This window comes from Rhinoraja longicauda, chromosome 24 (assembly GCF_053455715.1).
Source record: "Rhinoraja longicauda isolate Sanriku21f chromosome 24, sRhiLon1.1, whole genome shotgun sequence".
Classification (NCBI taxonomy): Eukaryota; Metazoa; Chordata; class Chondrichthyes; order Rajiformes; family Arhynchobatidae; genus Rhinoraja; species Rhinoraja longicauda.
The window spans coordinates 13,275,777-13,334,807 of record NC_135976.1 but is presented as its reverse complement, the minus strand read 5'-3'; the positions used below and the strand labels follow the sequence as shown (position 1 = coordinate 13,334,807).

The following is a 59,031-nucleotide window of genomic DNA, read 5'->3' as shown; positions in this document are numbered from 1 at the left end:
GAGAGAGGAGGAAGGGCACTTTACACTAATCCCATTGATGAATGGGGCACCACATAGAACAGGGGGGGATTCTGAATTATCACTGGGCCATTCTGTGTGATTTGTAGAAAATAATTTCACAGCCCACACTTAATTTCTTGTGTTGACTGACACGTGATGGAATAATTTCGCAATAAATCATCCTATGCTGTAATCACTCTAAATTATTAGTTAGTGTGCGTAATTACATGTCACCTCAATATAAAGAACCAGATGATATGTTTAGATATGGGTACAGATATTGCGGTCTGCTCTACAAAGCAATTTAATCTAAACTGGGATCAAGCGATCATAATATATTTGCGATGTAAGTAAGTGTGTAGAAAAATAACTGCAGATGCTGGTACAAATCGAAGGTATCACAAAATCCTGGAGTAACTCAGCGGGTCAGGCAGCATGTCAGGAGAGAAGGAATAGGTGACGTTTCGGGTCGAGACCCTTCTTCAGACTGAAGAAGGTCTGAAGAAGGGTCTCGACCCGAAACGTCACCCATTCCTTCTCTCCTGAGATGCTGCGTGACCCGCTGAGTTACTCCACCATTTTGTGATGCTGAGGAAGGAGAGTGATTAGGTTGTGCAGGGTCGTTCAGGAACATGATGGTTGTTGGAAGAAGCAGTTCTTGAACCTGTAGGTCATGGCTCTCAAGCTCCTGTACCTTCTTCCCGATGGTAGCAGCAAGAAGAGAGCATGGTCAGGGTGGGGTGAGTCTTTGATCGTATTAGCTGCCTTCTTGGCCCCATAGCAGAAGCGTCCACGTCGCGGGGCTGGAAACTGGAAGTGTCCTAGAAACATAGAAACATAGAAAATAGGTGCAGGAGTAGGCCATTCGGTCCTTCGAGCCTGCACCGCCATTCAATATGATCATGGCTGATCATCCAGCTCAGTAAACTGTACCTGCCTTCTCTCCATACCCCCTGATCCCTTTAGCCACAAGGGCCACATCTAACTCCCTCTTAAATATAGCCAATGAACTGGCCTCAACTACCTTCTGTGGCAGAGAATTCCACAGACTCACCACTCTCTGTGTGAAGAAATGTTTTCTCATCTCGGTCCTAAAAGACTTCCCCCTTATTCTTAAGCTGTGACCCCTGGTTCTGGACTTCCCCAACATCGGGAACAATCTTCCCGCATCTAGCCTCTCCAACCCCTTAAGAATTTTATATGTTTCAATAAGATCCCCCCTCAGTCTTCTAAATTCCAGCGAGTATAAGCCTAGTGTATCCAGTCTTTCTTCATATGAAAGTCCTGCCATCCCAGGGATCAATCTGGTGAACCTTCTCCGTACCCCCTCTAAGGCTAGAATGTCTTTCCTCAGATTAGGAGACCTGAGCTAATTCTGCTACCACCACCATCTATCGTACAAGTGGAGGCTCCCACTGAGTGTCGCCCGGAAGCTTGCGCCCTTTTCAGGGCAGACGATGACAGTGATGTAACATTTGAAACATGGATGATGGACACGAAAGAAGAGAAGAAGCTGCCTTCTTGAGGTAGCACTTCCTGTAGATCCCTTTGATGGTCCGGGCAATATGCACCACTTTCTGGAGCCTCCATCGTTTTAGTTTAGAGGTACAGTGTGGAAACAGGCCGTCCGTCCCACTGAGTCCCCACCGGCCAGCGGTCCCTTCACATTAACACTACCCTACACACACTAGGGACAATTTTACATTTTACTTTTATACCAAGCCAATTAACCTACAAACCTGTACGTCTTTGGAGTGTGGGAGGAAACCGAAGATCTCGGAGAAAACACATGCAGGTCACGGGGAGAAGGTACAAACTCCGTACAGACAGCACCCATAGTCAGGATCGAACCCAGGTCTCTAGTTCTAGTAGTTCTACTGCTGCACCACCTCGTTCTTAAGAGTTCTAACCTTCTTATTCAAAGATCATTTGGATAGCTTCAGCATGATTTTAAAGTGCATATGCTTTGTTGCTCTTACATCGAGAGGAAGGTGATTAATTTTTATGAAATGTTTGTTACATGCAAATTGTATTTCCACCATTCCCTGGGCTTTGTCTCATATTATTTGCTATTGGGAATAACAATGTTTTTTTAAAAGATTTAGAGATACAGCGTGGAAACAGGCCCGGTCCGCACCGCCCAGCGATCCCCGCACATTAACACTATCCTACACCCACTAGGGACAATTCTTACATTTTACCCAGCCAATTAACCTACAAACCTGTACGTCTTTGGAGTGTGGGAGGAAACCGAAGATCTCGGAGAAAACCCACGCAGGTCACGGGGAGAACGTACAAACTCCGTGCAGACGGCGCCCGTAGTCAGGATCGAACCTGAGTCTCCGGCGCTGCATTCGCTGTAAGGCAGCAACTCTACCGCTGCGCCACCGTGCCGAGGGTTTTGCATAGATCATGAGGGGAATAGATAGATATTTATTTTAGTTTATTGTCAGGTGTACCAAGGTAGAGTGTTTTGTTGCATGCTAACCAGTCAGCGGAAAGATAATACATGATTACAATCGAGCTGATAGGGGAAAGCACAGATTTTTAAAACTCAGGGTAGGTGAATTAAGAACCAGAGGTCATATGTTTAAGGTGAGAGGGGAAAAATTTAATAGGAACCTGAGGATCAAGTTTTTCATACAGAGGGTGGCGGTTAAATGTAATGAGCTGCCAGCAGAGGTAGTTGAGGCAGGTACTATAACAGCATTTAAAAGACATTCGGACAGGCACAAGGATAGGAAAAGTTTAGAGGGATATGGGCCAAACGAGGGCAGGTGGGACTAGTGTGATGCAGCATGCATGTCAGCATGAGCAAGTTGGGCCGAAGGGCCTTCTTCCGCGCTTTGAATCTATGGTCTCTATGACATGCCACTCTTAATGCAATGAAATGTCTCAAAGAAGTAAAATTAAGACATGCTGGGGCCACTCACTGGGTGCAACAGTATCTGTCGATGCAAAGACTGTGCTGTATCCTTGGGTGTGGCCTTGCCTTGGACGCCGGGACTTTCCAGAATTTGCTGTTATTGTTTTAAGTTTCCAGCATCTGCAGTTTTTAAAGAATTTCCCCAGGGGTTTCTCAGAGTCACTGCCAAAACAATAAGGTGAATCAAAAGCGCTTGGATGTGGAGAGGTATCGGCAAATGCTGCTGGAATTTGGAGTCTAGTGTGTGGCCGATCGGTGGTTGCCGTGGACATATTGGGCTGAAGGGCCTGTTTCCATGCTCTACCTCTAAAACTAACCTAAGAAAATGACTCACGAGCTGAAGGGCCAATCCTGTTCTATACAGTTCTACATTCTGTGCTCTTCCCCATTCACTTTCAAAACTTTGATGCCCTTACTAATCAAAAATCTGTTCACCTCCGCCTTAAGTATACCCAATGACTTGGCCTCCACAGCCATCTGTGCCAATGAATTCCACAGATTCACCACCCTCTGACTCATGAAATTCCTCCTCATCTTTCTAAATGAACATTGTTTTATTCTGAGGCTGTGCCTTCTGAGCCCAGACTATCCCACTGGTGGCAAACTCCTCCCCACATCCACTCTATCTAAGCCTTTCACTCATCTTAAGAGAAGAAAATAGGCCAGTAAAGAGTCTTTAGTATAGTTCAGAGTTTAGAGATACAGCATGGAAACAGGTCCTTCAGCCCATCATGTCCACACTTACCATCGACCGCTCGTTCACAGTGGTTCCATATTATCCCACTTTTGCATGGACTCCCTGCACACTCATGCCAATTTACACAGGGCCAATTAACGTACAAGCCCACATGTCTTTGGGATGTGGGAGGAAGTCCGAGCACCCTGAGGAAACCCACGCGGTCACAGGGAGAATGTGCAAACTCCACACACACCACACACACACCCACACACACACACTCGCTCACACACACACACACACACACACACACACACACACACACACACACACACACACACACATACACACACACACACACACACACACACACACACACTCGCTCACACACACACACACTCGCTCACACACTCACACTCGCTCACACACTCACACTCACACACACACACACACACACACACTCACACACACACACACACACACTCGCTCACACACTCACACTCGCTCACACACACTCACACTCACACACACACACACACACACTCGCTCACACACACACACTCGCTCACACACACTCACACACACACACACACTCGCTCACACAGTCACACACACTCACTCACACACACACACACACACACACACACACACACACACACACACACACACACACCCGCTCACACACTCACACGCACACACACACACACACACACACACACACACACACACACACACACACACACACACACACCCTCACACACTCACACGCACACAAACACACTCGCTCACACACGCACACACACACACACACGCACGCACGCGCGCACACACACACACACACACACACACACACACACACACACACACACACACACACACCCAGGTCGGGATCGAACACCAGTCTCGGGCGATGTGTGTAAGCTGTGCCACTGCGTCGCCCTTGGCAGATCTCATCACCTGCCGACCACGCCAAATCCCTCGGCCTTTTCTCATCTATCAAGGTCCTGATTTGTCACCTCCCTTTGTTTTCCCAGTTATGCCAAGGGTACGCCAGCCCATGTCTGGATATTGTAGAGTTTATACATCAACAATGAACTTAATCATCACCAGGCACACCCGTAAGCCGTTCAAAGTCTAGGTGTGTATAGGTAAGCTTCACACATGGATACAAACTTGCAAGCAGCCAGAATATATAATTAACCAGTAACGATCTATCATTCCCATTAAATAATATGTTTGGAGGATGCTTGAAATAATTTAATATGTAAGCAGTTGTGAATGATTAAGACAAGACATAACTTGAAGCATGGAGTCCAGATGTGGCCTCAGACAGTATAAATAGGGGGCATGGCTGTGTTCTGCAGCTGCGGCTCACCGGCAGTCTCTCCGTTTTTGTTGGTTTTTTTTGTCATTGTCGTTGTTAAATGTACATTTTGTTTTATTTTTAATTCTGTGTATGTAGGGGGGTGGTGGGGGGGTTGGGGGAAACCTTTTTTCAAATCTCCTCCTCAACGGAGATGCGACCTTTACCGTGTCGTATCTCCGTTCACGCTACGGCCTAACATCGTGGAGTCGGCGGCCTCCAGCTGGGATCGACCTCAAAGACTCCGGTCGCAGGGCCTGGACTTACCATCTCGGAGGCTTCGGCCATGGGCCCTGCAGACCGCAACATCGGGAGCTCGCAGGTCCCTGGCTGGCGACCGGTTTTTGGGAGCTCCAGCTGTAGCAGCTTTGACCGCCCCGAAGCGCGAGGTACGATCAACCCGCCCGCAGGCCCTTCATCGCCCTGCGTGGCCCGGCCGCAGCACTTTCCATCGCCCGGTGGGGGCTCAGGATCTTCATCGCCCTACGTGGCTCGGCCGCAGCACTTTCCATCGCCCGGTGGGGGCTCAGGACTTTCATCGGCCTGCTCGGCTCGGCCCTGGGACTTTCCATCGCCCGGTGGGGGCTTCAAAAAGTTGGGAGCCTCGATCACCTCGTGGCACCACGGGAGAAGAATGAGGTGGAGATAAGACTTTGCCTTCCATCACAGTGAGGGTATGCCTAGAGCAATCACTGTGATGGCTGTTTTGTGTAAAAAATGATATCTGTGTGTCTTGTGCTTTTTAATGTCTACTGACGTGAGAGGACGCTGGCATTGTGTATTCGCCGCTTTTCCGTCAGGATAGTTTGTCTGTTTGTTTCTATGTTAATTGTTTTTGTAAAGCGCTTTGAGCATGTGATAAGGCGCTATATAAAATAAATGGATTATTATTATTATTATTATTATATGCTTTTCACAATGATTGGTGTCCTAATCTGCCCACTTTGCCTGCTGCGACAGTTCATGTGGCCTGCAAATGCAGATCCCTTTAGGAAGGTGGGGTTCGACTAGGGGTGCCAACTATAGTACTCCCAACTACGGGACAAGGTGATGTCACCGCCCCGCACCCCACGTTACCTTACCCAGCCAGCGGCCACGTGCTCCCGCTCCACCAATGGCGGCCACCCAGGCCGGCAGGCGCATTGCTATGCAAGCTCTGTTTGGCGGCGCCCGGGCCTCCGGGCCTACACTGTCCCGATCTACACTGTCCGGAAGGTGGGCACAGATTGTAACCAGCATCTGCAGTTTTTTTGCTACCTACACTGTCCAGGCCTACAGCGTCCAGGCCTACAGCGTCCAGGCCTACAGCGTCCAGGCCTACACCGTCCAGGCCTACAGCGTCCAGGCCTACAGCGTCCAGGCCTACAGCGTCCAGGCCTACAGCGTCCAGGCCTACAGCGTCCAGCCCTACAGCGCCTCCCCGGGCCTAATACAGGACAAGGCCGGTCTTGTACGGGACAAACCAATTTAGCCCAAAATATGGTATGTCCTGGCTAATACGGGACAGTTGGCAACCCGACTTACTTCCCATTAGAAAATGCCAGCACATCTCTCCTTCATTTCTCAAAACCAGGAGATGACTTGCAACCAAAAGAAGTATTACAGAACCCCTTTATTCAGAAATTAAGATGTTGTATAAGCTTGTCCAATTTGCCTGATTTTGCCTTCAACTCATTCCTATCCATGCACCTGTCCAAATGTCTTTGAAATGATGTTATTGCACCTATCACAACTACTTTCTCTGGCACATCCCAAAGGCATGCACATTTTGTCGTTTAATTGACTTCTTTAACTTGCCCCTAGTGTTTAGGAAGAGAATACAAAAGTGAGATAGCATAGAACTAGTATGAATGGGCGATCAACAGTTGGCGTAGACACGGTGGGCCGAAGGGCCTGTTTTCATCAAAGATAGACGCAAAGTGCTGGAGTAACTCAGCGGGACAGGCAGCATCTGTGGAGAGAAGGAAAGGGTGACGTTTTGGGTCGAGACACTTCTTCAGACATGCTGTATCTATAAACTAAACTAAACTAGAACAGCATCCTTTTTAGACATAACTAGACCAAGTGGACCCGTTGGGCCCAAACCTCTTCTGCATTGGTGTAGCACCCTCTCCTCCCCCACTCCCCCTCCCCTTCCCCCCTCCCTCCTCCCCCTCCCTCCCTCCCCCCTCCTCCCCTCTCCCCCCCTCCCTCCCCCTCCCCTCCCCCCATTCCCCTCCCCCCTCCCCTCCCCCATCCCCTCCCCCCCCACTCCATCCCCTTCAACTCCCCTTATCCTCCCACCTCCCCCCTCCCCTCCCTCCCTAGGAGATAGATTTAAACTTTAAAATGTGAATAACTTTAAATATATAACACCGATTTCAACTAAACCTCTTCCATTAGCACCAAAGGGACAACGGTGAGTAAGGTGGGCCTAAAATTGTCGCGCTATCGTGTACCGTTTTGGCTGTAGTTCAGGAACAAACAAACAAACAAACAAGCGTGAGTTTTAGTATATAGATGTAGCAATCCTAGCTCCTTAATTTGCTTTTTCCCCCGCTGGGATTATTGCAGTTCTATTTTTGCTTTGAATATTTCTCTTACATTTAGAGCCTTGAATTGTACCTGTGGGCAAGTTCAGACCGCAGCCTTAACTCGCCAGGAGGCAAATTATTAACACATCAAGGTCAGATTGAACACAGAGCTCATTGTTACTATGTTTTTACTAACTGGATAGATCCGATCAGAAAGTCATGTCTAATCGTTCCCACATGATAAGTCGATTAAAAGCAGAAAATTGATATGAGAACTTAGAATAAATTATCAGTAGTTTGCAAGTGTTCTGTTTCAGAAAAGAGGAAACAATTGTACGGGTGCCAGATTCAAGATAAATCACGAGAGGAATACAAAAACATGAGAGGAGTAGATCGGGTAGACACTCAGTATAAGAAAATAACTGCAGATGCTGCTACAAATCGAAGGTATTTATTCACAAAATGCTGGAGTAACTCAGCAGGTCAGGCAGCATCTCGGGAGAGAAGGAATGGGCGACTTTTCGGGTCGAGACCAGTCTGAAGAAGGGTCTCGACCCGAAACGTCGCCCATTCCTTCTCTCCCGAGATGCTGCCTGACCTGCTGAGTTACTCCAGCTTTTTGTGAAAGGGTAGACACTCAGAGTCTCTTGCCCAGAGTAAGGTAATCGAGAACCAGAGGACATAGGTTTAAGGTGAGGGAGGAAAGACTTAGCAGGAACCTGAGGGTTAACTTTTTCACACAAAGGGTGGTAGGTGTATGGAACCATGAGTTGCCAGAGGAGGTAGTTGAAGCAGGTACTATCGCAACGTTTAATAAGCAATTAGGCAGGTTCATGAATAGGACAGGTTTAGAGGGATATGGACCAAACACAGGCAGGTGGGACCAGCGTAGACAACATGTGTGGGCAAGTTGGGCCGAAAGGGCCTGTTTCCACGCCATATAACTCTGTGACTCTATGGTTCCATCCATTAAATTATTCAATTATTGTCTCTTTTTCCTGATTCCTTCAACTGTTTTGGATGTAGGGTTCTGAGCATCTTGGAACTTGAGTTTGTTACAGCAGCCCAGGATGCGTTTGAGCGGCAGGAATTGTCCAGTTCATTGTTGTATTGGATCCTCTTCCCTCTTCTGAAATGCCCCTCACATCTACTGGGGAGAAGCAGCACCAACCACACTTTGTGTGGACATCTTTTAGTAAAGGAGAATGGGCGTTCTGTTGCTGTGCAGGGGGAAATTCTGCCAATTCCATTTCTAGTGTCCTCCAGAATAAAAGCAGCGGTCCATTCGATTTAAGCTTTTGTATACGGCACCCTTCTCCTTAGCTAGCCGGCTTGAAATGCCTTTACCACTTACAGTGCCAACATGTGACTGACAAACTACAGGCCTCTTTGGACATACGTTCAAGGATAGCTGAAGTAGTTTAAGTAGCTAGTTTCTAGAATGCCTTAGTGGGTAAAAGCGCCAGCAGAGAAGAGATAAGCCTTCAGAAGAGATGTGCAATAAGCCAAGTGTCTGAATAGTAGTCCACATTTTCCATAGGACTGGCAATGAACTTGTGTTGGTTGTTATTGCAATATGGAAGTAACAATTTGCATTTTGTGTATGTATCCCTAGACAGAATTTGCATTTTGTGGATGTATCCCTTAACAGAAACCCTAATATTATTGTCACTGATGCAGCACTGATGGCTCCTTGAAACATGTCCTGTTGTGCAAGCTTTCCCACTGTAGTTCAGGAAAAATCAATGAACAGGCAGAAGTAAAAAGGGTTTTATGAACTAGGCTGAGTAGAAAATCCCAGAAGACATTATGTTTTTAAGCAAAAGGGCAAAGTTAAATGTTATTAACATAAATAAGTGGCACAGTGGTACAGCGGTAGAGTTGCTGTTTTACAGCACCTGGGCTCAATACTGAGTTTGAGCGCTTGTCTGTACGGAGTTTGTACGTTCTCCCTGTAACTACGTGGGGTTTTCTCTGGGTGCTCCAGTTTCCACCCACATTCCAAAAACGTTCAGGTAATTGGCTCCTCTAAACTGTCCCTAGAAGTAGGATGGAATGTATGGGAATTGCTGGTCAGTGCAGGCTCCATGGGCCAAAGGGCCTGTTTCCATGCTGTGTCTCTAAACTAAACTAAACTAAAATAAGAATAGAAATAGGAGGAGGCCACATGAGCTTTCATGACTACTTCACTATTCAGCGATCCTGCTTAATCTCCCACCTTAGTGCAGCATTTCAGCACTATTCCCATATCCCTTGATTCCCTTGAAGCCCAGGAATCTATCAATCTCTGTTTGAAATAAATCTAATGCCAGCATCTCCATAGAGTTCACGGAATTAATTTGAAGTCCACCAGTCGTTGAATGAATAAGTTTCTCCTCATCTCAGTGTTAAATGCTCGACTACATTAAAATGATGCACCTCCAATAAACCCCTTCAATGGTGTGGCGGTCAGTACCCATTATAGACTGGGCAGTGTTCACCACTTTTTGTAATCTACTTCATGCCAGGGCATTCGAGTTGCCAAACCAAGCCGCGATGCAACCAGTCAATGTGTCCTCTACCGTACATCTGCAGAAGATCAAGAGAGTATTTGCCGACGTACCAAATCTCCTCAATTTTCTAAGGAAGTCGAGGCTTTGATGGGCTTACTTTATGGTTGCATCAATGTGCTGGGCCCGCATTTCTCTGCAGGCGGCTTTGTGTGAGGTAAGGACAGAGTACCATCATTAATCACACATCCCTGCCCTTTAACATTTACTTGACATTAATTGCAAACCTTCTGCTGCATTCCTTCATGAATCATTTCACTAGCTGTGACAGATTTAGGTGGTCTAGACAATTTGAATGGCACAGAGTTAAGAGACGAAAATTTTAACCTGTTCAGAGCCACCCCTGAGAATACCCGGATCATGGCCTATAGTAAAAATAAACTTGGCGGTGAACAGGTTAATTCTCAAATGCACCAGGACTGGAGTAATGAAATTCTAACTTGCTGAAGCTCTAAGGGCACATTAAATGCGGCAATCCAACAACCACGAATCCACAACAAACTATCAATTATCCTCAATAACCAGCGTAAAAAAAGGTTTTGCGGGAATGTAAGACTAAAGGGTGTGAAACTTGAATAAATGTCAAACAATTGAAGGAGAGGTTTTTTTTTTCTTGACACTATGTATCTCAGGTCTCTATCTCCTTCCTCTTGTCCTGTCATTATTTAAGCTCCAACCCACTACACTAGAGTCATCCGCAAACTTGTAAATGGAGTTAGAGCAGAGTTTGTCTGCATCTTCATGTGCGTGTTGGGTCCATGGTCAGCGGATGAGAACACAACCTCGCAGGGCGTCGGTCTGGAGATTTATCGCAGAGAATGTCTTATCTCCTATCCTCACTGACTATGGTGTATGGATTAGAAAACCGAGGATCCATTTGTCACTGAATCTAGGTCTGAAAGCTTGGAGATGAGTTGGTGGAAATGCTGCTGAAGAAAGGATTTGTTGCATTATTTAGTTTTAAGGTCACTCAAGTACACCAAGAAGGAGGGGAGCAATTATTAATGGATATTATAAGTAGAATTACACTAATTTTTAAGATCTTTAAATCAGAAAATTGCCAAGCAGTGTTCGGAGATGGGCATGAGAGTATTGAGCAGAAGCACCAGGATTCTTTGCTCTCAAGGACAGGTCTTGTATCAGAAGACTCTTCTATGTACTTTCAGTAAGAAGTCATTTTATAGCCACTTAGGCCATTTCTTGTCAAATCAGATCTGCTGAACATTTTAATAAAATAGGAACTGCAGGTGCTGGTATATACCAAAAGATAGGCACAAAATGCTGGAGTAACGCTGTAGGTCAGGCAGCATCGCTGAAGAAAATGGATAGATGACTTTGTGGTCTGGACCCTTCTTCCGACTGAAGAAGGGTTCCGATCCGAAACGTCACCTATGCATTTTCTCCAGAGATGCTGCTTAAGCCGCTGAATTACTCCAGCAATTTGTGTTTATCTCTGCTGAATATTTGATCTGAAAGAACCCCTTTAGGTTAAGACACAAAGAGTAACTCCACGGGTCAGGCCTCACCATTAGTCTCAAGAAGGGTCCTGACCTGTAATGTCACCTATCCAACTTCTCCAGAGATGCTGCCAGCCACATGCTGTCTGTACCTTTTCATACCTCTATTTCCCTCTCCCCTGACTCTCATTCTGATGAAGGGTTTCGACCCAAAACGTCACCGATTCCTTTTCTCCAGAGATGCTGCCTGAGTTACTCCAGCACACTGTGTCTTTTTTGGAAACCGGCATCTGCAGTTCCTTGTTTCTCCCCTTTAGGTAAACTTCACCAACACTAAACGTTAGTTTGTTAATGAAAAGCAGGTGTATAGTTCATTTATGAAGATATTTTAAAGAATGAGTGTATTTCTCGGCCACCCTTGACTGAAATGCAGATATTACTATGAATAGTAATTGCAAATATAAACTTTTATTTATGTTTTAAAAAAAGATACAGGGACTAAAACTATATAAGGAGTGGGAATGCATTCTAGCTGATGATGCCTTTGTCATTGGGCTTGTTTTTGTGGGTGTTGTTGCAAACAGAACACTTTTTGTTGCAGATCTGCTTGTGAGGCAAATCTGTCGGGAAGCATTAATGGAAGCAGAAGATTTGATGTGATAGACAACCTATAGGGGCTACTGAGATGATCAGACACATCATTCTGCTTCTTGTAAGTCCATTAATTTAAAAAAAATGTAAATGGGCCCTTTGGCCTACTGAGCCTACTGAGTCCGTGCCCACCAGCGATAGTACACTAGCACTATCCAATCCTACACACTAGGGCCAATTTACAATTTTTTAACCAGAGCCAATTAACCTACAAACCTGTACGTCTTTGGAGTGCGGGAGGAAACCGGAACACCAGGAGAAAACCCATGTGGTCACAGGAGAATGTACAAACTTCATACAGACAGCATCTGTAGTCAGGACCGAACCCGACTCTCTGGCCTTGTAAGGCAGCAACTGTACTGCTGCGCCACCGTGCCACCCTTTCTTCAGAGGAACAATGATATGCAGTTGTGATAAATTCCTATATGTTGACCAGTTATCCTGAATGGTTGTGTGACTGATGACTTTGTCTGCAATACACGACTTGACCTGTGAGAAAGGGGAAAGAATTGTGTTGGAAGGAACTGCAGATGCTGGTTTAAACCGAAGATGGGCACAAAAAGCTGGAGTTACTCAACGGGCCAGGTAGCAACTCTGGAGAAAAGGAATAGGTGACGTTTCGGGTCGAGACCTGAAGAAGGGCCTCGACCCGAAACGTCACCTATTTCTTCTCTCCAGAGATGCTGCCTGTGCCGCTGAGTTATTCAGCATTTTGTGTCTGCACCTTTCTATATTCCATGTAAAAATGCAGCACTGGAACAGAACTTTCGGCCCACACTGTTGATGGAGGAGATTAGGGTGGTGAATCTGTGGAATTCTTTACCACAGGCGGCTGTGGAGGCAAGGTCAGTGGATATATTTAAGGCAGAGATAGATAGATTCTTGATTAGTACGGGTATCAGAGGTTATGGGGTGAAGGCAGGAGAATGAGACGAGAAGGGAGAGATAGATCAGCCATGATTGAATGGCGGAATAGACTTGATGGGCCGAATAGCCTGATTCTACTCCTATCACTTGTGATCTTATGATTACCAGATCCCCAGAAAAGGATTTAAGAACATGAATTTAATACAAAGCATCCTTGTACCATTCTACTGACCCCTGGGAACCTCTGACCTATGTATACTGTACTCAAAACAGGATGATATCAAGAATCCTAACGCCATGATTGGGTTAACATATGATGAACGTTTGTCGGTTTTGGGCCTGTACTTGCTGGAGTTTAGAAGAATGAGGGGGGGGGACCTTTTTGAAACTTAGCGAATAGTAAAAGGCTTGGATAGAGTGGATGTGGAGAGGATGTCAGCCGAATGGCCTAATTCTGCTCCGATAACTTATGAACTTATGAGAAGCCCATTGCAGCACTCCATCACACAAACTGTCCACCTCACTTCCATATCAGCCACTTCTTGCCTCATCTGTGAAAGAGTCTGTAGTTTCCCAATGGCGGCATGATGGCGCAGCAGTAGAGTTGCTGCCTTACAGCCACTGTAGCGCCGGTGACCCGGGTCCGACGGCCTGGGTTTTCTCCGAGATCTTCGGTTTCCTCCCACACTCCAAAGACACACAGGTTTGTAGGTCAATTAGCTTCGCATAAGTGTAAATTGTCCTTGGTGTGTGTAGGATAGTGGTCATGTGCGGGGATCGCTGGTCAGTGTGGACCCGATGGGCCAAAGCGCCTGTTTCCACGCTGTATCTCTAAACAAAACTAAACGAAACTAAACTAAACTAAACTAAACTAAACTAAATTAAATAGGCACTCAAAATCTATAAAACTAGAATGGAAACAAGTCATCATTGCAAGGGTTGTCTAAAAAACAGACTAAGGGATATTGGCGTGCCGACTCATAATTTAATAGTGGTTAAACAGGTTTGTTTTCATTTGGGTTTGGCTCAACCCTATTAGTAATGTCCCTTCAGGCCACAATGACATTTGAGTTGATCCCAGGAATGATTAGTAATGCAGCATTCAGGGACAGTAGCTAAAGGGTGCAAAAAACAACTGACTAAATACAATGATCTTAGACAAACAGCAGGGAGGTGTGTGTGGGAAAGTACTGCAGATGCTGATTTAAATCTTCACAAAAATCTTCAACCTGTCCCTTTTAAAATCCACCATCCCTCCCTGCCTGAAGTCCGCCACAATCATCCCACTGCCGAAAAAGTCTGTCATCAGCGGCCTTAACGACTACCGTCCGGTAGCACTCACACCGGTCATCACAAAGTGCTTCGAGAGGCTGGTCCTGCAGCACATCAAAGCCAGCCTCCCACCCACCTTCGACCCATAGCAGTTTGCCTACAGAGCAAATAGGTCTACAGGGGATGCCATCGCCACTGCTCTTCACACTGCACTGACCCACCTTGAACACCAGGGGAGCTATGTGAGGATGCTTTTCCTAGACTTCAGCTCTGCCTTTAACACAGTCATCCCGAGCAGACTGGTCACCAAACTTTCTGACCTTGGATTTTCCCAAACCATCTGCCAATGGATCAAGGACTTCCTGACCAACCGCCCCCAGACCGTCAAAATAGGCCCTCACCTCTCCTCCACCATTACACTGAGCACCGGCTCACCACAGGGCTGTGTGTTGAGCCCCATCCTTTACTCCCTCTACACTCACGACTGCACCCCCACCCATCCCACCAACACCATCATCAAGTTCGCGGATGACACGACTGTGGTTGGACTCATCTCAGGAGGAGATGAGACAGCCTACAGGGATGAAATCCAAAGGCTGGCAGCATGGTGTTCAGTGAACAATCTTGTCCTGAACTCCTCCAAAACAAAGGAATTTATAATAGACTACAGGAAAACCAGTGCAGAACACGACCCACTCTACATCAATGGGGTCTGTGTGGAAAGGGTACCCGCTTTCAGGTTCCTGGGTACGCACATCGCAGAGGATCTTACCTGGTCTACCAACACCATCACCACAGTGAAGAAGGCACAGCAGAGACTCCACTTCCTGAGGATCCTCAGGAAGACCAACCTGCAGGAGAAGCTCATGATGTCCTTCTATCGCTGCTCCATCGAGAGTGTGCTGGCATACTGTATAACCACATGGTATGCCAGCTGCTCAGAAAAGGACAGGAAGGCCCTTCAGAGGGTCATCACGACGGCCCAGAAGATCATCGGCTGTTCACTGCCCTCCCTGGAGCACCTGTTCAGCCTACGCTGCCTCAGTAGAGCAGGCAAAATAATAAAAGATCCATCCCACCCCGGCCACCGTCTGTTTGTTCTTCTGCCCTCTGGTCGACGTTTCAGGTCGATCAAATCCCGAACAAACAGACTTAAGAACAGTTTTTACCCCAGGGCCATACGAGAACTGAACACTACTTTCTGCACTAGGTCACACTGTTAAAACTTTTGTATTTAATATATTTGTATTTATTTGTTTTGCATTTATTGCATATATGTTTTTACGCACCGTCAGGATTGCTATTTTTTAATTTTGTTGTACTCGTTGCAACGACAATAAATGAATATTACTATTATTACTATTAAATCGAAGGTAGACACAAAATGCTGGAGTAACTCAGCGGGACAGGCAGCATCTCTGGAGAGAAGGAATGGGTGACGTTTCAGGTCAAGTCAAGTCAAGTCAAGTCAAGTCAAATTTATTTGTCACATACACATACTCGATGTGCAGTGAAATGAAAGTGGCAATGCCTGCGGGTTGTGCACAAAAAGAATTACAGTTACAGCATATAAATAAAGTTAATAAGTTACTAAACATAGCACAAAAAGTGTCGACAAAAATTTAGTCTCTGGGGTTATCAAAGTTGACAGTCCTGATGGCCTGTGGGAAGAAGCTCCGTCTCATCCTCTCCGTTTTCACAGCGTGACAGCGGAGGCGTTTGCCTGACCGTAGCATCTGGAACAGTCCGTTACTGGGGTGGCAGGGGTCCCTCATGATCTTGCTTGCTCTGGATCTGCACCTCCTGATGTATAGGTCCTGCAGGGGGACGAGTGTAGTTCCCATGGTGCGTTCTGCCGAACGCACTACTCTCTGCAGGGCCATCCTGTCCTGGGCAGAGCAGTTCCCAAACCAGACTGTAATGTTGCCGGACAGGATGCTCTCTACAGCCCCAGAGTAGAAGCAATGAAGGATCCTCAGCGACACTCTGAATTTCCTCAGTTGTCTAAGGTGGTAAAGGCGCTGCTTAGCCTTACCCACCAGTGCGGCAATGTGCGTTGCCCACGTCAGATCCTCTGCGATGCGGACTCCCAAGTATTTGAAACTGCTCACCCTATCCACAATAGACCCATTTATCTCCAGTGGCGTGTACGTCCTTGGATGTTTAGCCCTTCTGAAGTCCACAATCAGCTCCTTTGTTTTAGTGACATTCAAGAGGAGGCTATTGTCCTGACACCAGAGTGCCAGATCAGCCACCTCCTCCCGGTAGGCCTTCTCATCGTTGTTGGAGATCCGGCCCACCACCACAGTGTCATCAGCAAACTTGATGATGGAGTTTGAGCTGAACCTGGCCCTACAGTCATGTGTGTACAGGGAGTACAGTAGGGGGCTAAGGACGCAGCCCTGGGGGGATCCTATGTTCAGGGTGAGGGAGCTAGATGTGTGTTCCCCCATCCTGACCACTCGAGACCCTTGTTAAGTCTGAAGAAGGGTCTCGACCCGAAACGTCACCCATTCCTTCTCTCCAGAGATGCTGCCTTGTACTGCTGAGTTACTCCAGCATTTTGTGCCTACCAGCAGGGAGGCTAAAGGGTGGTAGCACAGGGAGATGGGCCGGGAGCCAACAGGTGACACTGATTCATCTGTGGGTAACTTCTTGAATGTTTTGAGGATTGCTTCGTTTTGGGCTTAACTCTCGGTTAAATTAAAAAAGCTGAGCAGTTTTGTGTTGCAAAAGACCTGTTTTTTGGAATGACTGCTGGTCTCGGCCCAGTCCTTCCTGGGTACTATCCTCCCCACCATCGGCGGGATCTGCAGGACTCACTGCCTCAAAAAGGCAGCCAGCATCATCAGAGACCCCCACCACCTTGGCCACGCTCGCATTTCACTCCTGCCGTCAAGAAGCAGATATATGAGCCTGAAAACTGTAATGTCAGGCTCAGGAGCAGCATCTTCCCGACAACCATCGGGCTATTAAACACTACAACCTCCAAATAAGCTCTGAACTACATAGTCTTGGGGGCGTTGTTTTTGTCTTTGCACTATTATTGTTTGATTTTATATGTTGTTTTTTAATGAACTCTTTTAGAAACTCAGCGGGACAGGCAGCATCTCTTTGAGAGAAGGAGTGGGTGACGTTTCTGGGTCTAGGCCCTTCTTCAGACTCAACTTTTTTGATATTTGTGATGGTGTTTACAGAGTTCTATGTTTACATATTGTGATATCATGAGAGGAAGAGTCATAAAGGGGAGATACATTTCCTCCCGGTGGATGCAACAAGGACTACAAACCATCATGGCTGCCAGCAAAAGACTACAAAACCCATAGTCAGCAGGGCTGCCTGCCCTGCTGACACTGATTTCTGCTGACACTGATTGCTGCTGACACTGATTGCTGCTGACACTGATTGCTGCTGACACTGATTGCTGCTGACATTGATTGCTGCTGATACTGATTGCTGCTGACACTGATTGCTGCTGACACTGATTGCTGCTGACACTGATTGCTGCCCAGCTGAACCAGATGAGCTGATTGCCTCAGTGAGAGAGCTAAAAGGGAAGGGAAGCAGTGTATTTAAAAAGGGAGGGAATGACAGGAGGAGACAGGGAGAGACAGGGAGAGACAGGGAGAGACAGGGAGAGACAGGGAGAGACAGGGAGAGACAGGGAGAGACAGGGAGAGACAGGGAGAGACAGGGAGAGACAGGGAGAGACAGGGAGAGACAGGGAGAGACAGGGAGAGACAGGGAGAGACAGGGAGAGACAGGGAGAGACAGGGAGAGACAGGGAGAGACAGGGAGAGACAGGGAGAGACCGACAGGAACAGACAGGGAGAGACAGGGAGAGACAGGGAGAGACAGGGAGAGACAGGGAGAGACAGGGAGAGAACGACTGGAGCAGACAGGGAGAGAACGACTGGAGCAGACAGGGAGAGAACGACTGGAGCAGACAGGGAGAGAACGACTGGAGCAGACAGGGAGAGAACGACTGGAGCAGACAGGGAGAGAAGCAGTGTTTGAGTTATATTTTGTAAGAAGGCAGCAAGCTACAGTTTTGATTTAACAACCTGTTTTGGTTTTGTGTACCTGTCTGCGAACAATTAAGTTTACCTGTTTTTGGAAAAGACTAAATATATGGAATTTAAGTTTGAAAACAAGAACTTTTCTGTCTTCATTTCCGGCACCCACACCTCCCAACCTTCAAGAGAAAAGCTCCCGACCTCTCAAGACATCACAATATATTTCTTGTGCTGCTGCAAGTAAGAATTTCATTGTTCCATTACAGAACACACGACAAGAAAACACCATTGCCTCTTGACTCTTGAATCACCAAACCACTTGTGCATTGATTTAATAGTCTAGGAGGATATTTATTTATTTTATAACTAATGTAAAATATTGTCTTTAATTCAACATATTGCAGTTGCTGAACCCAGCCCGGCCCGCAAAACCTAATAAATACAGAGCAGGTCCTGACATGGTATCTAAATAGCAAAATAGCTTTAGTTAACAATAGTCATTTCACAATTCTCCAACGTTAAGCTCTTAAAAGCTGGTGGCACAGAATCAGGTTATAACAAATTTCTCTTCATTTATGAGTGGCATAACGTTCCTCCCACTGGCTCATGCATGGCAATAGAACATATTTTTTCCTGTTGTCATGCATGAGCCAGCTGCCAGTATTCATTTGGAGGCAGAAAGAAACTGCAGATACTGGAATCTTGAGCAAAAAATAACAAAGTGCTGGAGGAACTCAGCAGGTCAGGCAGCCTCTGTGGAGAAAAGTACAAAAACATCATACTTTTTTTGCAGGACATATTTAGGTCCTGAGGCCTTTGGAAGTGGAAGGAATCCAGAATCGATATAATTATTAAATAAATAAATACCGCAGAAGATAGACACAAAAAGCTGGAGTAACTCAGCGGGTCAGACATTATCTCTGGAGAAAAGTAATTGACCCGAAACGTCATCTATTCCTTTTCTCCAGAGATGCTGTCTGACCTGCTGAGTTACTAGCTTTTTGTGTCTATCTTCAGTTTAAACCAGCATCTGCAGTTCCTTCCTACACGGTGAAATATTGCAGGTTGGATGTCTTACCATGTTATAGTGAATATACAGGTATTATTATTGTCTGGTAAACACAACAGCTGAACAACAGCTACTGCAAAAGTACATTGTAGAGGTACCTGCAAACCCATGTGTTGGAGGGAACTGTGTTTATGACCTTGATGGGGATGCACACAACATTGTAAAACAGTCGTGAGTTTCTTAAACAAGTCATTTTGTTCAAGCCCTTAACAGTAAATGCTTGGAAACACTGAGAGAACCTGTGGTGTTTCAAAGGTTCACAGCACCCATAGCCTCTTATATTCTCTCTTTCAATGGCGACATGCGGATTTTGATTTTTTGAAATAATTTATCAGTTAGTGATGTTTCTTTAGAATCATTCATCCTTGTTTTCACGCTCGTGGAATAACATTTAACTTTCAGTTTGCTCTTAATTAATTTTTTTAAATCCTCCTATTTGGATGCAATGGTTCTTTGTTATGTCCATTTATTCCAAACGGAGTAAAGATAAACAGAGTATGTTGTAAGAGCAACTCAGCGCGACAGGCAGCATCTCTGGAAAGAAGGAATGGGTGACGTTTCGGGTCGAGGCCCTTCTTCAGGCTTCAGACCGAAGAAGGGTCTGGACCCGAAACATCACGCATTCCTTCTCTCCAGAGGTGCTGCCTGTCGCGTGCGCTGAGTTGCTCCAGAATTTCGTGTCTATCTTCAGTGCAAACCAGCATCTGTAGTTCCCTCCAACACAGACTATAAAACTATTTATGAGATAAGAAGGGATCTTTATTGCATCCATTATTACCCTCATGGTTAGTTTTAATGCCCTGTATCGGGTTTACAACATTCTTTGCTTACATTTTCCCCAACTAATTATGCCTTGTAGTCTCACCTCATAAATCTATGTGAACAGGAGATGACCAGTATTACGTTTAGATAGAAATGGTAACACCTCATAAATCTATCCCCTGCCCAAACATGGCCTCTAAGCTAAATTTACTACACTAGCCTCATTTCCCATTATGCTTCCTTAGTATGTAAGTTCTTGGGATGTGCATATTACAAACCTACAATTTTTCTTATAATTTCCAGCATTTCCTATGCCATTAAGACAACACCAACTTTACTAGGAAAGGACTGCTAAATAAGATGCCCCACAAGCATGTTGGCTGGTACCTCCTGAGCCAATTTAAAACCAGTGGCTGTGTCCACCACTTTCCTTGATTGCTCCTCTCACCAGCTCCCTTGATCAACCTCCTCTCTCTTCCAACTGATGAGCTCTCTTTGTTTGTTTAGCCAAAGGCGATTGTCAGTCAAGTCAAGTCAAGTCAATTTTATTTGTATAGTATATTTAAACACAACTCACGTTGACCAAAGTGCTGTACATCAGTGCAGGTACTCAAAAAGAACATACAATAGCACACAAACCTAACGACACAGACATAAACAGTTTACAGCGCCCCCTCAGAGGGCCTCAAACGCTAGGGAATGGAAGTAGGTTTTGAGCCTGGACTTAAAAGAGTCGAAGGAAGGGGTAGTTCTGATGGGGAGTGGGATGCTGTCAGCACGGTAGTAATACAATTTCAGGGGGTTCTTCTCACTGGAGCTGAATGAGGAAGAGCATTCACTCGTGAGAACGTGAGCAAGGCCAAGATCTACTTCCCATTGTCTAGTTTGCCCTGAGATTGATGAACCTGATAGGCTTGTAGAAACAAGGAACTGCAGATGCTTGATTACACCAAATAAAGACACAAAGTGCTGGAGTAACTCAACAGGTCAGGCAGTATCTCTGGAGAAAAAGGATGGGTCTGAAAAGGTCTGAAGAAGGGTCCCGACCCAAAGCGTTACCCATCCTTTTTCTCCAGAGATACTGCTTGACCCGTAGAGCTATTCCAGCACTTTGTGTCTAACCTGATAGGGTTTGTTTGGCCACTCCACCGTTCTGATTAATAGTCAAGCCATTGGAGGAGGCACAAGGAACTGCAGATGCTGAAATCTTGACCAAAACAAAAAAGTGTTGGAGGAACTCAGCGGGTCAGACTGCATCTGTGGAGGGACTAAACAGATGACATTTTGGGTGGGGACCCTTCTTTAGTCCCATTGTTGGGTTCACTGAGATAATAAGCAAAGCCACAGTTTCCTCTGTTTCAGTACGGTGTTTACAGATTTTACTGCTCTGTTTGGTTACCATTCCTTACAGTTAAGTATGTTGACATTATTTGTGTCACCGGTATGAATGCCTGCTTGATAACATCATCATGTTTCACTCAATAAAGAATATGGTCATTTCTTCACACAATTTGTAATTAAATTCAAGTGACTTGGGAAAGCAGGGAACAAAATGATTAATTTAAATAATACAAAATATGATAGAACCTATAATTATATATCTGAGAATTTCATTGTGTTGTTTGCACAAAGGTTTATATTGAAAGCAATGCAATCAGACAACAGTGGCTCTGTGACACCACAAGGCATGGATTAACCAACGATTTGGGGAATAATTTAAGATCTGGCTAATAACATGCATTCCAGTTAAATATAATAAAAATATTAAATATTACAATGGCACGGAGCTGCTATTTTACTGCCTCAGTGGCCTGCGTTTAATCTGGTCTCTATTGCTGGTAATGTGGAGTTTGCACGTTTTTCCTTTGGTGGCGAGGCTTTCCTCTGGAAGTTTCTTTCCACATCACAAAGACGTAGGTTTAACAGGTCATTGTAAATTGCCTCTTGTGTCCGGTAGAATCGGGGAGGAGTAGATGCGTATACAAGAAGGAATAGTTTTACAGAGAGAATGGGCAAGGGGTGGAGGGTAGGATTGCTCCGAGACTCTGCGTATTCTAGTTGTATCAAAATGACAACCTATGGCATAATCAAGACACAAAATGCTGGAGTAACTCAGCAGGTCAGGCAGCATCTGTGGAGAACATGGATAGGTGACTTTTTGGTTTGGGACCCTTCTTCAGTCTGAACTCTGGCTCTGGCTGGGTATCAGGCCTGGCTCATCCACCGTGGAACCTGGGAGGAGGGAGTTGGAGTTGGAACAGAGGGCTGGGAAACAGACCGGCTGTGGGAGGCAGTGCAGCGCACTCTGACGGTGGAGTGGGCCACTGGAGGCCCTGCAGCAGCCTGAGGCTCGGCTCGATTTGGTGCCGCTCCAAGAGGCTGTACTCATGGACTGGACGTGACCTGCAGCACCATGGAGCGGTGGAGCAGCGGAGGAGAACACTAACGGCTACACTTGGCCAGGCCGACCCTGCAACACCACCCGGTCAACGGGCCTTCGTGGTCAGGCTAAGAAACTATGCACCTGCTACAACTGGGACTTGAAAATGGCGCCAAATCTAGTGACTCTTATATAGTCCCAGTGTACTATTTCTATGCAGTTGTACTGTATCTAAGATGTGCTTATGTATAGTAATACTTCAGCTGAACTGTATGTAAAAATGAATTTCACTGTATCTTGGTAAATGTGACAATAATGTACCATTGAACCATTGTACCCAGTTTCAACAAAAGATCATCAATCCAAATGCAAACCGTGTTTCTCCACTAAAAGAGCTGACCAGTTGAGTATTTGTGGTATCTTCTGTTTATTTTTCAGGTTTACAGTAGCTTCTTCCGTTTTGATTTTTCATTACAGGTGATTAAGAAAAATGTTATATGAAGCTGCAGTATTCAATCTTAACATCACTGATAAAATGAAAAATACTCTCTAACCACCTGCAGGAAGTACAGAAGACTTATTGTACAAGAAGTCAAATCAAATCCACAATTCAACAGTTGGATATCAGCTTCTTTTAATTTCACTTACTGAAAAAGTGCATTATAGTTAGATGTTATGACACATATCAGAAATAAAGATTCCTCATAAGATCGTTTTTATTTTTGTCAATATTCAATTCAGCCTTATTGAAGCAGAGATTCTTTGTTCAAAAGGTGGCATAGGTTGGTGTCAATAAGCTAAGACACTATTATTTATTTGACATTTGTGTGTATCTTTGGAATATTTTCTTGCAATGCAGAAGACTTGCCACGTGCGGAAGCAGGCAGTCGATAGGACTGATCGGTGAACTTTTGAAACTTTGTCGGTGCCAAAAAGTGGAGGCACTTGTGTACTGCCTGGGTGGGGTCTGCTATATTATTTTACCAGGTTGTGTGCAAAACAAAGCATTTTACTGTACTTAGGTACATGTGACAATGAAGTATCATTGAATGATTATTGAATGATTGAATTGAATCATTGAATTTCCACTGTCGGGTATCACAGTGATACTTCTACTGAACTGTACGCAAAAATGAATTTCATTGTACCTCGGTACCAAAATGGTACCATACCATACCACTACGTCCACTGAATTCAGGCGTCATCATCAGTTGAATTATTTCAAGCTTTACTTAATTATTATGCTTTTCTGTAGAACCACTATCTCTGGAAAATATTCTTTGCAAATTGATCAGAGATTGTCATCTGCAGTCAATAACTTTACTCTCCTCACAGCACAGAGCACAGCAACGTACTCTGGAATAGTTTCCCCATCAGCAGCGATTAAGTACAACTGTGGTCTACTATGCATTTTCTGCATCAGAAAGTTTAAAAAAAAAGATTCCCACCTGATTATATTCACAACAAAGAAACAACAAACTTGCAAAATGCTCTTAGCTGTTATCCAGGAAATATTGCCTGAATAAAAGTTTTTATTGTTAAAGACATGAAGACATTGAAAGGTGGACAGTCAGAATCTTTATTCCCAGGGTGGAAATGTCAAAGACCAGGGGGCACAGCTTTGAGGTGAGAGAGGCAACATTTAAAGGGGATGTGCGGGGGTTACAGAGAGGGGTACATGCCTCGAATGCACTGCCAGGGTAAGTGATGGAAGTAGATACACTCATACCATTTAAGGGGCAGGTAGACAAACACATGAATTGGTGGGGAATAGAGGTACATAGTCTATGTGCTGAGGGAGATTTAGTATATATTGGCATCGTGGTCAGCACAGGCATTGTGGGCTGAAGGGCCTGTACCTGTTCTGTACAGATTTATAGTCTACTAGACCAAGTGGACCCGTTGGGTCCAAACCTATCCTGCATTGGTGCAGCACCCTGTCCTTCCCCCCTCCCCTCTCTCCTCAACCCCCCCTCCCTTCTCCCCCACTCCCCCCTTTCCCCTCCCTCCTCCCCTCCCCCTCCCCTCCTTTTAAACTTTAAAATGTGAATAACTTTAAAAATATAACACCGATTTCAATAAAACTACTTGCATTATCACTAAAGTGACAATGGTGAGTAAGGTGGGCCTAAAATTGTCGCGCTATCGTGTACCGTTTTGGCTGAAGTTCAGTCACAAACAAGATAACAAACGAGAGTTTTAGTATATAGATGTATGATAACTACAAAAGACCACAGAGTGGTTTTTAAAGAAGAGAGGCGTGAGAAATGTGTGATTCGTGTTAACTCATGATATTGCTGTAGAATCTGAGATGACAAGATGGTTTGACAGACAAATGGAACGGGTTGTCCTCAGTTCAACAATCCACGACGCCCCGATTCTTTGCTTACTTCCATCGGCCAGAAACCTTCCCCTTGCCATGGAGACCCTTAGAACTAAGGTGGGGAAAAAGTTATTAATTATTGCTGCATTGGCTTTATCGAAGAGCATGCAAAACAAAGCTTTTCCACTGTAGATAGACACAAAATGCTAAAGTAACTCAGCAGGTCAGGCAGCATCCCTGGAGAAAAGGAATAGGTGATGTTTTGGGTCGAAACCGTTCTTCAGACTGAGAGTCAGGGGGGAGGGAACTAGAGGTATGAAAAGGTTCAGAACGAACCAGCTCTCAACTTGGAAATGGTCACTTGGGATAGTTAATGTCCACCCGATAGAGCAGCCAGGGTCTCAATTTAAAATACCATTTAAAAACAATATCTCTGACTGTGCACAAACACTCCGATTGTGTCACCTTAGACATTGTAATGACTATGAATCAATTGCTATTATTATGAAGAAAATGTTTTGTCAATCGTATAAATGCTTCAGTCAATTGGCATACGAGGCAGCTCGTAGCATATAAAAGTCAAATAATAGCCATTCGTAGGCTGAAAAGCTGCATTTGATTGGGCTAATTCCTTCAATGAAGTAACAAGGCCAAGGGAGTTTTAGATACTTACACTTTCTGGTGATCATTGACTCGATTTCGCAGTAGGTTAATCTGAAAAACAGTAAGAAAAGAACATTTACAGCATGCAAGAAACTTTGATTGGATGTGGTAACTGGATGGTGTTAAGATCAACTTAATAAAATAAATCATAGTCAGAGAAATGTACTGCACAAAAATAGGATTTTTCTCCCACCATATCCAGTATATTTTGTCCATCTACGCTAATTCCATTTGTCCAATTTAGGACCATATGCCTTGTTTAAGTTTCTATCCAAACGCCTCTTAAATGTAATACTGGTCATCCTCTGTTCACAATAGTGTTCCTTTCCTAACAACACAGATGGTGAATCTGTGGAATTCATTGCCACAGACAGCTGTGGACACCAATTCATTGGGTATTTTAAAGGCCAAGACTGACAGATTCTTGATTAGTATGGGTGCCAGGGGTTATGGGAAGAAGGTAGGAGAATGGGGTTGAGAAGGAAAGATAGATCATCCACGATAAAAAGGCGGAGTAGACTTGATGGGCCGAATGGCCTAATTCTGCTCCTATATCTTATGAATTTATGAACTTGTGAATTCATATTTCTACATACTTCATATTTCTGCTGTTTCATATTTTGCATTAGGTCAAATTTTTCCGCTTCGAGTTGGTGCATCCAGTTCCACAGCTCTTTGCTCTTCTCCCTGTTTGGGTAAGAAAATGTTGGCCCAGTTACTCGCAATATGGATCTGAAACTTAGCAACATTGTTTTTGAAAATACTTGTACGTTAAAAGTCACCCAAATTCAAAAATATACAGACGTCGTTATGGGTTCCAAAGTTAAGAATTTTGGACATCCATTCTAATTCTGCTGGGGCACTGGGCACGTTGTCAGTAAGAAAGCAGCATAATGGCACAACTGGTAGAGCCGCTGCCTCACAGCGCCAGAGACCCCAGTTCAATCCTCACCTCGGGTGCTGTCTGTGTGGAGTTTGCATGTTTCTCTCCCTGTGACCACATGGGTTTCCTCCAAGTGCTCGGGTTTCCTCCATATATATCCCAAAAACGTACGGGTTTATAGGTAAATTTGGAGATGATACAAAGCTGGGTGGTAGTGTGAACTGTGAGGAAGATGCTATGAGGTTGCAGGGTGACTTGGACAGGTTGTGTGAGTGGACAGATGCAGTTTAATGTGGATAGGTGTGAGGTTATCCACTTTAGTGGTAAGAATAGGAAGGCAGATTATTATCTGAATGGTGTCAAGTTTGGAAAAGGGAACGTACAACGAGATCTGGGTGTCCTAGTGCATCAGTCACTGAAAGGAATCATACAGGTACAGCAGGCAGTGAAGAATGCCAATGGAATGTTGGCCTTCATAACAAGAGGAGTTGAGTATAGGAGCAAAGAGGTCCTTCTGCAGTTGTACAGGACCCTGGTGAGACCGCACCTGGAGTACTGTGTGCGGTTTTGGTCTCCAAATTTGAGGAAGGATATTCTTGCTATTGAGGGCGTGCAGCATAGGTTTACTAGGTTAATTCCCGGAATGGCGGGACTGTCGTATGTTAAAAGACTGGAGCGACTAGACTTGTATACACTGGAATTTAGAAGGATGAGAGGGGATCTTATCGAAACTTATAAGATTATTAAGGGGTTGGACACGTTAGAGGCAGGAAACATGTTCCCAATGTTGGGGGAGTCCAGAACCAGGGGCCACAGTTTAAGAATAAGGGAACAGAGATGGGGAAAAACATTTTCAGTCAGAGAGTTGTAAATCTGTGGAATTCTCTGCCTCAGAAGGCAGTGGAGACCAATTCTCTGAATGCATTCAAGAGAGTGCTAGATAGAGCTCTTAAGGATAGCGGAGTCAGGGGGTATGGGGAGAAGGCAGAAACGGGGTACTGATTGAGAATGATCAGCCATTGAATGGTGGTGCTGGCTCGAAATAGCCTACTCCTGCACCTATTGTCTATTGTCTATTGTAAGTGTCCTCTGTAAAAATTGACCTTAATTTGTAAAGAGTCGATGAAAAAATGAGATGACACGAAACTAGTGGAATAGATCTGGTAAATGCACAGAGTCTCTTCCTAGACTAGGGCAATTGACAACCAGAGGACATAGGTTTAAGGTGAGGGGGGGAAAGATTTAATAAGAATTTGAGGGGTAACCATTTTTCACACAAAGGATGGCGGGTGTATGGATTGAGTTTCCGGCGGAGGTAGTTGAGGCAGGTACGATCACAATGTTTAAGTAACATTTAGACAGGTACATGGATAGGATGGGTTTAGAGGGATATGGGCCGACCACAGTCAGGTGGGACTAGTGTAGATGGGACATGGTGGTCGGTATGGGCAAGTTGGGCTGAAGGACCTGTTTCCATGCTGTTTCACTTCTAGTGTGAACAGGCGATTGATTGTCAGGGTGGACTTGGTGGGCTGAAGGGCCACCTACTAAAAATTCAAATCTGAAAAAAACTAAATCCAAAATGCTGACCTAAAACTAAAAGATGCTATTAGTAACCAAGGACTTTGTCAGTCTGCCTTTATAGTTGCAATAGGAGAATTGAATCCTCACAGAAATTCAGCGTCTGAGTCTTTAACTAAAGAATTGGGTTGTAAATTACTTTGAGTCCAGTTATTTAGTGATCCATGCCCGTGCTTTCCAGAACTGAGTTCACCAGCTTATCTCAGTAATTAGGGATCAAGAATTTTGTAATGATCCATCCCTTCTTACCTTTTTGTAGTTTAGTTTAGAGATACAGCGTGGAAACAGGCCCCCAGGCTCTCCGAGTCCTTGCCAACCAGTGATCACCCTGTACACTATTTCTATCCCACACACTAGGGACAATTTACAGAGGCCAATTAACCTACAAACCTGCACGTCCTCAGAATGTGGAACGATACTGGAGTACCAGGAGGAAACACACGAGGTCACGGGGAGTACGTACAAACTCCGTACAGACAGCGCCCGTAGTCAGGATCGAACGGGGGTCTCTGGCGTCATAAGGCAGCACCTCGACCACTGTGCCACTGTGCTGCCCCGCTGTACTACTGCACCTGAAGCATTTCTGTTGGTGGGTTAACATAAGAACAATACTGAACAACACTGAATAGGTTTCCTCATCTCTTGGAGACACTGTCAGGAGAAGGGGCAAAAAATACCAGCAGGTAAATGATGAACAACAAGCAAGTTAATCCTCACTTCAGTTCATTCTCAGTCAGACCATTGGTGTTCAGATGTTTGCGTCTTTCTGACAGGGTCTTCTTTTTCTTTTCCCTCTCAGTTTGCTTCTTCCCACCTCTACGGCTGTCAGTCTGATGGAATTAAAGTTGTTAGCATTACAACACTCCATAATTCATTGCATGGTTCCATCACATTGGAGAAATCAGCAGAGTAATTGAATCTAAGTGGGGGTTTTTTTTATGGGGGGTGATGATGGTTGAAAGGGAACCAAATCGTTTGCAACATAACTTAATGTTTAAAAAGATACAGCATGGAAACAGGCTCTTCAGCCCATCAAGTTCATGCTGACCATCAATCACCCATGTACTCCAGTTCACTGCGCTCCCACTTTAACAAACACTCCCTACACACTAGGGGCAATTTACAGAGTCCAATATAAACCCGCACATGTTTGGGATGTGGGAGGAAACAGGAGCAACCAGGGTAAACCCACACTGTCACAGGGAGAACGAGCAATCTCCACACTAAACATTACCCGAGGTCAGGATCGAACTCAGGTCTCAGGTCTCAGGTCTCTAACTATTTTGCTCAAGTGTACCATTATTCTGACACAGATAAGTATTATCCAACATTAACTGTTATGATGAGCAATGAAAAGTGTAGATATGTTTCAAAATGATAAATGATTCCATCTGATTTTGTCTGGACTGAGTTAGGAATAACAGAAATAAGACATTTTTGAAACTGTAGTCCAACTAATGAACAAGACACGAAGAAGCGGGGGAATTCAGCGGGTCTGGTAGCTCCTGTGAAGAAAATGGGCAGGCAGTGTTTTGGGTCAGGACCATTCTTCAGACTGATGGGAGTAGTGAGGAGAAAACTGGAAAAGAGAGGTGGAAGGTTGAGGGGGGGGGGGACAAAATCAAGTGATAGGTGAGTACAGGTGAGGAAGATTTTTGATTCATAGATGGGTGGAGCAAGTGACAAAGGCTGGACGTGAAAAGGAGACAAAAAGAAGAGAAGGGGAGGAGTGAAATGTAAATCTGGAGGGAAGGAAATGGATAGCATGGGACATTGGGGAGAAAAGAGATGGGAGACTCGGGATGGGAGGAGTGTACAGAGTAGGGTGTCTGAGTGAGGGGTTGGGAGATGGTGGGAGAAATGGGTGGGTGCACCGAGGTTGGTTGGGGTGGAACGTTACTTAAAATTGGAGAACGCAATGTTCATAACACTGGGCCGAGAACATATCCAAATAATATCACTGAATTCATGGTTACCTTCTGCATGTAGCCTCCAAAGTGCAAGGATATGTTCGACAAATTTTTCTTCTTCTTTGCTTCTTCCTCTGCTCTCTTTCTCGATTCTTCCTCTTCTTTCCTTGCTCGTTCCTCCTTTTGTAACATAAATGGACAGCTGTCAGTCTGTTTTTGCATTTATTTTAAAGTGCAAGAAAAGATATCTGCCGGATCATTACTTACGGTAATCCGTGACTGCCGTTCCTTCTCTCTCTCAGCTTGAATCCTATGCTGCTCAGCTCTCTCCGATCTACGCTTTTCCTGCATTGAAAATTCATGTAAATTTAATCAGAAAAGAATGGTAATGTATCTCTCTGGAGAGGAAGAACCGTTTGAAAAATGTTAGAGGTACAAACTTTGTTAAAGTTCTGGAAAATCAATAGACAATAGACAATAGACAATAGACAATAGGTGTAGGAGTAGGCCATTCGGCCCTACGAGGCAGCACCACCATTCAATGAGATCATGGCTGATCATTCTCAATCAGTACCCCGTTCCTGCCTTCTCCCCATACCCACTGACTCCACTATCCCTAAGAGCTCTATCTAGCTCTCTCTTGAAAGCATTCAGAGAATTGGCCTCCACTGCCTTCTGAGGCAGAGAATTCCACAGATTTACAACTTTGACTGAAAAAGTTTTTCCTCATCTCCGTTCTAAATGGCCTACTCCTTATTCTTGAACTGTGGCCCCTGGTTCTGGACTCCCACAACATTGGGAACATGTTTCCTACCTCTAATGTGTCCAACCCCTTAATAATCTTATATGTTTTGATAAGATCCCCTCTCATCCTCTCATCCTTCTAAATTCCAGCACATACACTCTGCCTGCATGGATTTCTAGATGAATTTTGTAGATGAATGTAAAAGCTTAACTTAGCTTAGAGATACAGCATGGAAATGGACTGTACGGCCCACTGAGTGTACACCAACCATCAATCACCCCTTCACACCACTTCTGTTATCCCACTTTCTCATCCACTCCCTGCACACGAGGGGCAATTTTAAAGAGGCCAATTAGACTACAAGCCCACACGTCTTTGGGATGTGGGCGGAAACCGGAGCGGTTTCTGAAGGAAACCCATGCGGTCACAGGAAGAACATGCAAACTCCACACAGACAGCACACGAGGTCAGGATCAAACCCTTGTCTACGGCGCTGTGAGGCAGCGGTGCTACTGTGCCATAATGCTGCCTCTGTAAATTGCCCCGAGTCTGTAGGGAGTGGCTGTGAAAGGCTCAATGATCTCACACTCGTTTCAATCATTTAGATCCTTAAACAATGAGGGACCAACTCATTGGTGGTCGGTGGTCCTATAAGATAACACCGACAAGCATAAAATGCAAGACTTGAAATCGAAGTCATATTCCACGATAACTATTTAACAGAGAGAAAGCTGGAGAATGGGGTTGAGAGGGGAAGATGGATCAGCCATTATTGATGGGCTAAATGGCCTAATTCTGCTGCTCTGTCTTATGATCTTATGATCTTAAGGGTTACAAATTCCATAAAGACGCCGTTGGCAGAGTTACCCAGCAATGGCACAGGTCATAGGTCACTGATAGTTTGGATGAAGACAAAGGGTTTGGAACATGTTGGAGCTCAATGGGCTACATACAGCCTCGTGATTGGGAACATTGAAACTTAAAACTGCTTCTTTTGGGCTGCATCGTTCCTAAAGAGGAACGGGAAGAACCAAACTCCTCCTAACCAGACAATCCTGCCCTGGTGTTGGTAGTAGCACCAATTGCTTGTATCTCTAGAAACCTTAAGAGAGCAGGAGGTGACAAATGGCCAGGTGGCAGATTCCAGAACTGCCTCGGGATGTCTTTCCAGAATCAACCCCTGAAAACAGTGAAAAAAACTCACAATTCTTTCCTTCAAAGCAACAATTTCCTCTTCGTCCTTCTTTCTGTTCACAAAGTGACCTTCAATTAATGTCTGCAGTTCCAGGAGGTCCTTCTCCATACGTTTCCGATGGATGTCCTGCAAAATGGAAACCGTGCACGTGAGCTCTACCACGTTTAATAACCTCGCAAATCTTTAAAAGCAAGAGCTCATTGATCTGTGATTTACCCAGGGGTAAAGGTAAGATTGAAGATCAATTTTTGAGGCATTTCCTCTCAGCCATTGATATATCAGGTGGCGAATCTGTGGAATCAATTGCCGCAGACGGCTGTGGAGGCCAAGTCATTGGGTATTTTTAAGGCGAAGATTGACAGATTCTTGATTAGGAAGGATGTCAAGGGTTATGGGGAGACGGCAGGAGAATTGGTTTAAGAGGGGAAGATAGATTAGCCATGATTGAATGGCAGAGTAGACTTGAAGAAATGAATAGCCTAATTCAGCTCCTCTAACTTATGAAATTATGAACTTACATTGAGCTCCGAGCACCACATTTTCAAGGCTAACACTCTCTGCAGGAAATTCTCTAAGGGACCATGGAAAAACAACAAAATGCTTTGCATCCAACATGCCTGTGATTCAAATATATCCAAATGTCTGATATAATGGACACAGCAACTATTTCTGCTGGTGCGGGAAATATAGTAAAGTTAGAAAGTGGTTTAAGTTCAAGTTTGGAGTAAACTTGAAATTAGAACTGAAGCCAGATGAAATTTGGTGAAATCAGGAAGTGTGTTCCCACATAAAGAGCAGTGAAAATCATCAAGTAGTACACCAGTGAAGGACAGACTGTGGAATAAGTGGCAAGAAATAATGCAGAATGATTAAACAAAAACAAAAAAAACAATGAAGGTAACCGGTTGTTTAGATGCTTACATCAAAGTCGACTCTTTCTCCATCTGGAATTTTGGGTGGTATAAGGTTGGGCAAAAAGACTCTACAAAATAAAATAAAAAATCAAACTAAGTTGCATCACATTTGTTGCTCACTAAAATGTACTGTTAAGGATGTCACATTTAGAATAGATGAAATATTTGCTCTGCTTCAAACATATTACTCAAGATATTCTCCTTGCATTTTAAATCACTTGTATAGGTCATCATTGCAATTGACCTCACCAGCCCTGGGTATGGCACCATCTTGGATTTGTTAATGGGCAGGGAATGTAAAGGGTCTGGTCCAATAATCCAGACATGTTACAATCTTACCATGATACTTAAACTAATTAATTAATTCCAGAATAAATGTCTTGGATCTCTGTGATCTAGGTGTATTTTGTGACATGTATAACATTTAGGGAATTAAATATATTACCCTTTGCCAGTCTGGCTATATGTAACTTGGAGTGCAGTAGTTACTGCAGTGTACATGACTCTTTAGACTTTAGACATTAGAGATACAGTGTGGAAACAGGCCCTTCGGCCCACTGAACCTGCCGACCAGCGATCCCCCCACTTCACTAGCACTATCCTACACACTAGGACCAATTTAAATTTTTTAACCAAAGCCAATTAACCTACAAACCTGTACGTCTTTGGAGTGTGGGAGGAACCAGGAGCATCTGGAGAAAGCCTACGCAGTCACAGGTAGAACATTCAAACTCCATAGAGACAGGACCTGTAGTCAGGATCAAACCCAGGTCTCTGGCATTGTGAGGCAGCAACTCAACCGCTGTTCCACTGTATCACCCTCACTGTAACTCACTGCCATCCCTTGAAATGTCTTCCAAACCATTTGTTTAGGGGCCATTAGGCCGGGACAAGAAATGAGGGCTTTCCAGTGACGCTGACATCCAATGAACACATCATAAACATAGCAAACCTTGATATCAACATTGATTTGATTTTTTTGTGTACCAGAAATAACAAATCAAAGAAGACACAGTGCTGGAGTAACTGAGCAAGTCAGGCAGCATTTCTGTAGAACATGGATAGGTGACATTTCGAGTCAGGGCCCTTCCTCAGATTGAAGAAAGGGCCCCATCCAAAACGTCACCTATCAATGTTCTTCAGAGATGCTGCCTGACCCGTTGAGTTACTCCAACACTGTGTGTCTTTTTTTTGTAAACCAGTATCTGCAGTTCCTTCTATCCAGAAACTACAGGTGACCTGTCTCCAATTTAGCAGGTAAAATGGCCTGATCTAAATGGGAACACGAAAAGGAGGAAGCTGGCACGGATATTTTCCATTTCCATCTGTGACTGAGGGATAATTATAAATTGGATTAAGGGAGAACTGTGAATGGTTTGTTGCCAAAATGAGATTGCAATAAATCTCAGTCTCAACGATGCTGCTGGGCTAATTCAGTTTAGTTGAAACCAGTTCCAATGAACAAACAACTCCCACATATGGGAAAGTTTCAGTCGTAGCAAACACCCTGCTGGATTTTGAATAGTGCCACCACCCAATAGAACAACAGAGGAGGTACTATCTGATGCATGGGAGAACTAACTAGTGCAGGTGCACAACTGATTTTCTGGCACCCTTGGTTCCTGAGCCTTGCTGTATAATCTGTTTTGCCAGCCCAACACAGGTCAAGTAATAAGATTTCAAGATTCAATTTATTGTCACATGTACCATATTAAGGTACAGTGACATTGGAGTTACCATACAGTCATACTAAGTGAAAAGCAACAAGACACACAGCCACATAAAATAAAATTTAACATAAACATCCACCACAGCGGACTCCACATTTCTCACTGTGATGGAAGGCAATAAAGTTCAAACATCTTCCGCTTTGTTCACCCATCTTCCTCTTTGTTGAACCAACCGCAGTCGCCGCTGCCGACTGTCCAAGCCCTCGCGTCGGGATGATCGAAACTCCCGTCGGGATGGTTGAAACTCACTCCACGGCATGGAGCTCCCGAGTCGGCCTCTTCTTACCAGAGACCGCGGGCTTCACGATGTTAAAGTCCACAGGCCCTGTGGTTGGACCTCTCCACAGTCGATCCTCGGCAAAGGATCGCAAGCTCCGCAATGTGAAAGTCTGCGCTGCGCCCGCGGCAGGAAGCGCCGCCATCTCCTCGATGTTAGGCCCCAGTGGGGACGGAGATACGGTACGGAGAAAAATCGCATCTCCGTCGAGGTAAGAGATTGAAAAAGAGTTTCCTCCATCCCCCATCCCCCCCCCACCCCCCCACATAAAACAAACCAAGGAACACTAAAACATACTTTCAACACAGACTTAAAATAATAAAAACAGAAGGAAGGACAGACAGACTGTTGACGAGGCAGCTGGTGGCGCCACCCGGTGAAAAATAATGATACAACATCCGACCCACTAATTATGCCCCTCCCGTGTCTCTAAAGCTCCATGAACCGCTAGCAACTTAAAGAAAACAAATGTTAAATGTAAATTAATTTTACAGCAAAACGTGCATTTCTTGCTCGGGCAGCCCGGGCGCCGGTTAGCGAGTTGCCCTCGGAACTCCCGATGAAGGTCGGATTGGCGACGCTAATGCACCACCTTCCCGGCAGGAGTACCGGGCCGACCCCCGCCGACTCGAGAGTTGCCGACTCTGCTGAAAATGCGGTGGGGCGGGCGGGCGGGCCTGCTGCCCTGCCGCTGGACGCGGGACTCCGGGAGGAGTCCAACGGTCCCAGAAGGGTCCGCCTTGGTCGCTGGGGTGGTGAGATTCCCACCCGCGGAGGCTAAGGGAACGGATCCACCGGCTCTGACCGGGCCGCAGTTCCAGAGCTCCTGCCACAGGGGCCAAATTTGATCCGTCGATCGGCAGTGGAAGTCCCAACGAGATCGGCCTCCTTATCTGGCCTAGGCCCCACATTTTCGAGGACTCCGTGGCTGATTTCAAACTCGCTCTTGTAATTTTGTCCTGATTAAAGGAAGTGCCGGACCACCAGTTGCCGAAAAATCGGTGGTGGACCTTTATTTGCAGGTCTCCGTTCCTGCTGCGGCCTACCATCGGCCCAACTCCTGGAGCTGGCGGCCTCCAGGGCTCTGGTTCGCAGAGGCTGCGGATCGGACTTACCATCAGCGGAGCCGGCCGTCTTCGGAGGCTGCGGGAGCGGCTGCGACTCGCCTTAGGCTCGGGCCGCGTGGATGCTGACATCGAGAGCTTCGGCAGCGGCAGCGTGTTCGCCCGCCCCGGATCGCGGGGCTTGGGTCGCGGACATTTCACCGTCCGGCGCGGCGTAAAATAGGCCGCGGGATTTTTCACTGTTGGGCGGGGGCTTCAATGTCGGGAGCCACGACCGCCCCGACGTGCAGCAACAGTGGCAGCGTGTTCGCCCGCCCCGGATCGCGGGGCTTGGTTCGGCCCGCTGCGAACCGTTCGGCGCGGCCTGCAACCACAACAACCTGACCGCGGGAGAAGACGGCAGGGGAAGGGAAAAGACATTGTGGCCTTCCATCACAGTGAGGAGAGGACTGGAGGAGACTCACTGTGATGGATGTTTCTTTTTTTGTGTGTTTTTGGGATTGTGTAATTTGCCTATTTTAATGCTTTATTGTGTAATCTGCCTATTTTAATGCTTTTATTGTTGGACTGTGGGTGACTGAATTTCGTTTTTTTGGATGACAAATAAAGCTATCTTGAATCTTGAATCTTGAATCTTGAATCTTCTGCTGAGTTACTCCAGCATTTTGTGTCTATCTTCAATAGTTTATTTGTTCTTTGCATCCATGTTTCACTCAGATGTAAACATGGTGCCCGAATAAGAATTTTGAAATGCTACCACTGGATTCGGGGAGTCATTGAGAAGTCAATGATCTAATAGTAACTATGGCGAGGAATATTCACAGGCATTTGACCCATGATGTTACACATTCCCATTTAACAGTTTTCATAATCTCTGATCCAAATTACAACTCTGGCAATGGAAATAGAACCTAATCTGTACTTTGAACCCATATGGGAAGTACTGTGGTGTCGATCGTTAAATAGAGACATTCTGCAGTTAAATAGCGCATAGCAAGGACTCATAAAGTGCACGGGGTTAGTTATTAGATATTCTTTTAAAATGGCATTGTTGGCAGAGCTGTCAGAAAAACCTGCTCTGCTCAGAACAGGAATGTTGGGAACATTGTCCCTGACAACTCCCATCAACTTCCACAGAAAACATTTTATCGGGATGCATCACAGCATGGTTTGGGATCAGTTCCATCCAACACTGGAATTTAGAAGGATGAGGGGGGATCTTATTGAAACATATAAGATAATTAGGGGATTGGACACATTAGAGGCAGGAAACATGTTCCCAATGTTGGGGGAGTCCAGAACAAGGGGCCACAGTTTAAGAATAAGGGGTAGGCCATTTAGAACGGAGATGAGGAAGAACTTTTTCAGTCAGAGAGTGGTGAAGGTGTGGAATTCTCTGCCTCAGAAGGCAGTGGAGGCCAGTTCGTTGGATGCTTTCAAGAGAGAGCTGGATAGAGCTCTTAAGGATAGCGGAGTGAGGGGGTATGGGGAGAAGGCAGGAACGGGGTACTGATTGAGAGTGATCAGCCATGATCGCATTGAATGGCGGTGCTGGCTCGAAGGGCTGAATGGCCTACTCCTGCACCTATTGTCTATTGCCTATTGTCTATTGACCACAAGAAATTGCAAAGAATTCTGGACGCAGCCCAGACCGTCACACGGACCAACCTCCCTTCCACTGTCTCCATTTGCACCTCACACTGCCTCGGCAAGGCCAGCAGCATAATCAAGGATGAGTCACACCCCGGTCAATACCTCTTCTCCCCTCTCCCATCAGGCAAAAGATATAGAAGTGTGAAAATGCACACCAAATTCAGGGACTTTATCAGGCAACTGAACCACCCTGCCAACAACTAGAGAGCAGTCCTAAATTACTATCTACCTCATTGGAGACCTTTGGACGATCTTTGATCAGACTTTACTGGCCTTATCTTACACTAAATGTCATTCATATTATTCCCTTTGTCATATGGCTCGGACACTGTACACTGTACACTGTACACTGTACACTGTACACTGTACACTGTACACTGTACACTGTGAATGGCTCGATTGTAATCATGCATTGGCTGGTTAGCACGGAACAAAAGCTTTTCAGTGTACGTGGGTACACGTGACAATAAACTGAACTCAAACTCAAACGTTTACATCAAGCAGAGTCTCTGCTTCAGGGTAGAATGCTCCGATCGTATTTGCTGTGATAAAGGACACAACTATCACTCACATTTTATTCACTGAGCTTCATATATATTTCGAAAGAACTTAATAAGAAAATCAACCAAAATAATTACAGACATTAATCATTCGAGCAGTACTTACTTTGGCTTGGGCTTTTCTTCTTTGTTATGGAAGGCAAGGAGAAAGTGAGACGTCTTTTAGTTAATGATTTCCAAGTAAATAATACTCATTGTTTAGCACTGAGAGAAATTTGATAAATTAATTAAATAGATAAGTCTTAACCTCTGGATTTATTCACTCAGGCTAATCTGTGAAGCTAATATTATTTTAAGATTTCAAGATTTCAAGATTTCAAGATCAATCTATTGTCACATGTGCCAATTAAGGTACAGTGAAATGTGAGAAAATTTGCAATTTGAGTTTTATTAAGATGCTTATTTGATCACTTTAAGCACTGGGCTTTAAATATCATAGAAATCAACCAATATGGACAACTCTTAAGGTTAATTATAAATATCAACTCCATAGGTGCAACCATTCAAGCTTTGAATTGTATAGCCTACCCATATTTTATTAACATGCAGTCTATTCAACTGAACCAAATGTAAAGTCTCTGAAGCTGGGTCCCAATCTGAAACACTTATCCGTGTCCTCCAGGGATGCTGCCTGACCTGCTGAGTTAAAGGCCTGTCCCACTTAGGCGATATTTTAGGCGACTGCCGGCGACTGTCAAAGTCGTAGCAGATCGGCAACATTTTCTTTTACCCAACGACAATGACCACGACAATGCCGAGTCAGGTCGAGATTATACCGTCTTCGGAAACATCGCAAAATTCCCATGCTGTCAATGCTTCTCCGGCGTCCTAATTTTCGCTGAAATCACTGGCATGTCGGTAAGTACTTGAGAGTTTTGAAATGTAACATCTTGCCCGGGTTACATGAAAACCAAGCTTCACAGTAACAAGGCATAAACTGGATTGACTTCCAGTTTACTAATAGCCGTATTAAGAAATGTAATTTTAAAAATGGTTAAATGGATTTTTGTGAAAGGTGTGTGGACATTCTTTGAAAATATACGAGAGATGCTTATCTGGTTTCTGGGTTGCATATCTGGGATGGGAGCCTACTTTAAATGTAATCACTGATGGCCATAAACATCGCGAAAATTCCCACGCTTACCTGACCGTCAAACTGTCGCCTCCAATCTACCTGTCAAATGTCCTGACGGTAATTAAATTGTTTAAACACAAGTATTTTTATGGTATCTTGAAATGACTTTACTTATTTTAATATTATGTGCTTCTAAATGCATCTAAGAGAACCTAGAGCAAACCTGGGGACAGCATGCGACAGCGCCTGCAATAAGCAACGATACCTGGCGACAAGCCAGCTGTCGCCGAGAAATTTCACTCCGGTTGATTTCTCAGTGACGCGCTGAGATCCACTACGATTCTTGGAAGACTCCTCACGATCATGCCCGCGACACCCCGGCGAACTGTCAGCGACAGCCTAGTCACCGGCAGTCGCCTTAAAATCGCCTAAGTGGGACAGACCCTTTACTCCAGCACTTTATGTCTTTCTTTTGTAAACCAGCATCTGTGGTTCCTTGTTTCCACATAGAATCCCTTCCTGTTGTTAACCAACTCAAAAGAAAATGTATTTTATTGCAGACAAGGTGTCTCGAATTCCCATGTAAAAGGACTGAAAAATATCAATAATTCTTTGTCTGAAAATGGTGCCATTCAGATCCCCTTTAAACCTCCTCCCTCTGACCTTAAACAATGCCCTCTACTTTTAGACACTCTTAAAATGGGAAGCAAACACTAGCCATCAATCCATGCCTCTCCAAATTTTGTATGATTTCATCATGTCACCTCTCAGCCTCCTTCGCTCCAGGGAAATTGGACTTTAGACTTTTGAGATGCAGCGGGGAAACAGGCCCTTCGGCCCACTGAGTCCGTGTCAACCAGTGATCAACCCCGTACACTAGTACTATCCTACACACTAGTGATAATTTACAATTTTTACTGAAGCGAATTAACAAACATACCTGGAAACAGGAGCACCCACAGAAAACCCACGTGATTGCAGAGAGAATGTACATGCTCTGTACTAACTCCGTAGTTAGGATCAAACCCAGGTTTCTGGGCTGTAAGGCAGCAACTCTACCACTGCACCAATCTGCTACCCCAAACCTAACCTGTCCACCTCTCCTTATGTCTTAATCATGCATTCATCTTTTTTCCTCTTACTTATTTGACTCCTTTTGTGAATTGCTTTGAAATGTCTCTAAACATCACAGACGTATAAAACCAGCACCAAAATACCAAACAACCATCAGAAGGATCAGGAAGTCGATTCCTGGGATCTATCTCCAGTTGCCATTTGAAGGGGCATTTCACTTTGGGAGAAGGCCTTGATAGAAAGGCCTCAAGAACAATTGGACCAAAGGTGAGGACAGATGGATAAATAGTGCAGGCTATGAGTCTTTAAAAAAAAATCATGATTAATTCTATTAAGCATTATTTTCTATTTGTAGCTTGCGAACCATGTAGACAATTCCAGAATATGGAAAATCTGAGGAGATCAGAACAACTAATTATTAAGGAAAAAATATGACTATTTATGGATTTCATACCTTGAGCATCTTCATTAGCTTTATCCTCTAGGATTTAAAATGATAAATTATTTGATGCAATCATCTGAAATCATCATCAGTAATTTTTCAAATTAAATGTCATTCCATTAAAAAGTTAAATTTGTAATAACTTCATATCAGAATTGCTTCAAGTTTCGAAACTTAAATTCATGTTAATGAAAAACTCCCAGTTTCATTTATATGAAACTTCATTTATATGAGTTCATTTATATGAGTTCATTGTTCCTTTTGGTGCTCCTTCTCACTGGCTTTCAATGGGTGGAAATAGATAGCCTTGAATTGATAAAGAAAAGAAAACGATCCATAATGTTTTTCAAATGATAAAAGCCTTGTCAATAACTCCTACAAAATTGAAAGTGAAGTGAAAGAAATATTAATAGTACGAAAGCTATTGTAGAGGATCCATAGATGTAGGTCTATTTGCCTTTGAAAGAGAATGGACTATACAGGGACAGTTGGCATAGGTTCATGGTCAGTTGGCATAGGTCTGAAGAAGGGTCTCGACCCGAAACATCACCTATTCCTTTTCTCCAGAGATGCTGTCTGACCCGTTGAGTTTCTTTCATATCATATCATATCATATATATACAGCCGGAAACAGGCCTTTTCGGCCCACCAAGTCCGTCCCGCCCAGTGATCCCCGTACATTAACACTATCCTACACCCACTAGGGACAATTTTTACATTTACCCAGCCAATTAACCTACATACCTGTACGTCTTTGGAGTCAGGCGTGGAATTGTAGCCTAATACTTCAGTTTATGTTAAGGGTTAAAGTGACAATGCATTTCTGGTGACTGAAAGTCTCCATGATGTTTAGCAAAACTCTTTACAGGTCCGAAATCAGCAAATGTAGGTCCAGCTTGACCAGAATGGATAAATCGTATTGTTCTACTATTGATGAAAGAGGCAGCATGATGTCTGACTTACTGTAGTCATGCATTGACTAACCTGATGCTGGGGGGTGTGTACAGTGTAAACTCACCACCAGAGAGTGGAGTCTTTCTTGTAATTCAGTGCCGTCTAAACGACGTGGTAAACATGAAATACTACAGATAGACACAAAAGGCTGGTGTAACAGACAATAGACAATACGTGCAGCAATAGGCCATTTGGCCCTTCGAGCCAGTACCGCCATTCAATGTGATCATGGCTGATCATTCACAATCAGTACCCCGTTCCTGCTTTCTCCCCATACCCCCTGACTCCACTATCTTTAAGAGCTCTATCTAGCTCTCTCTTGAAAGCATCCAGAGAATTGGCCTCCACTGTCTTCCGAGGCAGAGAATTCCACAGTAGGTCAGACAGCACCTCTGGAGAAACGGAATAGGTGATGCTTCGGGTCGAGACTCCTCTCCAGACGTAGGGTCTCAACCCGAAACGCCACCCATTCCTTTTCTCCAGGGATGCTGTCTAACCCGCTGTTTTACTCCAGCTTTTTGTGTACTCCAGCTTTTTGTGTCTAAGGTTCATGCAGGGCAGATTATACCCAACAAACTTGATTGATCTTTATTTGGGGGTAACAAAGTTGATGGATTGAGGGTAGGATGATGGATGTCGTCAACATAGACTTCAGTAAGGCATTTAACAAGATCACTTGAGGTATGCTGCTCCAGAAGATTAAGATGCATGAAACCTATGGTGATTTGGAAGTTTGGATTCAGAATGGCTTGCACATGAAAGGCATTGGATAGTAGTGGAAGGGTGTCATTCTGGCTGGTGATCTGTGACCCATGGTGTTCCACAGGGATCTGTACCATAACTTTGCTGTTTGTGATATATATGTTTCGGACAAAAATGTAGATGGACTGGTTGGTAAGTTAGCAATGACACAAAGTGGTGGAGTTGCAGACAGTGAAGAAGAATGTCAAAGGATAAAGCAGGACACAGAAGGGTGTCCTGAAGAAGGTGTCTGAAGAAGGGTCTCGACCCGAAACGTCACCCATTCCTTTTCTCCCGAGATGCTGCCTGACCTGCTGAGTTACTCCAGCATTTTGTGAATAAATCGATTTGTACCAGCATCTGCAGTTATTTTCTTATATAAAGCAGGACACAGATCCGTTCCAGAAATGGGTGGACAGGTGGCTGGTGGAGTTTAATCCGAGGAAGTGTGAGGTGCTGCCGTTTGGAAGGCCGAAGGTAAACGGAGAGTATACAGCTAATGGCAAGACCATTAGCAGCATTGATGTGCCGAGGGAACTCGGAGTCCAAGTCCAAGCCTCCCTGAAAGTAGCAACGTGAGTAGATAGGATGATTAATAATGGCATGCAGTGTGCTTGCCTTCATCGATTGGGTCATTGAGTATAATAATCAGGAAGTCATGTTGCAGCATTACAAAACTTCTGGCAGCATCTTCGAGTGTCACGTGATGACTAGAACTGCACACTTCAGGAAGATGTGGAGGCTTTGGAGAGGTTGCAGAAGAGGTTTACCAGGATGCTGTCTGTATTAGAGGGTATTAGCTGCAAGGAGAGGTTGGGCAAAGTTGGATTGATTTCTTTGGAGGGTCAGGGGCTGACCTAATGAAAGTTTCTAACGTTATGAGAGGCATAAATAGGGTAGACAATTGGAAACGCAGTGAAAAATGCATGAGTCAGGTAATATCTCTGGAGAACATGGATAGGTGACGATTCGGGTTAAGATCCTACTTGAGTTTGAAGAAGAGTCTCGACCCCAAATGTCAGCTATCCATGTTCTCCAGAGATGCTGTTTGACCTGCTGACCTGTTGAGGAACTCCAGTACTTTGTCTTTTTTTTGTAAACTAGCATCTGCAGTTCCTCGTGTCTCTGGGATGGTTAAGGTAGTCTGGAGGTGGTATAAATAGAAGAAAAATGTGATCTGAAAATATCAGAAGGGGAGAAAGAAATAAGATTAATTTTGGAAATGTGGGGTACAAGACTGAAATGGGGAAGCTTTTGGGACTGTTGAGTGCAATCTGCGTTCAGAAGGGTTTTTTCATGCTAAATTGTAAGATGAGGAGCAGTTCCTCAAGATTATGCCGTGCCTTCCTCATTGGAACATTGAAGGATGCAAAGGACAAGAGTTCAGAGTGTGAGTGGGATGGTGTGACAGGTAAGTGGAAATTCCAGTTCACCCTTGTGACCATCTGGAGGTATTCTGCAAACTGATAGTGCAGTCTGCCGCAGTGTGAATGAGATAACGTGAGTTCAGAACACAGTGCACTAATTTGGAAGTAGCACGAGTGAAATGCCACATCCTTTTGAAGGATTTTTTGGATCCCTGGAAGATGTGAAGGGTGGAGGTGAAAGGGAAGGTTTAGCATCTGTAATGTTCATTTATAAATGTGAAATATTTGCTGCGCTCTGCTCTTTGTTATTTCTAAACCAATTATTACACAGGACATCTATTCCACGTTGCTGTCTCACTACATCTTCACTGGTTTCTTTACATACTTTTGACAATTCATTTAGAGCCTGACTCACCAACATGGATGCAGTTCTTCTTTTCATAATCTGACTGATGCTATTTCTATTTAAAACACCAAGTGCTGGAGGAAATCAACAGGTCAGGCTGCAACAGTGGACGGAATGGACAGGTGACATTCGGGTCAGGACCCTTCTTCAGACCCTTCTCCAGTCTGAAAAGGTTCTGACCTGAAATGTTGTCTGTTTTGTTCAAGATTCCATTTCTGCTGTTCCTGTGTCTTTACTTCTAATTAACATTAACCTCTTGATATTGATAACTTCAGTCGTTCTAAGGTGTTTAGTTTAATTTAGTTTAGAGATACAGTGGATAAAAGTATTTGGAGATAGCTTTCGACATTTATAATGCATAAATAAAGCAGACTCATTGACCTTGAGTGAGCAAAGAACATGTCAGTTAAATAGGTTCATGCAGTTACATCATGTAAATTTAATGATTTCAATGTGTGATGTTAAATTGGTTTCTTGGAAGAAAGGTTGTCTGTAGCAGTGTTACGACTTGCCTTTCATTGACTGACGGAATGCAAGACAAATGTGTAGCTAATTTGGTACATTCCACATTAACTCTTATTGCAATGATAGTGTTTTGTATAATTGTTTTGTCATAGATTAGTTAGTGAAACTAGCTGCAGATGGATTGGAGATATTGGAATTGCATGACATCCTTCCTCTCATTGCTTTGTGCCCACAGTTTGAGCATTATTGTGAGCTAGGTCAGGCAGCATCTCCGGAGAAAAGGAATAGGTGACGTTTCAGTCTGAAGAAGGGTTCCGACCCAATACTTCACCTATTCCTTTTCTCCAGAGATGCTGCCTGTCCCATTAAGTCACTCAGGCATTTTGTGTCTATCTTTGGTGTAAACCAGCAGTTCCTACACACTGTATGCTAGTCGTTGAGTCATTGTTGTGCAGCACTCCCACCTCAAATAATTGCTCATAATTGGACTAATAAAGGAGATGACAACAACTGTGTACATTTATGCTGGTGATTCATTTTCGCTAGCTGTTGTTACTTCAACTGAGGACTTTGATTTTATTTCCAATAGAGTGATAAAGGATTTTGAAAGTGTAAAACTGATTTTAATTGTCTTTTGTCTTTTCTTAAGCTCACTGATGCTATTTCCATTCAAAACACAAAGTGCTGGAGGAAATCAACAGGTCAGGCTGCAACAGTGGACGGAATGGACAGGTGCTATTTCGGGCCAGGACCCTTTTTCAGACCCTTCTCCAGTCTGTAAAAGGTCCTGACCTGAACTGTTGTATGTTTTGTTCAAGATTCCAGCATCTGCTGTTCCTGTGTCTCCGCTTCTAATTAGCATTGGCCTCATGAAAGCAGGAATGGGGTACTGATTTTAGATGATCAGCCATGATCATATTGAATGGCGGTACTGGCTTGGAAGGGCCAAATGGCCTCCTCCTGCACCTATTTTCATGTTTCTATGTTTCTATTTTGAGATTGATAAGTTCAGTCGCTCTAAGTGTTTAGTTTAGATTAGTTTAGAGATACAGTGGATAAAAGTATTTGGAGATAGGTTTCGACATTTTAGATGCATGATTAAAACAGACTCGCTGACCTTGAGTGAGCAAAAAACTTGTCAGTTAAATAGGTTCATGCAGTTACATCATGTAAATGTAATTATTACAATGTGTGATGTTAAATTGGTTCTTTGTTTGGAAGAAGGTATGTCTGTAGCAGTGTAACAACTTAGACAATAGACAATAGACAATAGACAATAGGTGCAGGAGTAGGCCATTCAGCCCTTCGAGCCAGCACCGCCATTCAATGCGATCATGGCTGATCACTATCAATCAGTACCCCGTTCCTGCCTTCTCCCCATACCCCCTCACTCCGCTATCCTTAAGAGCTCTATCCAGCTCTCTCTTGAAAGCATCCAACGAACTGGCCTCCACTGCCTTCTGAGGCAGAGAATTCCACACCTTCACCACCCTCTGACTGAAAAAGTTCTTCCTCATCTCCGTTCTAAATGGCCTACCCCTTATTCTCAAACTGTGGCCCCTTGTTCTGGACTCCCCCAACATTGGGAACATGTTATCTGCCTCTAATGTGTCCAATCCCCTAATTATCTTATATGTTTCAATAAGATCCCCCCTCATCCTTCTAAATTCCAGTGTATACAAGCCCAATCGCTCCAGCCTTTCAACATACGACAGTCCCGCCATTCCGGGAATTAATCTAGTGAACCTACGCTGCACGCCCTCCATAGCAAGAATATCCTTCCTCAAATTTGGAGACCAAAACTGCACACAGTACTCCAGGTGCGGTCTCACCAGGGCCCGGTACAACTGTAGAAGGACCTCTTTGCTCCTATACTCAACTCCTCTTGTTACGAAGGCCAACATTCCATTGGCTTTCTTCACTGCCTGCTGAACCTGCATGCTTCCTTTCATTGACTGATGCACTAGGACACCCAGATCTCGTTGAACCCCCCCTCCTCCTAACTTGACACCATTCAGATAATAATCTGCCTTTCTATTCTTACTTCCAAAGTGAATAACCTCACACTTATCTACATTAAACTGCATCTGCCATGTATCCGCCCACTCACACAACCTGTCCAGGTCACCCTGCAGCCTTATTGCATCTTCCTCACAATTCACACTACCCCCCAACTTAGTATCATCTGCAAATTTGCTAATGGTACTTTTAATCCCTTCGTCTAAGTCATTAATGTATATCGTAAATAGCTGGGGTCCCAGCACCGAACCTTGCGGTACCCCACTGGTCACTGCCTGCCATTCCGAAAGGGACCCATTTATCCCCACTCTTTGCTTTCTGTCTGTTAACCAATTTTCTATCCATGTCAGTACCCTACCCCCAATACCATGTGCCCTAATTTTGCCCACTAATCTCCTATGTGGGACCTTGTCGAAGGCTTTCTGAAAGTCGAGGTACACCACATCCACTGACTCTCCCTTGTCAATTTTCCTAGTTACATCCTCAAAAAATTCCAGTAGATTTGTCAAGCATGATTTCCCCTTCGTAAATCCATGCTGACTCGGAACGATCCCGTTACTGCTATCCAAATGCTCAGCAATTTTGTCTTTTATAATTGACTCCAGCATTTTCCCCACCACTGATGTCAGACTAACTGGTCTATAATTACCCGTTTTCTCTCTCCCTCCTTTCTTAAAAAGTGGGATAACATTTGCTATTCTCCAATCCACAGGAACTGATCCTGAATCTATAGAACATTGAAAAATGATCTCCAATGCTTCCACTATTTCTAGAGCCACCTCCTTAAGTACTCTGGGATGCAGACCATCAGGCCCTGGGGATTTATCAGCCTTCAGTCCCATCAGTCTACCCAAAACCATTTCCTGCCTAATGTGGATTTCCTTCAGTTCCTCCATCACCCTAGGTTCTCCAGCCCCTAGAACATTTGGGAGATTGTGTGTATCTTCCTCAGTGAAGACAGATCCAAAGTAACGGTTTAACTCGTCTGCCATTTCTTTGTTCCCCATAATAAATTCCCCTGCTTCTGTCTTCAAGGGACCCACATTTGCCTTGACTATTTTTTTCCTCTTCACGTACCTAAAAAAACTTTTGCTATCCTCCTTTATATTATTGGCTAGTTTACCCTCGTACCTCATCTTTTCTCCTCGTATTGCCTTTTTAGTTAACTTTTGTTGCTCTTTAAAAGAGTCCCAATCCTCTGTCTTCCCACTCTTCTTTGCTATGTTATACTTCCTCTCCTTAATTTTTATGCTGTCCCTGACTTCCCTTGTCAGCCACAGGTGTCTCTTACTCCCCTTAGAGTCTTTCCACCTCTTTGGAATAAATTGATCCTGCAACCTCTGCATTATTCCCAGGAATACCTGCCATTGCTGTTCTACCGTCTTCCCTGCTAGGGCCTCCTTCCAATCAATTTTGGCCAGCTCCCGCCTCATGCCTCTGTAATCCCCTTTGCTATACTGCAATACCGACACTCCCGATTTTCCCTTCTGCCTTTCCATTTGCAGAGTAAAACTTATCATGTTGTGATCACTGCCTCCTAATGGCTCTTTTACCTCTAGTCCCCTTATCAGATCAGGATCATTACACAACACTAAATCCAGAATTGCCTTCTCCCTGGTAGGCTCCAGTACAAGCTGTTCTAAGAATCCATCTCGAAGGCACTCTACAAACTCTCTTTCCTGGGGTCCATTTCCAACCTGATTTTCCCAGTCTACCTGCATGTTGAAATCTCCCATAACCACCGTAGCATTACATTTTTGACACGCCAATTTTATCTCCTGATTTAACTTGCACCCCAAGTCGAGGCTACTGTTTGGGGGCCTATAGATAACTCCCATTAGGGTCTTTTTACCCTTACAATTTCTTTTTACCCTTACAACTTACCTTTCATTGACTGACGGAATGCAAGACAAATGTGTAGCAAATTTGGGATGTTCCACATTAACCCTTGCTGCCATGATAGTGTTTTGTATAATATTTCTTCAGTGATTAGTTAGTGAAGCTAGCTGCAGATGGATTGGAGATATCAGAATTGTATGACATCCTTCCTCTCATTGCTTTGTGCCCACAGTTTGAGCATTATTGTGTGCTGGGTCAGGCCAACATCTCTGGAGAAAAGGAATCGGTGATGTTTCAGTAGGAAGAAGGGTTCTGACCCAAAATGTCACCTATTCCGTTTCTTCAGTATAAACCAGCAGTTCCTTCCTACACATTGTATGTTGTGCAACCCTCTTGCATTGTCTTTTTTTTATGCAACCCTCTATGCCATTGTTAAGCAATCCTCTCACCTCAAATATTTGCTCATAATTGGACTAATAAATGAAATGACAAAAAACTGTGTACATTTATGCTGGTGATTCTCGCCAACTGTTGTTATTTAGCTGAGCACTGATTTTCTTTCCAATTGAGTGTTTTTTGGAAGATTTTGAAAGTGTAAAACTGGTATTAATTGTCTCATGGTCATCCTGGTTTATAATCCTGACAGGAATGGCAAAATAATGATGGGAATCTGCAGAAGAAATCTCCATAAAGTAAACTTAAATATAAATATCTACTATGACATTCTGAGAGTTAAATCGTGAGAATGAGAGAGTCTAGGACCAGAGGGCACAGCCGCAGAATAAAAGGATGTACTTTTAAAAATGGAAACGAGGAGGAATTTCTTTAGCCAGAGGATGGTGAATCTGTGGAATTTATTGCCAAAGATGGCTGTGGAGGCCGTCATTGGGTATTTTTAAAGCGGAGATTGATAGGTTCTTGATTAGTTGAGGGTGTCAAAGTTTGCAGGGCAAAGGCAGGAGAATTCAATTGAGAGGGAAAAATAGATCAGTTATGATCGAATGGCAGAGCAGACTTGATGGGCTGAATGGCCTAATTCTTCTCCTACGTCTAAAGACCTTCTGATGAAAAAACGGGAAGAGAAAGGGAAGAATGGAATGAGTTCTTACTGTTTTTGTCACATTAATTTTTTTCATCATTTTAAATGCTAAATTTTGACAAACACAGAGGAAGACTTAATGAAGGCAGTGCTGGGTGTGGGTTCTACAAACCATCACCTTCTTCTTCTTCTTCGTCTCCTTCTCCTTCTCCTTCTTCTTCCTCTCCATCAGCTGAAATAAGTAAGCAACAAGTGTTTGTTGAACACAAAATTTGCAAATAAATCAGTGTTTTAATACAGCATTATTCCTGATCTAGCCGAGAGTGGAAATGCTCAATGAATCGCATTAGAACTACAATAGTTCGGATAGTTCATGTAGCAAGAAGTTGCAGAACAACATCTATATAATAATAAACTTTGACTTTAAGCTAAGGTATATAACTGAAAGGAATGAACCAATTTGCAGTGTAATGTATTCTTCCCACTTTAGACCTCCCTGTGAACTCTCTAAAATCTCATGTTTCCGGTAGACAATGTCTCAGCTTAAACACCTCCTTCCCACTCCCGAAGCACATGAGTTATGGTCCACGACAGCATGTAAGCAACATTAACACCTGCCTCAACAGTGAATTCCTCCTCTGGAAGAATGCAGGGAATAATTTTAATTGTTAGTAGGCGCACAGAGTCTCTTGGCCAGAGTGGGGGAATCGAGAGCCGGACGGCATAGGTTTGTGAAGGGGGAAAGATTTTATAGGAATCTGAGGGGCAACATTTTCACACAGTGGGTGGTGGGTGTATGGAATGTGCTGCCGGAGGAGGTAGTTGAGGCAGGGACTATCGCAACATTTAAGAAGCAATTAGACAGGTACTGGCAAGTTTACTGGCAATTAGACAGGATAGGGCAAGCTTAGAGGGATTTGGGCTAAACGCAGACATGTGGGACTAGTGTTGATGGGACATGTTGGCAGGTGTGGGCAAGTTGAGCCAAAGTTCCTGTTTCCACACTGTATGACTCTATGACTTTGGGACTCTAAGTACCCTTCTATTTTCAACTAAATGTGCTGAGAGTTTCGGATTTTTAAATAACCCACCCTTTTATGGTCATGGTTACTGTGATCAGCTACAAATAAAGCAAGGTCATATTTGAAATAATTTACCTTGCTTCTTTTCTACTTCTGCGACATTGAGCATACAAAAAAAACATAAACAATGATTAGTGAATCTAACACTCATGGTATAGCATTTTAAATTCTGTAGTCTTTCTTTGAGAAAAATGCCTTTGAAATTCACTCCTGTGTTATTTGTCTCCTATTTCTTATCAGTAATAAAACGGCCTTACCACAAAAGAGGTTTAATGACTCAAGGTCTAAAAGGTTATCAGTTTTCTTGAGTGTGGTTGACATTTACAGTGGCAGCATTGAAAATAACCACCTGTTCTGTTCCAGGATCTCTCTTAAGGATCTGAAAATAGCCAACTGATAAACTTGGAGAGGCAGGCTGATATGGAAATAGCTTATTATTGTGCTTAGACACAAAAAAACTGGAGTAACTCAATGGGTCAGACAGAATCTCTGGAGAAAAGGAATAGGTGACATTTTGGGTTGAGACCCACTGAGCTACTCCAGCTTTTTGTGTCTATCTCTGACATGGACAACACACATTGCCGTACTGGTGAGTAAGGCAAGGCAGCGCCTTTACTACCTCAGACAGTTGAGGAAATTTAGAGTCTCTCTGAGGATCCTTCAGTGCTTCTACTCTGGGGCTGTAGAAAGCATCTTGTCCGGGAACATGACAATCTGGTTTGGGAACAGCTCTGTCCAGGACAGGAAGGCTCTGCGGAGAGTAGTGCTTTCGGCTGAACGCACTATGGGAGCTACACTCGCCCACCTGCAGGACCTATACATCAGGAGGTGCAGATCCAGAGCCAGCAACATTATGGGGGACCCCTACCACCCCAGCAACGGACTGTTCCAGCTGGTACGATCAGGCAAACGCCTCCGCTGTCACGCTGTGAAAACAGAGAGGATGAGACGGAGTTTCTTCCCACAGGCCATCAGGACTGTTAACTCTCATATCACCAGGGACTAATTTAATTTTACTGTATTAATTTATTTTTTGTGTTAATTTATTTTTTCTCTATTCTGTTTTGTAGTTTAGCACAATCCACAGGCGTTGCCACTTTCATTTCACTGCACATCTTGTATATGTATGTGACAAATAAACTTGACTTGACTTGACTATCTTTGGTTTCAGCCGGCATGTGCAGTTCCTTCCTATGTACACTTATTATTGTGCTTGGTAATTTCCAGATAGTAGTGAGGGAAATATGTCCTATGTATTTAATCACACAGATTTTATTGCGATGCTGGTACAACTAACAGCAAATATTTTACTGATGGTGACAACAATTTCTGGCGGTATGAAATATTAAAAAAATTGGAAGTTTCTGACAGTGATTTGAAAGCTTTAATGTTGACGTTCGTAGGTTATCTTCAACATAGACTGAATAACAATATTTTTTCTGCTATTCCCACCTTCAAATCATTATTGTAATACCTTCTATCACATCAAAGTCAACGAATACAAACCATGATTAAAACCAAAAATATTCCTAACCTACGTGACTCATTTAATATATAGTAACAAGGAACTGCAGATGCTGGTTCCAACCCTAAACATCGCCTATCGATGTTCTCAAGAGATACTGCCTTTCCGCTGAGTTACTCCAGCATTTTGTGACTTTTGTTGGATCAATTACTCCCTCGTTTAACTGTTTGCAGTCACATTAATTCTTGCCTGAACACTATTCAATTGATTTGGGGTATTAAGTAAATTAGAGTCATCGAAACAGGAACTTCGACCCTACTTCCCCATGCTGACCAAGATGTCCCATCTACACTAGTCCCACCTGCCTTGCCCATCCACATCCCTCTAAATCTGTTGAGTAAATAAGAATAAAAAAATTATTTACCATTTTCTTCCTGTTCTTCTTCTGCAGTAGAAGTCATTTTTTAATTAAGAATTAGTTAATACTATTAAGTAACAAAACTAAATTATAAAATTAGATGTAAACACAGACAAGTAGTACAAGTGGCAATAAAAGCGATAAATGAAAGTGGTTCTTTATCACAATTTTAACATATGCATCGGCTTCATCAGAAATTTAGAAATACAGTTTGAGTCTACAGTATAAGATATGAGTGACTGTCGAAATTATTCAAGGCCAATGTTCAATGGCACACACCATAATGGAGCATTATTTGTGTTTTCTCTCTTAAATATCTGTATGTAAATGCCACCTGGAGGTGCTGTGTCTGTGTCGGTGTCACACACTTTCTACTTTGCTTCCAAAATTCAGTTCCATTGACAATTATCCCAGAAAGATTTTAAATGTGAAACTGTTAGATTGCAACATTTTACATTCAAATTAATGTCTCCCCAATCTTAGTAAAGGCATAAAGATATTTTGCTCAGTAACTCAAGCGTTGTATTATCATTTTATATGATTTAATTATACGTTTGAAGCTAACAAAATCAACCTGATCAATATTGCAAAATCAACCAGATCTTGAACAGTCTTCAGTATCAGTGCCTGCTGTCCACATTTGATTTGGCTTTACAGCAACCTTAAAAACACTTCTAAAAAACGTGTGAATGTAAAATGGTACGGGGTACTGGTTGTGGATGATCAGCCATGATTAAATTGAATGGCGGTGCTGGCTCGAAGCGCTGAATGGCCTATCCCTGCGCCTATTTTCTATGTAACATTTTACATTCACACTTTTTTTAGAGCTGTTTTTAAGGTTGCTGTAAAGACAAATCAAATGTGGACAGCAGGCACTGATACTGAAGACTGTTCAAGATCTACAGGCATGCAATATTGATCAGGTTTATTTTGTGCCTTTCAGAGGTATAATTAAGTCATATAAATTGATAACATAACGCTTGAATTACTGAGCAAAATATCTTTATGCCTTTACGAAAGATTGAAGACATTAATTTGTGGGACTTGGTAGCTAACTATTTAAGAGATTCTTTATAAATCAACTGAAATTTATGTAAAAGCTACTCTCGTGAATGTTAAGTATGAAACTGGTGATTTATCATTAAAACATTACGTTTCTTGACAATGGACAATATTTAGATTTTTTTTAGATTTAGAGATACAGCGCAGAAACAGGCCCTTCGGCCCACCGGGTCTGCGCCGCCCAGCGATCCCCGCACACTAACACTATCCTACACCCACTAGGAACGTTTTTTAAACATATGCCCAGCCAATTCACCTACATACCTGTACGTCTTTAGAGTGTGGGAGGAAACCGAAGATCTCGGAGAAAACACACGCCGGTCACGGGGAACACGTACAAACTCCGTACATACGGCGCCCATAGTCAGGATCGAACCTGAGTCTCCGGCGCTGCATTCGCTGTAAGGCAGCAACTCTACCGCTGCGCTAGGAATTAATGTTCATAGGTGATAGGAGCAGAATTAGGCCATTTGGCCCATCAAGTCTATTCCACCATCCAATCATGGCTGATCTCCCTCTCCCTCTTAACTCTATTTTCCTGCCTTCTCCCCATAACCCCTGACACCCATACTAATCATGGCATGTAAGTAGTCATAGAATAAATGAACTGGGTTTAGAAAGACAATGTAAGTTGGTGAGCCATATAAATAATAAATTAGCAGGGCACCTGTATAGACAAAATCAATTGCGGATGGCACAAGGCTGAGTGGCAGTGTGAGCTGCGAGGAGGATGCTATGAGGTTACAGGGTGACTTGGATAGGTTGGGTAAGTGGGCAGATGCATGGGAGATGCACTATAATGTGGATAAATGTGAGGTTATCCACTTTGATGGCAAGAAGAGGAAGGCCGATTATTATTTGAATGGTGCCAGATTAGGGAAAGGGGAGGTGCAACGAGACCTGGGTGTGCTTGCACATCAGTCACTGAAATTAGGCATACAGGTACAGCAGGCAGTGAAGATAGGCCTTCATTGTGAGAGGATTTGAGTTTAGGAGCAAGGAGGTTCTACTGCAGTTGTACAGGGCCCTGGTGAGACTGCACCTGGCGTATTGTGTGCAATTTTGGTATGCTAATTTGAGGAAGGACATTATTGCTATTGAGGGAGTGCAGTGTAGGTTCACCAGGTTAATTCCTGGGATGGCAGGACTGACATATAATGAAAGAATGGGCCGACTGGGCTTGCATTCACTGGAATTTAGAAGAATAAGAGAGGATCTTATAGAAACATATAAATTTCTTAAAGGATTGGACAGACTCGATGCTGGGGGAGTCCAGAACCAGGGGTCAGATTAAAAATAAGATGTTGGTTATTTCAGACTGAGATGAGGAAACACTTTTTCGCCCAGAGAGTTGTGAGTCTGTGGAATTCTTTGCCACAGAAGGCAGTGGAGGTCAATTCACTGGATGTTTTCAAGAGAGAGAGTTAGATTTAGCTCTAAGGGCTAAAGGAATCAAGGGATATGGGGAGAAAGCAGGAACGGGGATACCGATTTTAGATGATCAGCCATGATCATATTGAATGGTGGTGCTGGCTTGAAGGGGCCTTTGGCTTACTACTGCACCTATTTTTCTATGCTTCTATGTTTCGATGTTTCTAATTACCATAAGACAGAGGAGCAAAATTAGGCAATTCAGCCTATCGAGACTGCTCTGCCATTGAATCATGGCTAATCTATAATCTTTCCCCCCCTTAAATCCATTCTTCTGCCTTCTCCTTGTAAACTTTGACAACCTTTCAATCTTTGTTTTAAAAATACCCAATGACTTGACCTCCCTGCCATCTGTGCCAATGAATTCCACTGATTCACCATTTTCTGGCAAAAAAAATCCTCCTCATCTCCTTTCTAAAGATATGTCCCTTTTATTCTGAGGCTGTGGCCTCTGGTCTAGACTCTCCCACTACTGGAAACATCATATCCACATCCAATCTTTCTTGGCCTTTCATCATTCGGTGAGATCCCCGTCATCCTTCCAAACTCCAGCGTGTACAGGCCCAGAGCCTTGAAGCGATCTCACACATTAACCCAATCATTCCTGGGATCATTCTTGTAAACCTCCTCTGGACTCTCTCCATTGCCAGCATATCCCTACTCAAATATGGAGTCCAAAAACCACTCATAATATGACAAATGTGGCCTGACCAGTGCCTCATAAAGGCTCAGCATCACAATCTTGCTTTTTATATTCTAGTCGTCTTGAAATGAATGCTAATATTGCATTTGCCTTCCTTACTACTGACTCAACCTGCAAAATAAAGTTTTGGAAACTCGGCACCAGCACTTACAAGCCCCTTTGCACCTCTGATTTCTGAATCATCTCCCCAGTTTGAAAATAGTGCATGCATTTATTCTTACACCAAAGTGCATGACCTTATGCTTTGCTATGCTATATTCCATCTGCCTAATTCGAGGTTTTTTTACTGACTTTTGCATCCAAGTACATCAGGTGTTCTTTTAAGACAGGGCGGCTGCATTCTTCAATCAAGTGTTAATTGTGATTATGATTATTGATTATTGATTATTATGATGATTAATTATGCCATGTTGGTGATCATAATTTTCTATGGAATGTTAATTCTAGAAGCAATACACAACCTTCTTCCATTCTATTTGTGAAACTGGCAAAAAAATACATAACTAATCACATAATACATAAATACATAATACATAACTAATCACGTGTGAGAATGATCAGAAAGAATGTTACGAACCTTCACCCACTTCTTCTGTTGCAGCATAAAACAAAATAGAAGGAAAGATATTTACAACAGGTCACGGATATATTCCTTTAGCAAAACTGTAGTGTAATAATTTCCAACATCTCACCTTCTTGCTCCCTGAAAAATAAAGTAATAATCATTAAAAGTTTCTTTTAGGCATATCACGTTGGCTAAATAAATGACTGCTACTAATTTGGGCAGTCTAATATTCATACTATGGTGTATGACGAGTTAACATATTACTCCAATCTTTGCATTAGGGAGAGAGGTTTGGGCCAATTTTCCTATTTCATATCATATCATCATCATATATATACAGCCGGAAACAGGCCTTTTCGGCCCACCAAGTCCGTGCCGCCCAGCGATCCCCGTACATTAACACTATCCTACACCCACTAGGGACAATATTTACATTTACCCAGCCAATTAACCTACATACCTGTACGTCTTTGGAGTGTGGGAGGAAACCGAAGATCTCGGAATATCCCAATGGAATTAATCTGAAAGGGTTCTGTACAATAGGGAAATTCACTAGTGATTGGATGGCGGAATAGATTTGATGGGCCAAATGGCCTAATTCTGCTCCTATCATTTGTGCACTTATGAACTTGAAACTGGAGCACCTGGAGGAAATCCACAGGGAAAATATGCAAACTCCACACACAGACAGCGCCCACGGTCAGGATCGAACCCAAGTCTCTGGTGCTGTGAGGCAACAACTCTACCACTGTGCCACTGTGTTGCCTGCAGGGCTGTGGCTAAATGAAGCAGTGGCTCTACCAACTGTGTCACTCTACTTTGTATGGCCATTTGTGACAAAGAATGAATGTTTTCAAGAGGAACAGTTTTAGGCACATTTAGACTCATTTACAAGTTTCACAAAAATTATACTCTGAAAGTTATAAAACAATGCGAAATTCAATAAACACATAAATATGCAATACGATAAATATTATACTCACTCAACTTCCTCAAATTCTTCTCCAACCTCTTCAGTGTCCGACATGTTTAAAATACGTTCTTAGGGTAAAAGCATAAAAATCAAAATGCATCTCTCATTTAAAAAAAATAAAATAAATAGCAATGCTACAAAATTCCTTGAAGATTTATAAAAAAAGAATAGCCATGCTAGAAATTGAAAATGAAAACACAAAACACTGATCAGCAGGTTGGACACTATCTGGGCAAAGAGAATTCAGTTACATTTTCAAATCAATGACTCTCCAGGACTTGAAAATGAGGACACAAGTTAGTTTGTGAAGACCATTTAGCTTCAGTCTGAAGAAGGGTCTCGAGCCAATGTGTCATCCGTTCCTTCTCTCCAGCTCAGCTGCCTGTCCCGCTGAGTTACTCCTGCATTTTGTGCCTATACCAGAATGATGCCTGGATTAGAGTGCATTAGCTAGAGGGAGGGGTTGCACCAACTTGGGTTGTTTTCTCTGGAACGCCAGAGATTGTGGAGTGACCTGATAGTTATACAAAAGACAATAGACAATAGACAATAGGTGCAGGAGGAGGCCATTCGGCCCTTCGAGCCAGTACCGTCATTCAATGTAATCATGGCTGATCATTCTCAATCAGTACCCCGTTCCTGCCTTCTCCCCATACCCCCTGACTCCGCTATCCTTAAGAGCTCTATCTAGCTCTCTCTTGAATGCATTCAGAGAATTGGCCTCCACTGCCTTCTGAGGCAGAGAATTCCACAGATTCACAACTCTCCGACTGAAAAAGTTTTTCCTCATCTCAGTTCTAAATGGCCTACCCCTTGTTCTGGACTCCCCCAACATGTTTCCTGCCTCTAACGTGTCCAACCCCTTAATAATCTTATATGTTTCGATAAGATCTCCTCTCATCCTTCTAAATTCCAGTGTATACAAGCCTAGTCGCTCCAGTCTTTCAACATATGACAGTCCCGTCATTCCGGGAATTAACCTAGTAAACCTACGCTGCACGCCCTCAATAGCAAGAATATCCTTCCTCAAATTTGGAGACCAAAACTGCACACAGTACTCCAGGTGCGGTCTCACTAGGGCCCTGTACAACTGCAGAAGGACCTCTTTGCTCCTATACTCAACTCCTCTTGTTATGAAGGCCAACATTCCATTGGCTTTCTTCACTGCCTGCTGTACCTGCATGCTTCCTTTCAGTGACTGATGCACTAGGACACCCAAATCTCGTTGTACGTCCCCTTTTCCTAACTTGACACCATTCAGATAATACTCTGCCTTCCTATTCTTACCACCAAAGTGGATAACCTCACACTTATCCACATTAAACTGCATCTGCCATGCATCCGCCCACTCACACAACCTGTCCAAGTCACCCTGCAACCTCATAGCATCTTCCTCACAATACAAAAGTATGAGAGGCATAAATATCGTACACATTTTGAACGTATTTCCCAGGATGGCAGAACTTTAAGGTGAGAGTGGTAAAGTTTATAGGAGATGTGCAAGGCAAGTTTTTTACAGTTGGTGTTAAATGCTTTGAACTCGCTATCGGGCATGGTGGTGGAGCTCGGTACGATAGTGGCATTTAAGACTTTTGGATGAGCATGAGAATGGAAGGATATGGATTTTGGGCAGGCAGATGATTGTTGGTTTTGGCATCATGTTTGGCATGGACATTGTGGGCCAAAGAGCCTGTTCCTGTGCTGTGCTCTTCTGTGTTCTAAGTCACTTAGACCGGAAAACAGTACAGCACAGAAACATGTTTTTTGGCCCACAAAGTCTGTGCCGAACTTGGTAAACTAATTTATAGAACATAGCTTAAAACAGCGCAAAAGGTCATAAGATCATAAGTGATAGGAGCAGAATTTGCCCATTCGGCCCATCAAGTCTACTCTGCCATTCAATCATGTTCCA

At 43.8% G+C, this 59,031-nt stretch overlaps 1 protein-coding gene across 1 annotated transcript; it reads right to left on the bottom strand.

Annotated features, from left to right (window-relative positions):
- Window positions 1-24,887: 24,887 nt before the first annotated feature.
- On the bottom strand, window positions 24,888-58,673 carry tnnt2a (troponin T type 2a (cardiac)). The gene is made up of 13 exons (XM_078420954.1): window positions 58,637-58,673; window positions 56,274-56,284; window positions 49,593-49,652; window positions 48,427-48,436; window positions 38,106-38,124; window positions 32,723-32,783; window positions 31,811-31,927; window positions 30,129-30,206; window positions 29,928-30,041; window positions 28,669-28,781; window positions 26,084-26,174; window positions 25,498-25,538; window positions 24,888-24,936 (listed from the first exon to the last, which is right to left on the bottom strand). Exons 1-13 carry the CDS (start codon window positions 58,671-58,673, stop codon window positions 24,888-24,890), a joined length of 801 nt encoding a protein of 266 aa, XP_078277080.1.
- Window positions 58,674-59,031: the final 358 nt, after the last annotated feature.

Bases quoted from the DNA above. Each gene is read 5' to 3' on its own strand.
- tnnt2a (XM_078420954.1), bottom strand. From the start codon at position 58,673: ATGCCCGATAGCGAGTTCAAAGCATTTAACACCAACT. The intron at 30,042-30,128 runs GTAAGTAATGAT...ATGTTACAAAAG, and splicing joins AACGGCAGTCACGGATTACC to GAGGAACGAGCAAGGAAAGA. The intron at 25,539-26,083 runs GTATGTAGAAAT...ACTGTTTTTCAG, and splicing joins TGAAACAGCAGAAATATGAA to ATTAACCTACTGCGAAATCG.